At 39.7% G+C, this 72,089-nt stretch overlaps 3 long non-coding RNA genes across 5 annotated transcripts; 2 read left to right on the forward strand and 1 right to left on the reverse strand.

The window, feature by feature from the left end:
* Positions 1–25,974: 25,974 nt before the first annotated feature.
* LOC130463788 (uncharacterized) lies at positions 25,975–27,911 on the forward strand. Of its 3 annotated transcripts, XR_008923934.1 has the most exons (5): positions 25,975–26,085; positions 26,467–26,571; positions 27,215–27,337; positions 27,512–27,709; positions 27,789–27,911. It is a non-coding gene; the product is annotated as an uncharacterized lncRNA (long non-coding RNA). The 3 variants fall into 3 exon arrangements; XR_008923933.1 differs by having other exon boundaries at positions 26,467–27,337; XR_008923932.1 differs by lacking the exon at positions 25,975–26,085 and having other exon boundaries at positions 26,346–27,337.
* Positions 27,912–28,064: 153 nt separating this feature from the next.
* On the forward strand, positions 28,065–31,131 carry LOC130463977 (uncharacterized). The gene is made up of 2 exons (XR_008924264.1): positions 28,065–28,223; positions 30,876–31,131. It is a non-coding gene; the product is annotated as an uncharacterized lncRNA (long non-coding RNA).
* A 4,410-nt stretch (positions 31,132–35,541) lies between these two features.
* On the reverse strand, positions 35,542–36,431 carry LOC130464306 (uncharacterized). The gene is made up of 5 exons (XR_008924687.1): positions 36,217–36,431; positions 36,104–36,133; positions 35,945–36,026; positions 35,764–35,865; positions 35,542–35,658 (listed from the first exon to the last, which is right to left on the reverse strand). It is a non-coding gene; the product is annotated as an uncharacterized lncRNA (long non-coding RNA).
* Between the last annotated feature and the right edge of the window lie 35,658 nt (positions 36,432–72,089).

Below are 72,089 nucleotides of genomic sequence, written 5' to 3' on the forward strand. Positions count from 1 at the left end.
TCGAAAGCTCCGAAAAAGTGAACCCAAAGTGTGGGATGACGACTGCCAGGATGCATTTGACACTATCAAGGACTACCTTTCCAACCCGCCAGTACTAAGGCCAGCCATGCCAGGGATTCCCCTCAGGCTCTACCTCACAGCCACAAATTCAGCAGTACGGGCTATGCTCGCCCAGGAAGTTGAAGGCAAGGAGAATGCCGTATGCTACATAACACTACTACAAAAAAGGAAATAGAGAACTGTTAAATTAGGCTTTAGAAGACGCCTGAGGACCGTTCTCCTGCTAAGCGATCTCTATAGTTTAGAGGACGGTCGGGATAGGCGTTCTATATACATATGAGTAGAGTATGGTGGTCTCAGTTAACCGTTCTCTATTCCCTTCCTTAAATCATAAAATATAAAAGGAATAGAGAACGGTTGAGACACTAAACTGTTATGTATTTATTAAAATAGAGGAAATTTGGCTTAGATAGGCGTACTCTATTCTTCCTTTTCTACATAAAGATAGAGGATGGTTTTCTTAGACAACCGTCCCCTATTCCACCTATTTTTTAAAAAAAAAAAATTTTTTTTTTTCAAAACAAGCATTAATTAAATATATTAAAAAATAACGTACATTTTACAAGTTACTACTAGCATTTAAAAAATGGAAAGAAAAAAACAATAACATGACGCAACAATACCCTTCCCCTTCTTCCAAGCCCGTGGTGTTCTTAATGAGCTTGCACATCAGTATGTAGGAGAGCAGCAAAAGGACGGTGTTCGCGCGACTGGAGAAACTTCAGCTTGATTGCACTCCGGTGTTTGCGCGAATGAAGGTGTAACTGTTGAAATAGGCCAACTGATTTACATCTCCATTTTTAAACTGCTTGATTCCCGCTCCAATGATAAAAACTATAGCCTTAGCCCCAACCTCAGCTCGACGGGCAACTGTAGACACCAACGCTTAGAGGTTCACACATTGCTCCTTCTTCCAAACTCATGTAATCACTAATCAGGTAGTTTGAAGCACAAACTTGTTGGGTGCACAATCTGTAAATCATGTAACAAAATAAACAATTATAAACCTTATAGCATAATACTTCAACATATGAATATGTTCATGCATATATAAATATATAATAAAGTTTACGAAATAAAAAAAATAAAAACTTGATAGTCAGGACTAATGTCTGAGACCTTGGAGGTGATTCTAGATTTCTAGCCCTCAAAGTAATTCATAAAACAGTCATTGAAATTAAATAGAAAGACTAATACAAAATCAGAATGTGTACCTTAAATAGTAGACTGAAGCCACTCAAACTGATGTGCACAACTAGAAGATTATTTCTTTCCATCCTGCATTCTTGCTAGACGGCATTCAATACGTAGGATAGCCTGCACATCAGTACGTAGGAGAGCAGCAAAAGCCCTGCGTTCGCGCAACTAAAGAAACTTCATCTTGCACTCCGGAATTCCCTCTGTTTTTTTAGGTTGTGTTATGCTGCTGTTTTGTTCTGGTTGCAGATTTCAGGTCTGCTGTGTGCGGGTGTTTTAGTGCTGTATTTTGGGTTTTTTGCCACTGTGATCTGCAGCATAGTTGTGAGCTTTGTTCTATTGTTGCAGGTGCTGCTATTGTGCAGTTGTTTTCCAGATTGCTTCTGCACAATGGTGCTGGTGATTGTTGTTCTCTATTGGGTGCTTGCAGCGTTGCTGCATTGTGGTCATGGTGCTTTGCGTGCACTATTGATTGGCCTGCAACTGTTCATCTTGAAGCGCAAAAACACAACCTCCAGGCTTCTTATTTCTCTCTGCTTCGGATATTTAAGGATGAGAACCAAAAGAATGATCTACAATGGAATATTCGGGGGTGAGGGGTAATGTGATAATTGTAATACCTTAGTAATATTATAATTGAAATACTTGATTTGCATACAAGGACTTCCTTATAATTGAAAGTTCACACAAGTAGAAAATAATAGGTCCTCAGTCTACAATGTCCTTAACTCAAGCGTTTTCTATCCTAGTCTGAAGACTGGTGCAATAGCCCTCGGGTTTCCTCAATAACATATTCCTCATTAAACAAGTGCATTGTTAAAATCATCTAATGAAGACAAGTAGTTAGCTACTTAGCTCCACTAGACATCATCATGTAAAGTTGTAAACTATCACTATGTATGGATCGTAGCACAACTCTCTAGTCACCAATATTTCCAATAACAATTTCCCCTATTTATATCCAAGTGCTCACTTGAACAACTTATTGAAATGAAGAATCCTACAAAATCCAAATAAAGAAGTTTGTCCACAAACCTGCTTGATAAATGTCTTTGCTTCATAATAGAGGACATAAATTTGACAATTTAAATTTTCGTCTTTCAGACCACTGCAGCACAACACAGAATGCCAAGACAACGTCAATTCAAAAAAGCTACATGGCAACTTACAGTCCAAACTGAACATTCACAGTCGTATACCAGCAGGTGTTGCAGATGCAGAAGAAGCTCCAACTGCAATAAAGAGGTGAAATGGTAAGCCAGGACAATAAAGCAGCCAAATAAATATCTGCACAAGGCAAGAAGGCAATGCAAAAGCAGACATCGTATGCCAGTATCAACGTTCAGTAAGTGGAATTTCCGAGAAAAGACCATTGATCTAAAGATGCATTAGTAGTAAGCTAGAAGCAAAGTGTTGAGAAACAAGATTAAGACTAGAAGACAACCTTCTTTTCAAGATCCTTAAGCTGTTTTCTTCCTTGGAACGGACATAGTCCATGGGTGATGATACATTGACCACCTGAAACAATTAATTAGAAACCTTATGAATACTGCATCCAATGAAAATATCTCGTTTAGCTAACACAACCATTGAATTAATGTTCAAGAAACTAAAAACAAAAAAGAAATTTCAATCATAACAATCACATAAAAGAAAATATAACTGTAATAAAAAAAAATTGAAAGGAGAGGGAGTTCAGATCAACATGAACACTAATTTAGAAAATACAGAGTCATCAATACAAAAGAAATCCAAAGAGAGAATCAAGGCACTCGGAAGACTATAATAACTCAATAAGGATTTAAAACCACAAAGACAATTCAATTAACACCAATAGCAAAAGAACATAATTCTAAAAAGAGTTTTTCCACTTCTATTGGAGATAGACTAATCGGTCAATAAATCAAAAGACAACATGATAAAACTTTTCTACAATCAACATTTATACACCCCATGATACACAATACTTATATTTAGAGAATTGACAATCATTTCATCATTGCTGGAAAGTCAACCCCAAAACCGCAAACAAATTAGTTACGCCAAAAACACAAAAAACTGGAAACTGAATTATGATTTAAAGTAGGTTACCTGAAAATCTGAAATTAAAAAATGAAATTAAGGCACCTCAGGGGGCGATGGTATTGGGTCGTGACACGCGAGTATGGAGTCGTGACTTGCGTGGTCTCAGGTCTCTAGTCGTCCGCCGCCAACCATTTGCCGCCAGGAACTCAGGCTTGGTGCCCGGTGGTCCTGATTCGTGAAGCAGCGAAGACACGGAGCAGCGCGCTTTGCGAGTCACCCCAATTCAGCGAAGAGCGAAGGCACGAAGTAGTCATAGACACTAGCGAGGCAGCTAGTTTGATACTGGCCGAGCAGTAGTCGGTACAGGGAGAGAGGGAGACGAATGGAGTGAGGGAGGGTTTGGTTTGTTTGGGAATGAATTGGTTCATGTAATCTACTTATTTTAAAATAGTGGGTTTATTTGATTTTAAATTTAATTATTGTACCTTTTTCTTTTGAGGAGATTTAATTATTGTACTTCCCTTAAAAGAAATTATATTATTGTACAAAAAAAATACAAAATGGTCATGTACACAACTCAATATTTTATAAAGTATATGAAATTCAATTTTTTTCTTCTTTTTTGTCATGGTAAAGAATAGAAGAGATTTAGGTAAATTAATCGTTCTCTATTCTTTTCTTCACACAACTGTTATAAGAGATATGCGTTCTCTATACTCCTAGGCAAAGCTTAACAAACTTAACCGTTCTCTATTTAGCGTTTTCTATTCCCTATTTTGTACTAGTGTAAGCAAAAAACTGATCGAGTACGAGACCAAATACACTCAGCTCGAGAAACTCAGCATCGCCTTGGTTTGGGCCACAAAGAAACTACGGCACTACATGCTCTCCCATACAGTACATGTGGTCAGCAAAGCGGATCCTCTCAAATATCTATTCGAAAAACCAGCTCTCAACGGACGGTTGTCCAGGTGGTTCGTTATGCTAGCAGAATTCGACCTCAAATACATCACGCAGAAGTCTATCAAGGGTTCAGCAGTCTCAGACTTCCTAGCCGACTGTCCCGTCGAGGCAGAAGAGGAGGATTACGACTTACCCGACGAGCAAATCTTAATGACCAATGATGATAGTTGGTCAATGCATTTCGACGGTGCTTCGAATCAGAACGGGTGTGGTGTTGGAGTAATTCTAGTAGCCCCAGACGGCACTCACATTCCTATATCAGCAAAACTGCAATTTAACGTCACAAACAATGCGGCAGAATATGAAGCATGCATTATGGGCCTGGAAGCCGCCTTAGCATTGGGTGTCCAGAAACTTCGAGTGTACGGGGATTCTTCCCTAATCATCAATCAAATTTTCGGCAAATGAAAAGTAAGGAGCGAGAGCTTGGCTCCATACCAGTCCTACCTTGAGCAGCTGTCTGAGCAAATTGAAGAGCTTCGCTATACATACCTCCCGAGAGAGGAAAACCAATTCGTTGATGCACTGGCAAAGCTGGCCTCAATGATCAACATTCCAAATGGCATGGCCGAAATGCCACTTACAATTGAAACACGTCAAGAAGCAGCATATGTCCATGCTATTGACGACGTCGAGCAAGACAGAGGTGAACCTTGGTTTACAGACATTCAAAGGTATTTAAAAAATTCAGAGTATCCCCCGCACTTTTCAAGCAAGAATCAAAGGGCTCTACGACTACAATCAGACAACTTCGTCATAGAAGGCGGCATTCTATACAAAAGGTCCCTTGGCGGTCCTAACCTCCGATATGTTGACAAGCACGAAGCTCAAAGAGTCATGGACAACATACATGCTGGAGTCTGTGGCACCCACATGAACGAGAAGATGCTAGCCCTCAAGATCATTAGGGCTCGATACTACTGGACTACCCTCGAGCGGGATTGCCACTTCTTTGTCAAGAAATGTCATACCTGCCAAAAGTGTGCGAATCTGAAGCACATTCCCCCATCATTGCTATACTCTCAGTCATCACCGTGGCCATTCTCAGCCTGGGGTATCGACGTCATTGGCAAAGTAACTCCAACAGGCACCAGGGGTCATGAGTTCATACTGGTTGCTATCGACTACTTCACCAAATGGGTCGAGGCCAGATCATTCAAAGTGTTGGGTTCCAAGCAAGTGGCCCAGTTCATACAAGAAAACATCATATGCAGATACGGCGTTCCTCACGAGTTCATTAGTGACCAGGGAACCCATTTTCAAGGAGAGTGTGAAGATCTATTCACCGAGTACAAGATTCAACATCATCGCTCTTCGCCTTATCGCCCACAAACCAATGGGGCAGTCGAAGCAGCCAACAAGAATATCAAGACCATCATCATGAAAATGACTACCAATTACAAGGACTGGCCCCAAAAGCTGCATTTCGCATTGTGGGGATATCGAACTTCAATTCGAACTTCAACTGGTGCAACTCCGTTCTCATTGGTCTATGGAATAGAAGCAGTACAACCTATCGAGCTGGAGATACCTTCTCTAAGGATAGTCCTCGAAAGCAAAATCCCATAAGCTGCATGGGTAAAAGCAAGATATGACGAGCTAGTCATGCTCGATGAGCGTCGGCTTCAAGCCTCTCACCACGTACAAGTCTATCAGCGCCGAGTGGCCAGACATTTCAACAAAAGGGTCAGAACCCGAAACATCAAGGAAGGCGAGCTTGTCCTGAAAGCCCTTCGCAAAAGCACCATGGACCCAAGGGGAAAATTCAAACCCAACTGGGCAGGCCCATACATTGTCAAGAAGATCCTCTAAGGGGGAGCAGTCGAACTAACAGACATCAACGGAACAGAATTCAGATCTCTTACCATTCTCGATCAACTCAAGAAGTTCTATGTCTAAGTTCCATGTTCAAATTCAAGAATCCAATTCAAAGTCCTGTAAGGTGGTCAGAACTACGTCCGGCCTGATTCCCTAACTGGACACGTAGGCAACCTCATTTCGAGGCCCGGCCACTTTAATACAAAAAAATTCAAAATTTCCTCAATTAAGGGCATCCTAAAAATCAAATCAAATTTCAAAACTCAATTGTTGTTGTCTTTATTCCAAATGTGCAAATTCAAAGCAAAGCATGTTTTAGCGGAATTTAACACAATAACTCTTTATTTTGCTCTAAGGCCTTCAAAGCTAATTAAAATACAAAGTCAGGATCAAGTGAAGCAAAGTTCAAAGCCTTTTCACTTCCTAAACACATTTTCTAAACACATCTTCCAAACACATTCTAAACAAAATTCTTTCCAATACAATTTCAAACACACTTATAATTAGCCTACAAAGATCTAGGGTCGGGCGACTATGCTCTCGAGTCTTGGCACCTTGAGTACTATCCCCTGGCTCCTCCCGCAATCAATCATGAATCTTCCCCTTGCCCAAGCGACGGGAGAAGGAACTTGCTAGCCTTCCAAGACGGGAGGACGACGAACCTCCTTTGGACTCCGAACGGTCAAGCACCGGCTGGGCCACACTCCCGTCACCTTCCTCATAGTCAGTTGATGCAGGACGTCTAGCTCTAGAACCTCGGACACTAGCTGGTCCGGAGAGAGAAATGTCCCTCTGACTTAGGCCTCTCATCCATACAATGTACCCCGCAGACAGAGTAACTGACTCATGTGGGAACTGAATACTCAGGAATGGTTTGGCGACCCAATACCGCCTCCAAACTTTAACTCGATTGGCATTCAGCGCAACAGGTTTCGGGTTCTCTTCAACACAGTCCGGGATCTCCTGTTTCAAGCCATACTGTCTCATCACTCGAGCAGGCGAGTAGAAGACCAGCATTGTGAGGCTTGGCACCCTCAAAGCAGTAGAATCAGGGGCATTTCTCATGGCAGCAATTCCCCACCAAGGAACTACCCACATTATACAAGATTCAATCCCAGAAAGTGCGCTTCGCCACTCGTCCAATGAAATTCGGCCATACACCATGGGCCGCACGGTGAACCCTTTTCTATTATAGGTCTCCATGTTCTCCGGTGGTGCCACCAGCATGAGCCTCTCCATAAGCCAAACCTTGGGGAGTATACAAGAAATGCATTTCAAAATCTAAAATTCAAATACAAGTACAAATTCAACATACAAGAAAGCTCCAGATCCTTACTTGGAGTAATACCGGACCCGATGGCAAAGAAGAGGGGTCCGACTTCAGCAAGTCAAGGCCCATCAATGTTTCGCCGATCACGAGTGGCATTGGGTCCCGACCATTAGCAAACTGCTCTACAATTTCTATTAGGGAGGCATCACCATTGCCAAACCCCTGCTTCGAAAAGAGGAAGCGAGCAAAGATACAAAAACTCAAGGCCCTCAAGCGGAAAACTTTGGGAACATCAAGCCCAGCAAAGTAGGTGACAAGGAGGGATAAATCCACCCCTCTGCCATATACAACAGCACTCAAAAGTGGGGGCTTCAAGCACAAATATCTTTCAAAGCCCAAGAAAAAGTGTTCTTCAACACTGGGCATGCATGGCTCCGGCGTAATGGGCCACCCCAATATGGCGCTAAACTCTTCAAGGAGGAGACATACCTCATTATTCCCAAAGCGGAAGACATGATGATTCGGATCCCAAGCCTCCAAAGCAGCAAGAATGAAGTGCATATCCAGCTTTACAAACCGGAAGGAGGCGAGCACCCCAAGATGCATGCTATCAAGCTCCCTTTTCACCAATTTGCCTAGCGAACCAAGCCACGAGTTCAAGGCATTTTCATAGGACATAGCCATTTTCTCTCTTCTTTTTCGTGAGGAAGCAGTATACAAGGAATACCAGGGAAGGATTGATGCAAGAAATGATCCGAAATACTCCATATTTATACAAGAGTCGGCTTCCACGACAGCACACTGGCGCCAGGCGCCATGTCCTGCGCTAGGCGCAGGGGCTTGCACCAAAGGACGAGGCCACCGTCCTCTTTTATGAATCCGAGTACACACTCTTTAGTGTTTCGGACAACAAATCACAAACCTCCATTATTCAAGATTCCAAAGCCGCAAGTCGCGCAAATTCAAGCAGTCCGGATCAACGCTTAGGGCAGATTTCGGTGCAAATTATTCAAAATTCAAGCATTCTAGTCCTAGATCGGCGTCCTAAGTCGAGTCTGCATATGCATAAGCACAAGTTGAATATACTTTGACTTGCGCTTTTCCTTACCAAAAAACCTCAGTCAAAGTGGGTGCTTATACTGGGTATATACACCAGAAAAAAACGGGCAAAGTTTTTTTTCAAATTTTTTTAATTTTCCATGCATGCATATAGCTACAAATTTCAAGGCACACACAACGCATACAATTTCAAAAATTCAAACATACAAAAGCCAAAACTTCAAAAATTTCAAACCGATTCAAGTTCAAAACCATACAACCATACAAAATTCAAGTTCCAAACCATACAATCCATACAAATACAACCCAGCCTATACAAAATCAACCCAGGCAAGCTGGTACTCGCTACTATGCAGGGTCAGCCCGAGTCATCATCAGCTGTAACGTCCACCACAGGCTCCTTGTCCCTGTTTCGCCTCCTAAGGCGCTCCAGATCCCGATCCAGCTCTGTTCCAGGGGTACCAGGATCCTGCTCCGAGATACGAAGAGTGCCAGGAGAGAGATGAACTCCCTGCTGAGGAGAAAGATACTGATAAGGCGGCGGCATCGCCATGAACTGGTACAACGCAAACATCTGAGCCTGACGCATCCTATCCATCTCCGACCAGTAAGCCCATGAATCCTCACCCCAAGGCTGAGGACCACTCCCTCCGGAGTAGTAACCGGGAGGAGGAACAAAGGGCCTCGAACTGCTTGCACCTCCAAACGAATGCCTGGTAGGATCAGCATGTACAAAAGGGGCAGCATCCGAATGCCTCTGACAAGCACCAGCACCGGACCCCTGTCCAAAGTCCAAGCTCGGTCCCTCCTGCCTCGAGGAAGTCTCTCCCTGGGGCTCCCTATCAACGGAACCTCTGCGGCCTCGACGGCGCTCCTATACAAAATACAAATTTCAAGAATCAACATCCAAGTTCGAGTTTCCAGAATACAAATTTCAAAATCAAGAAGAGCACCTCTATGTCCTGGCCAGAAAGCTTCTGGGTCAGCTTAGCACAATACCTCTTCCAGGAATCAATCAAGAGCATCCAGCGACGCACTCTCACCCGAGGCCCCTGCATACAAAATCCAAGATCAATTCCCAAATACAAGATTACAATCAGTTTCAAGAAAATGCAACAGTACTTACAGCGACATAATGCTCAGGTACAGCATCATACGAACTCCGGTGCGGAGGAGAAGCTACAGGAATGGTCACCTCCACCTGTTCCCCGTCCGAGTTCTCATAGCTGAGGATCCTATCAGCATGGGGAATGTCCTCAGGATCAACCTCCTCCTCCTACATACAATCAAACAACCATACAATCATCCAATCATACATGAATACAAGAATACAATCATACAAGAATACAAAGTTTAAAAGCTCATCGGCAGTACCAAGCGTACTGGTGAAGCCAGCCTCCTCAGGAAGTTGTCATAGCTACCCTTCCTTTGTAGAAAGTCCTTCCAAGAGCGGCAAACAGCAACGCCCCTATCATTCACATAGAGCCGGGCAAGATCTTCATCCGGCGCCAGCATGGACTCCGGTGGGTCCTTGGGGACAAACCTATTCCCCGAACTGTGCTGAAGGGACACTCGCTCCCCCAGATACCACATGTGGCGTTACACCCCTGGGAGCAAAACCCGCCGTCCAGACAAGAAATGGGCGCGAGCAGCCGAGGCAGGTACAGGCGCGTTAGCAAAAGGACGCCACACCACCTGCAAAGCAGACAACTCAGGCAACTTTACAAATACAAATATAAAAGAGCAAACAGTACAAGAATATTACCTCATCAGCAGGTAGAACTCTCCAAGCTCTGCGAGAGGCCGCCAGAGGCACCCTCCTGCGCACCGCTCTTATCCAAGAGGCAGCATACGGGTAAGCCGCATCTCCAGTACGATCCGGCGCCAAAGTCGGAAAGTGCTCATTTATCCAAATCTTTCAAAAGCAAGAAAAACATCAGTCAAGTCCAAATACAAACATGCAAGTACAAGGCACAAAGTACAAGGAGTCTTCAATACCTCCAACACACTCCACAGAGCAGCCATGCTCGGCTCGCTCTCCGACGCAGTCCGGGAGGCCCACTTCATCTCGTACAAGAGGTGGCTATAGGCCAAACGACCCCAGTTGTAGCCCGAAACAACCCTCAAGTCCTGCAAAACTGACAGGAATCTAATGTGCACTCGACTGTTCCTGCTCGGGGCCACTACCCTACTCACCAAAGCTAAGAGGAATAGCCTAACCCTCTGCTATGCAGACACACCCGTACCACAGATAGCATCCACAATCACCGTCACGGAAGCATGGGTGTCGTCCTTAGACAAGTCAACAACAGGGCCGAGCAAGGCCATGGCAGCGGCCGAGCGCCACGTCAGCTCCGAATCAAAGGTCACATTCTACTTAGAAAAAGGAAGACCCGTAATCATGGCAAACTCAAAAGGGGTAATGGTGATCTCCCCCCATGCCATATGATAAGTGTTGGTGGTATCCCACCACCGCTCTAACAAAGCCCATAGCCGGGGTTTGATCCCCGTTCTCGTCAAATACCTCCCATGGCACGCCACAAGTCAACCAGGCCCGTCTGCAACCAGATCTCCATAGCCTCCTCGTCAGCACGGATGGCTGCAAAAGCCTTATGAAGCTCCGCCAAGGACCAGAAGGTGCGACGGCTCTCCGTCAGCCTACAGATGAACGAATCAGCTCAAAACCTATACAAGTACAAAATACAAATTCAAAGCACAGTACAAGACTCACCAAGCCAGCGCGAGGCCGCTGAGACAAGTGAAACTCCGGTCAAAATACTAGATCGGAAGGACTCCAACCAGTACCAACAAAAGTGGGTGCTCCCCGGGGAATCATACCCCCATCCGACGCATTTACCGCAGCCGCTTCATCGTCCGAAGCGTCCTCCTCAGCAGCTCGAACCACCGAAGATTCGGCAAGCTTCCTCTGAGTATGACGAGGCATACTAAATCAAGCAGAGTACAAAGTGTCAAACTTCTAAACTGGGGGCTATCCTATACTAGCCCGTGCAAAAATCAAAATTTAGAGGCTATCCTATACTAGCCGGTACAAAGTCAAAAATTCAAACAAAAAAAAAAATCCCTAGTGGCAGTACTAATTCAGCCAGGGACCTCTAGTTCAAAATTCAATTTCTACACCAACGCCTAGGCTATCCACGCCAAAGCAGGTATACAAATTCTACACCAACGCCTAGGCTATCCACGCCAAAGCAGGTATACAAATTCTTCACCAACGCCTAGGCTATTCACGCCGAAGCAGGTACACAAGTTCAACACCAACGCCTAGGCTACCCATGCCGAAGCCGGCATTCCAAAACTCTACAAACAACATCTAGGCAGCCTAGCCTTTGCTCTCTTGAGACCCCACAAGGTCACCAGTGAGACTACTATCTACAAATACCAGGTAAAAGATTCAAGAAAATTTTCAAAAATTCAAATCTACAAGTTCCAACAGTTCCAGTTCAAGTGGCTATCAAACAATTCTCAACAAAATTCAAGAAGCTTAAGCATACAAGCACCATTCCAAAGTACGAGAAAATTCAAATCTACATGCAATCCTAGAGTTTATGTCATAAGCAAAAAACATGAAATACTTACATGGACAAGGCAAGAACAAGATCAAGGGGAGAGGATAATCGACCTTTGAGAGAGAAAAGCAAAGAATTCAAGAGAGTGTGCCTCAAAATGGCACGGCAAGGGGAGATTTTATAGCTCAACCCAGCGCCAGACGCCGAGGCCCGCGCTGGGCGCTGCCTGCTGCATGCGCAGAATCTATCGCGCGCGGTCTCCCATGCTGATTGCACGTCCTTTACTGCTACGGTCTTCCGCACCAAGCATCAAATGTCGCATCAGGCCATCTTTCGAAAATGCGGGTATACACCCGTATCTCCAAGTACAAACAGAGGAATATTTCAAGAATACAAAGTCCAAAAAATACAATGACTCAGGCGTTCGACTCCCAACGGACCCAAGCTTGAGGAAAATCAGCCGAAATTTCAAAATCTTAAGGGCCAGTAAAAAGCTCTTATCCCCAGCAAAGCACATCCCCAACGGATCAACTCCGGGTATTCAAAATTCAAAAATTCAAGATTCAAAATTTTCGATGCCAAGCTCAGTCCCAATTCAAAGACGGAAGTGCAGTACAAATACGGACCGGAGTCGTCACAGCCGAACGGAGGTAGACTCTATCCTTTTTTCTAACGCCTGTTTTGTGCAGGTACCGGCGTACAAAGAGTGGTCTTGATTGCAGAACATCTTGATCATTCTCCGTCCCTTTCGAAATACTTTGACTTGCGCTTTCCTAACCGAACGCTCAGTCAAAGTGGGGGCTTCTGTAGACACCTAATTTGTGTCTCCCCTCTGGGATGATGACGATACCATTATCCTTATTAGGCGGTTGGAGAAACTCCTTGCGGAAATCCCATTGCTAGGATTATTTCCAAAATACAAGATCCAAAATCCAATCCCCGAGGTCGTTCCCCTCCCGGAACTCGGTACAAAATACAATCTTCAAAAACCAATTTCAAAATCCAAGTACAATCTCATCTAGTAGACCATTTCATCGGTTTTACTAAGCCTTTTCCACTCAAAATCATATAAGGCAAGTCAAATTCGGGCGCCGACCCACAAAACCGAGCAAGCCGGGACCCGTCCTGTACAACCGGAATTCAAAACCCAAAACGGCTTGTTTTTAGACGCAAAATCAAGTCTTAACCTCCAAGCAAACACTACGTGCCAAGCATCATACTATTCGTACGAAGGTACATCAATACAAGAAAAATCAAGGACGGAGCCCGCGTCCTTTTTTTGGCAGCACTCATGCCACGTCACCAGCGCTGGTTTGGCGTGCTGCGCTTGAAGGAAATATATCCTTCACCCAAGGTGCATTAAGTCTAATACCAAGGTTCATATTAATTGCGAACAATTAATTCAGTGAGATCAAGTGATCGGAACAACTAGCTGGAGCAATGCTTCCGATCAGTGAGTTCTAATGAATATTAAGCTCAGAACTTACTCTTGACTGAACCTACAAGGTCACACCAATGGCATGTAACAGATCACCGGATTAAATGAATCGGAAATTCATTTAATAGCTTTTCGGGAAATTAGTTCGGAAAACATAATTTTGCGATTAAACATTAGATCGTGAAATCGTATATCGTATTGCGTATATTCGTAAGCTAGGCGAGACGAATACTCGTATCGTACGACATTGGATCGTCAAGTACGAAACGATAAATAAATTATCGAAGGATAATTTAATCGTAATACGAAAGCAACCCACGAGCAGGAGCGCACAAGCGCAAGGCCCATGGGCGCAGCGTGCATGGCAATGCAGCGTTGGCCCATGGGCGTAGCTGCTGTGTGGCGCGCGCGGACAAGGCAAGAAGCGAGAAGCAACTCGCGGCCCGCATTGTTGTGCGCGCATAAACCCTTCGTGGGCTTGCTGGCCGGCCAATGGGCTTAGGCCTTGGTCGGTTGGCTTGCTTATTATCTAGGTTATTCTAATAACCTAAACTTATGTTTTTCCTAACACACAATTCAGATTGCACATCAAACCCTAAGGATGAGAGAGAAACCCTAATTCTCTCTTAGCCTCCATGGATGTGTTCTTCCCAAAAGCACAAACTCTTGAATGATTGTCTAAGCTACGATTATCAAGACGGATCTGAACATGTCGGTGAACCAAGTAGAGGAACGACAAGTGGAGTTCTTTGTTCGTGTTCGTTGACAGATTATTGTGGAAAACACGCTTCGAATGTAAGTTTGCTTAATCTTTGCTTTATACATGTTTCCTGGCTTTGGGGATTGTTCCGCACATGTTATTATGTTTAACTGTATTCCCCTACAGTGGTATCATGAGCCTTATGTATTCAAAGCATGAATTAGCATGATTATTATTGTTTTTGCATTGTCGAAATTTTTGGAATTTTTGTTGATTTTTCGGAATATTTTCGAATTATGGGATTAATTGCGAAATTGGCAGTTCCGAAATAAAAAATATTCGCTTTTTCGATTTTTAAAACCCTAATTTGATGGAAAACGATTTTCTAAGATCAATTCATGGGAATAGAATTGCAAAAACAGGCCTCGAAGTATCGTTTTTTGGGCTTTTTTGTTAATTTTTCATTAAAAATTAAAAGTGTCGGATAGTATTTCAATTAAAAGGTCGACCTACACTACTCGTAATTTCTTGAAATTTTGACACAATGTTTCTGGGTACATGCTTGATCTATGTTAAAAATTTCAGATTTTTCCGATAAGTATAAACCCTAATTTTGCCTTTCCCCAATTTGTAAAATTTGCAACCCTAATTGAATTTTAATTAATTTTGGTTTAATAATTCGGTTAATTGGGGAAGGGGGTATAATTTCATGGGTCAGTGGCTAATTTTAAAAATTATATATTGGATTAAAATTTTGATTGGTTTCGTTAATTTTAATCGCACTTAAACCAAATTATTAATAATCTGAAATTTAATTGTTAATGAACGATATAAAATTTCGGTTTTATTAATTAAAATTTCAAACTTTAAAGTTGATTCGATCGTTCTTGAAAGTTTGAATATTGTTAGCCCTTGATTTATTAATTTTACGAAATTGGATTGTCGTTAAAGTTTATTAAATCGTTAAAAATCGTTATTTTTCGAAAATTAAATCGTAACTTTTTTTTTGAAAAATTAAAATTAATGCAAGTTCGTGAATTTAATTTAATTTTAATTAAGTTGGTCCGTTTTACGAACCAAAAACACGAACATGAGCATGGTGGAAGTATGGCTCATCGAGCCATACGAGGCCATTGTGCTCGACCGAGCCATGCGACACGGGCAGCAGCAGCTATGCTGCGTGCCTCGTGCGCGCTAGGTGAGGAAGGGGCAGGCGAGGTAGCTGCGGGGCTGCGACGAAGCGAGGCGCAAGCTTTGCTCGTGTGCTCTTGGGCCTCACGCAAGGCGGGGCTGAGCCTAGCCCGATTTAGCAATTGGACTTTTTTTATTAAAAATCATTTAATTCGTTGGGCTTCGTATATTTGCATTAATTTGGGCTAACGGGATATTTAATTTAATATTTTATTTGCTTGGGCCGGGCCGCGAGTTTTAATTTAATATTTCATAATTAATTATCCGGAATAATTATTGGTTTGAGTGGGAGCCACTAAATGAAATTAAAATGAAATAATTATTTTTAATTATTTTCGTAGGTCGCATTATTTTAATTAAATTAAATTTTAATTAGAATAAAGTCTAAGGATTAATAATTTGGAAATTGATTAATCTTTTAGGACGCGTTTATGTGAACGTGAATTTTAATTAATTCACGTAAATACTTGCATATTAATATGGGCCATTCGTTTTAGCATACGAATGGGTGAATGCATAGAATATCTATTTTATGTAATGCAGGTACTCCAAGTGACTAGTATGGCCAATTTAGGATAGTTAAATACGGTATGCGTACCGTTCTATCTTTGAATGTAAAGTTTTAAATATGGTCTGCGTACCATGGAAATTTTGATGTAATTTTATTATTTTCAAGTATTTTTAAGTTTAGAACTTTAAGTTAGCATTTGAACGAAGATTCATGACGATGCCAAGCTAACAAGGAGGTGATGAAGATTGAATGCTTCAAGACAAGATGTTTTGGGCCATACTAGATCACCATTTATTTATGCACTTCTATATATATATATATTATATATATATATATATATATATATATATATATATATATATATATATATATATATATATATATATATATATATATATATATATATATATATATATATATATATATATATTATGCGTGAATGTATGAATGTATGTATGCTTTGCATGAACAGGTTGTTTCTTATGACTCGATTAGATTGAGTTAACTAAATAATCGAACCATCATAGAAACAACTAGGTCCAAAGTAATATTGAGTTTGAAAATTGCCTTCCAAATCAAGCACTTACAAAAATCTAGGGATCTAAGATAGTAGGTTTACGCTAAAGCAAGGTGCTATTTTAGTTGACTTAGGTGGTAAGGCGTCCTAAAGGAGCACGTTGATTGTGGTTACAACTCAAACAACAATGGCATTATGTTGTGGCAATGGGATAAATTATGGCATTAATTTATTAACCAAGAGTAATTTGGAGATTACTAGCAATAGGTTTTGCTTACCTAAAATCTTAAACTACTTAAGACATGCTAAAGCTGCTTAAGGATTTAGGACTTTTGGGGTCTTGGAATCATTTCATTCATTTTGGACCATGTTTTATTTTTGCATGAATGAAATGTTTAATAGCTATGATGATTGCGTGAATGCTTTTATTTCAAGTTATTAAAGTTTGATAAATGTTTTCTTTGCTAGTACATTTTGTAGAATAGTCAATCTTCAACCTTATTGCGTTCGGACAATAGAACTGCGATATTTCCTCGATCGATTGGTAACTATTTTTGAGAGCAATTCTCAAAGAAAAGGAGAGTGAGAGCGCATCTTGAATGCTATTTTCTTATAGTGATCTTCATGGTTGTTTTCAAACTAAAATTTGAATGGTAGACCAATTGGACCTCATATATTCAGAATACTGGGTAGTTTTGAAATAATGAAGTATTGAGTTAAAGACTCATGTTTAACCAATGGTTAACAACCAATTTTCTTTTGATTCGATAATGAACTAGACTCATTGGATGCGGTCATTCAAAGTAAATGAAAGAAAGGGACTTTGTACGCATAACAAAGTAAGAAGATCAAGCAAAGAGTAAAATCTTTAAGACTATAAGAAAACATGCTACAAAGGATAGGAAAGGGGAACAAAAGAAATGAATTCAATATTCAATTTCTACCTAAAAGTTTGTGTTAAAGAGAAACGACTTAGCAAATAAACTCCTATGGTATTAGATTACAGCTTGAGGTTCTAAACTCTTGTTAAGAACTCAAATTCCGGGAGCTAAGTCTGGTTATTGACCTACAAGTAGGAAATGAAGCAAAGTTGTGCTACATTAATTGTAAGGTCATCATGTTTGTTTTAAAGTCCTTCTAAAGGCTGGTACTTAATGGTATTATGTTCCATTTATCATCATAATCAATTTCTGTTTGGACAACGGAAAGACTCACATTCAAAGTAAACAAAAACATTCGTTGAGTGTTTATTTGAATGAAATGGTCATTTAAGGGTTGAGTCATATGATTGATTAATAAACAAACGAATCTCTTCACACTCAAACTTCAGAAGGTTCAAATCAAACATTTGATTTGTGTTCCACATATCTTTGGCAATGTCATACGACCATATCAACAAGTCAACATTCTATGATTTCATGGCATGGATTTCTGAAAGTTGGTTAATTAAAGACACGTGGGTCTTGCTTGTTGAACATGACATAGAAATGGACTATTGTTAGAAGTTTCTAGACAATGAAGTTCATGGGCCAAAGATGGATTTTATGACCTACCTATTTTACAAGAATTTGAGGAAATATGGGTATATTTACTCAAAGTGAAATATGTGAAATGCTTCAATGCAATTCACAAAAGGGTATAAAATCAACTTGGCAAGAATTTTGGAACATCTAGGTTGGGTCAATGTGATGTTTGCATGAGCCAAGAAAGATTATCTAGATTGTTTATATGGCATTATAACAATCGAAGATCCATAAGAATATGGTATGTCCAAATGGAGAAATCGGAATCTATTTCGATTAACGATAATCACGACTATTTTCCTATATAGTTTCTAAATGATACTCTCGAGTGGCTTTCACACTAAACAAAGTTGTCAAAGCTAAGGATAAGATGTCATAAGGATTGAACTTCGGTTCAGTACATCTTTTCAGTACAAATATATCTAGGGTTGTCAAACCCAGTGGGAGTTAGTGTTTACATCAAACAATCTCAAGGATAGATATATGTTTCTTTATGAGCGACTCATAGAAACAAAAGGTATTTATTCTACCACAAATCTGAGAACATATGGTTGTTGCTTAAGATAATGTCTTTTAGGAAACCATAATATTTCCAAAAAGGCAAGTGGGAGAAAAATGACCTCGAATGGACTTCGAGTCAAGCAACAAACAAATGTAGGATACTTAGGAGTCTTTGGAAAAGCTTCGTACTTAGAAGCCTTTGGAAGAGCTTCAGGAAGACTTTAGAAGTGCTTCAAGAGAATCCTAATACTCAAAGGACTTGAGTAATGTCTTTATAGACACTAACGTTTGATGTTCAATACCTAGATAAATCGTATAAGGAATAGAATTCAACCAAGATAGATACATAGATATCTTGAGGAATGAAAACTATGAAGACTTTGGAAAGTGCTTCAAGAACATACGACTTACAGGTTAGCTATGACGAATTAAAAATTCCCTAGTATGGTTTGAGGCCATCAGAAAAATAAGTATGGTTCGAGGCCATACAAAATGGTTTGAGGCCATTTTATCCGAAATATATTCATCTTAAAGAATCAAATCTATGATTTGGTTAATTTGCATTAAGGGTTCACTCCCATTAGTTGCAAACATGTTTTAGAAACCTACAACGTTGATTTGCATAAAGGGTTTACTCCCATTGGTTGCAAACATGTTTTCAAAACATACAAAGATGATATTATATACACATACAAAAGAAAAGCTAGATTGGTGGTTAAAGATTGTAAACAACTTCACGGCGATGATAATGTTGAAATCTTTTTCACCAAGTCGGAATGCTTGAACTATTTTGGATAAATCTAGCAATCATTGCATATGGCAATATGGAAATTGGAAAACAAAACACCTTACTCAATTAGACTTGTAGAAAGGAATTGTGTACATCACACAATGTAAAAGTTTTGGATGCTAGATAAAGGAGCAAGCTTAAGAAATCTATTCGTAGATTAAAGCATGCAAGTGGGAATTGGACCATATTTGTCTAAAAGGCTATTGAGAAATCATAGCTTTATGTAAATATGGATCATCTTATAGATGAAGAGTTTAGTGGGAGCCAAGTCAAGTTTATTGGTTCTATATATGAGATACATATCTCTGTATTGAAAATGACATTCAAATTCTAAAGGGTTAGATTTGAAAGTATTTGTCAATATTAGAACCATGGCGAAACTTAGAACATATTGGGTTAAAGATCTATTGGATAGGATCTAAAGCGTTGTTTGGATTCTGTAAAAGTAATTACTAAATCAAACACAATGGAGAGACTCAATAGAGACTCTCAACCCATATGAGTAAGTCTAAGTTGTGAATGCTTTAACTAAGTATAAAGCTAGGCTGTTATCACTAGAGTTAAGCATAAGGACCTTGAAGAGGTGCCTTCACCTTATATCACATGGCAATGCCAAGATTTTAGCAAGATTCAGTGTCTCTTGAAACAGAATAAAGCTAAAAGTCACATGGATGGATTTTAAAATGCGAATGGTTTTTGCATTACAATCAATCATGTATGATGTGATATATAGATCGCCAAGATAACTCGTGAACATTGGATCGTGACGAGTTTATACCAATCTCCATTGATCTGGATCAAAGATCATTGGAACAGTGTCAAGAACATCCAATACATTTGGAGATGTAGGATGAGCACTTGATAAGAGGAAGTGAAGATAACTAAAGTTTTGGTGCTACATGCATTTGCCTAAGCAAAAGTTAGATCTTGTTGTTAGGCAAACCACAAACATACACGGGCAATTAGGCGTCGTGATTAAAAGGTGGTTACATAGGTTCTAAACCATATGTGATGCATGGGAAACTGAATCAATGATTAGTTTCCAAGTTCTCAGTTGAAAGATGTATCTCCCACATCTCTGTGAACTTGTTGGAGTATTCCGAAAAGATGGCATCATTTGCAATTCTACATAATTGAAATGAATTCATTATTGCCTAAGAAGCAATAAAAGGGAATTGTTTTTAGTGGGAGTTCTTCAATGAACTCAGGTTGATCACAAGTCTGCTATCTGGATAATTTTCTATTTTGAATATGATTATCATCCTAAACAGCAAGGAAAGACTAGATTACTCTATAAACATATTCAAAGATCTTTTCATCTTACATCGAAAGGCTTTTGATAGAAAGGATGCTAAGAATAGCAAAGTATGATAAACTAAACCTCTGCATTGAATGAGACACAACATTCATATGCAGAAATGGAATCAAGTTTGAGTTCCATGAATGTTTTAAGTATTGGGTGAAAGGCCTACATCTGTAAAACATTAAATGCTTGATTTTGGGTTATAGGCCCACAAATTGGTAAGCACTTGGTTTAAACATTTATCATTTATGAAATCATATTTCATATTTCATAGATCATTTAATCTTGGTTTATTATTAAATGATAAGTCCATGTGATTCAAATCATTTAAATGGGATGTCAAGATGGATTCTTCGACAAAGAAACACCCATAAGTGAAGTTGAATATTGAAGTCACAAAGGATCCCTAATCCAGGTCATTGAAAGGTGGACGACCAATGACTAATGAAGATTAGATTGCAAGTAGATTACTTAGTTCTGTTTCTTGAACTAGAGTGACTGGAAGTCAGAATCTTTTGCATAGATACTTATTGGATCTTGTATCGGATTGACCATGAGAACACTTTAAGAGATTAAAGTCATGTCATAGGTAGTTCTCATTAATGGTGATTAGAAACCGTTCCTCAGAACATGAGCGATTATGTTTGCTCGTTTGAGAATTAGTTCGCTTTGATACTAGCTAAACGTTGCACCGTAAAAGGAGGCTATAAAAGCAGTTATTGGGCGTACTATGAATCAAAGTGAGTGTTCATAGATTGCAAGAATGGATTGTCCTCCTATCTTTGATAGGATATGGTGTTGTTGTGTAACAAGGCCTGTCGGAGAGTTAGATACTGTAAAATGCATGGCCGTGCTCAGAATGGTTAGGCTTAACCTTCTGCAAAAGTTTGACAGTTGAACTCTGTAATCCGAGAAACACTTCTGGACCTAATAAGGATGGCTTGGATCTTACCTTATGTTCAGTAAGTAACACTAAGTGACAAAGGAATGTGGATGCACACTTGTCTGAATGACAAGTGGGAGATTGAAGGAAATATGTCCTTCACCCAAGGTGGATTAAGTCTAATACCAAGGTTCAGATTAATTGCGAACAATTAATTCAGTGAGATCAAGTGATCGGAACAGCTAGCTTGAGCAATGCTTCCGATCAGTGAGTTCTAATGAATATTAAGCTCACAACTTACTCTTGACTGAACCTACAAGGTCACACCAATGGCATGTAACATATCACTGGATTAAATGAATCGGAAATTCATTTAATAGCTTTTTGGGAAATTAGTTCGGAAAACATAATTATACGATTAAACATTGGATCGTGAAATCGTATATCGTATTGCGTATATTCGTAAGCTAGGCGAGACGAATAATCGTATCGGACGACATTGGATCGTCAAGTACGAAACGATAAATAAATTATCGAAGAATAATTTAATCGTAATACGAAAGCAACCCACGAGCCGGAGCGCACAAGCGCAAGGCCCATGGGCGTAGCGTGTATGGCAATGCAGCGCTGGCCCATGGGCGTAGCTGCTGTGTGGCGCGCGCGGACAAGGAACGAAGCGAGCAGAAACTCGCGGCCCGCATTGTTGTGCGCGCATAAACCCTTCGTGGGCTTGTTGGCCGGCCAATGGCCTTAGGCCTTGGTCGGTTGGCTTGCTTATTATCTAGGTTATTCTAATAACCTAAACTTATGTTTTTCCTAACACACAATTCAGATTGCACATCAAACCCTAAGGATGAGAGAGAAACCCTAATTCTCTCTTAGCCTCCATGGATGTGTTCTTCCCAAAAGCACAAACTCTTGAATGATTGTCTAAGCTACGATTATCAAGACGGATCTGAACATGTCGGTGAACCAAGTAGAGGAACGACAAGTGGAGTTCTTTGTTCGTGTTCGTTGACAGATTATTGTGGAAAACACGCTTCGAATGTAAGTTTGCTTAATCTGTGCTTTATACATGTTTCCTGGCTTTGGGGATTGTTCCGCACATGTTATTATGTTTAACTGTATTCCCCTACAGCGCTGGCAATGGATGGCGTTTTGCAGCCATTTTTCCTATAAAAACCCCCTAATTTCCAGCATTTGGGGAGGCAAATTCAAGATACAACATCGTAATACAAAAATTACGCCTGAAATTCAAATCAAAAAATCCTTCAAAAACACATACAAACTTCAAGTTCTAAGCAATTGGGAGATCTAAAAAGAATTCTTGCCTAAACCTAAATAGGTAATTCCGAATCCCACCATATTCAATCATGTTTCTTTGATTTTCCCATTTCAAAAATGATTAGCAAGTTGGCATTTTTACTACTAAAAATGTCACTTGCAACAATCATACATCTTTTCAAAATCCAAACTTTTCAAAATACAAAAATGCAAACTTTCAAGATTCAAGGATGTTCAAAGTTGTTTGCAATCACTTCTTTGAACTAGAATCACTTTCAAGTATGGAGTAATCAAAGATGACACCTTTCTAGCTTTTAAAGGTTTAGTCTTTTGAGATTCAAGACTCCATTTTTCAATATACAAGTTCAAGTTTTCAAATTTCAAGATCCCACAATGTTTAGGGTTGCTCATGACTACTTTCTTAAACTAGGATCCTTTCCAAATAAGAGCACATCAAAGATCTAACCTTTTCAACATTAAAAGGCCCGATCTTTGAGATTCAAGTCTCTTAAGTTTCAATATTTCAAGTACAAGTTGAATATTTCAAGTTCAAGTTCAAATACTTCAAGTTATATTTCAAGATTCAAACTTTCAAGTTCAAGTTCTATATGCAAAATCTAGGATACTTTGGGATGAGCAACTTCTCCCAAGTTGAGATTTTTGGCTTTGAATTCATGTCGGGCGCACTTATTTTTAAGGAGCCGCTTGGCGTTCGAATCTCATGTGCCCAAGTACAAATTTCAATATCGCAATTTTAATTATGCAACTTTCAATTCCGCAATTTCAATTATGCACCTTTCGATTCCCCAATTTCAATATCGCACTTTCAATTTCGCAATTTCAATATCGCACTTTCAATTCCGCATCTTTACTTGCCTAGTCCTTCTAGGCAATGTGGACCTACTCCCTAGTCCATCTCTAGGGGGTCTTCTATTTACTAATTCCGCACTTATTTACTATTGTGATGTTGCTTTATTTGATTTATTGCTTTCATCACCATACATGCTAAATACAACAAAATACTAGGTTACATCACGCTTAACAAAGATAATTTCTTGGTCAAACCGATCTTAGGTTACCTTAAATTAACTTTAAAGCAAAGTGACCACCATACAAAGTAGATATTCTATTTGCTCTAAATTCAAACCCACATAGTCTAAACTAGGGTATTTTCGAAAATGCTATGTCACGTACTCGAATAATTTCTAAAGCTCGCGGAATAAGCATCTCGTTCCCGTGCCCGGATCTCACCCATCCGTTTCGAAGATTCAAGTCTTATCCTAATAGACTCATTTGCGGTCTTTCCAAACAAGACCCTAAACAATGTTTGGTGGCGACTCCTTCAAGGTACAAAAATACGATGGTTTCTAAAAACTGCCCCCCTTGTAGGGAATTGCAATACATACGCAAAAAACACCACCTACATGGTTCGAGTCGAAAGATTCGAGACTCATAGGCAAATTCTTGAGACTCATTGAGAATATGAGTAGACACCATCCTCCATTCTCTTCATAGCGGGTATGATCAGTTCAAGCCGAACTACAGTATGAATAGTCTGGACAAAACGCTCACTGAGCTTCACGGTATGCTGAAGACCGCCGAAAAGACGCTCAAAAGTGATAAGCAAGATGTGCTTATGGTGCGTGGGGGCAAGTTCAAGAAATCTAGTAAGAAGAGGAATGCTAAGAAAGGTGGCAAGAAGGCCAGCCCAACTAAGCAAGCTGGCGGCACCAAGTCCAAAAACAAGAAGGTTAGTCAACCCACTTCTGAACCTGAATGCTTCTACTGCAAGAAGAAGGGGCATTGGAAGAGAGATTGCTTGAAGCTTAAGGAAAATTATAAGAACAGAACGGTCGTTCCATCTTCAGGTATTTTCGTTATAGACTGTATACTTACTAATTCAACTTCTTGGGTATTAGATATAGGTTGTGGCTGACACTTATGTTCCAATTCGCAGGGACTAAGAAGAAGTAGAAGGTTAAGCAAGGGTGAAGTCGACCTACGAGTGGGAAATGGAGCACGGATTGCTGCATTAGCTATAGGAACTTCTTATTTGTCGTTGCCCTCTGGGCTAGTTTTGGAACTGGAAGAATGTTTCCATGTTCCAAGTCTTACTAAAAACATCATTTCTGTTTCTTACTTAGATGCTAAGGGATTTTCCTTTTTAATAAAAGACAATAGTTGCTCGCTTTATTTTAAAGAGATGTTTTATGGATCTGCTAGATTAGTCAATGGACTTTATTTATTAGATCACGGCAAACAAGTTTATAACATAAATACCAAAAAGGCCAAAAGAATGATTCAGATCTCACCTATCTGTGGCATTGTCGATTAGGCCATATTAACATAAGGCGCATAGAAAGACTTCAAAATGAAGGAATTCTTGAACCATTTGACTTAGAGGGTTATGGTAAGTGCGAATCATGTTTACTTGGAAAAATGACAAAGTAACCTTTCTCTAAAGTTGGAGAAAGAGCAACTGAACTATTGGGTTTAATCCATACATATGTATGTGGAACTATGAGTACAAATGCTAGAGGTGGTTTCAGCCGCTTTATCACTTTCACTGATGACTTCAATAGATATGGTTATGTCTACCTAATGAAGCATAAGTCTGAATCCTTTGACAAATTCAAGGAATTTCAGAGTGAAGTAGAGAATCAGTTAGACAAGAAGATTAAAGCACTACGGTCTGATAGAGGCGGTGAATATCTAAGCTATGAATTGGATGACCATCTGAAAGAATGTGGAATTCTATCAGAATTAACTCCTCCCGGAATACCTCAATGGAACGGTGTGTCAGAACGGAGGAACAGAACCTTGCTAGAAATGGTTAGATCAATAATGGGTCAGGCCGAACTTCCAATAGAATTTTGGGGTAAGGTTACAGGCAAGTCCACGGAGTGGATTACGATGAAACCTTTTCACCAGTTGCAATGCTAAAATCTATTCGGATAATGTTAGCAATTGCTGCATATTACGATTACGAAATACGGCAGATGGATGTCAAAACCGCTTTCTTAAACGGCGTTTTAACAGAAACTATGTTTATGACACTGCCCGAGGGTTTTGAGGATCCAAAGAATCACTAGTAGAAAAACCCCCTTTTGCAGCCCCCTTGTTGCAGCGTACAAAGATTAATACGCTTCAACAACCTGTAGGTCAACGCGGGTCAAACCCTTTAAAGGGTTATTGCAGCGTACAAATTAATTGCCCCCTGAAAAAGAGTTTGTTGCAGCGTACATAGTAAAAGCCCCCTGCAATAGACCTTTCATTTTGCAGCGTACATAGTAAAAGCCCCCTGCAATAGCCCGGGTAAAAAATTAGTTTGCTGCAATATTGGTTTTTCTTTTCTTTCCTCTCTATCCTCCTCTCTATCCTTTTCTTTCCTCCTACGAAATTCACTGACGAGTCCCTCCTCCTACGAACTTCCTCAGTCCCTCCTCCTCCTACGAACTTCGTTTCTTCATGATTTCCTCTCTCCTTCCTGCAGTTATGCTCTCAACCTCTCACCATATGTACTAGGTAAGTTCTTCAAATTTTACATCTTCTATTTCTCTGTAGAATTTAAATTTATACAAGTTGTTCCATTATTGGCTTAGTGACTAAAAATTTTCGATGAATTTAATTGTATATTAGGGTTTTCTTTTCTATAATTTGGGGCTGAATTTGATTTTTAGAATTTTCGATTTTGTTAGGGTTTTTGGTGTTTCAGATTCGCTTCTCTCAATTTCTGCATTGTCTAGGGTCTTGGTATTTTAAATTCGAAATTTAGGGGTTTTAGTTGTTTCAAATTCCTACCTTCTGTCAATTTACGAATTTTCTAAGTCTAGGTACTTTTAGGGGTTTTTGGTGTTCAGATTTTATCTTCTTTTGATATCTGAAAATTCTTTTCCTGCTCTTAAGATTCGCAGCAACCTGAAGATTCATGATATCTGGTCGAGGATTGGATTCTCTAGCAAGATGTAGATGGTAGGCTCAGTATGTTGTTGAAATGGCTGCGAATACTCAGTATGTTCAGTATGCTGTGGGGTTATTCTTGGGTTATTTTGCGTTTGTGATCATGGTAGAAAACTTACAAGTTAGAGTATCTAGTTTTGATGAATCAGTAGGGATTACTGGATTAGTATCAGCCATATTTGTTTTGGTTCTGAATTTCTTTGCTTTTCCACTCTCTCCCCTTCAGAGTTTTCTTGTATGGAAGCTAGAGCAGTTGTGTTACAAAGTATTTTAGCACTATCAACACCTCTGCCATGGTCATATATATTGTTCATTATATTGAGGGAAATTATATTCAAAATGCTGGAATATTCCCGTTTTTATTGGGTTCTCAGGCATTTCCCCCCTTTTTTGCATATGTTTCTGGGATTTTTCTTAGGTTGATTTGCTTTTGTTGAATTTTCTCTCTGGGATCTGAATTGGTTACCCAACAGTAATAAATAGTTTCTCTGGGATCTGCTGGTATTTTGGTTTGGTTTTCTCATTCAAGATGTATCATTGTAATTGTTTCATGTTTGGCTGTAGTAGATGTTCGAAATCCCATATGTTTGACATGATTGCACTAGCAAATTTTGGAACGAAATAGAATGTTCTCCAAATGTATATATATTAGGAATTCCATTTATTGATACAATAATTGTTTGTTCCTTTCAAGGTTGGTTTTCCTGGAAAAATATTCATTCAATTGAGAAACAAACACTGTGTTCTTCTTCAATGGGAAGGTGGAAAATCGGACTCCATATCTCTTCAAGGAGATACAGACTTGGATCATGAAGAGGTTTCATGCCAATCCAAGCACAAGCATTGAACTGAAATATCTGTCAGGGCTGTCTATTGGGGAATCAGAACTTTCATCCCTTTTCTTAGGAATCAGAACTTCAGTTAAGGTTATTTATCTATCAGGAAACCTTTCTTTCTGAAACTTTCATTAATTTAATCTTTGAACTTGCAGAGTGATCATCTAAACCTGGTCATCGTACACTTGAAGGATTTGAGCTCATTGTGTTCTGTACTTTAAGGAAACTGTTAGAGAACTTCATCCAAGTTTGTCGTAGTCTGAAGAATCACATAGCATAATTACTGATACACTTAAGCAGCTGGAGTCTGCTGTATTCAGATTGCGAGAGCTTAAGCTTCAGAGATGCAGAAGGTATGGAAAATGTTTTTTTTTGCAATTGTTTCTTGTTATTTTTATATCTTAGTTACTCATCCCTCTTTGCTCCACCCAGACCCAGGAGCAACAAAATCGCGCTAAAACCAGCATACTGGAACCTCTTTTCCACACAACTTCAACAATGTCAGCAGCAGTGGAGCAAACTCCGCAACCCTTCATTCTTCGCCTTCAATAATCCCTCGTCTCCTGCTCCAAGGTCCCCTCCCGCATTTCTTTCAAACTTCTAAAATTTATGATCAAATTTATGCAAATGACTGAATAAAACTCTTTTAACAATGTTTACTATGTACACTTTACTGAGTTTTTATTGCAGGCAGTTGAAGCTGGTGATTTTCGTCAATCGGAATAAGTAATATCTGGGATTGTTGAGTTTCTCAGCTCAATTTCTGATGCTGCTGTTTCAGATTTTGACGATAAAGAAACCCAGAACAATTCAATCGTTGTTCTCTCTCATATTCACTCTTTCCTTTGAAACCCTTCTCTTGATCAGGTATTTATCTCACTATATTCTCTCTAGTTTGGGGTTTTTAGGGTTGTTTGTGAATTTGTGTGAATAGGGTTTTGTGTAATTTTGAAGATTGAAGCACCCAATTTTGTTGTGGGTTTGTTTTTTGGATTTTGATGGGTTTGGTCAATGGTGCTAAAGAAAACAACCATTTTATAAATTACAACTAGCTTCATGTGTGAGAAGTGAAACATTGTTAGAAGTGTTGGGGTTATGCATCATCTATGGCAACTACATTAGGGGGTGGATTGAGTAGCCATGCCCTAGATGTTTCGGGTTAGGGCACCGTCTAGTGCAATACACCCACTGCTGCTGCTGTACCTGCTACGCAACTCACAGCAAAACACAACACAATGATAGAGGAAAGATTGTAACTTTGATAGATAGAGTGTAAGTTTACAATTACAGCTCTGAGAACATTCGAGAGGTTCTCCACTCTCCCACCAATCTACTTAATAAATCTCAAGATGTTTTTTTCCAGCCTCTCTTCCCTTCCCTTTTAATTACAAAAACTCTCACAATAAATTTAACTGTGTGGCTTCTGATGGTTTCTAACAGGCTATTGTCGATGCCCTTTCATTTGAGTTGCCCAAAGCTATTTCCAAGTTTGCAGGAGTGTCCGAGAGGTGTCGTGGGATCGTTAAAACTATTTTTGATCATTTCTTGACAAAATGTAGCATATTTTGGAATTAGTATGTGTTTAAAATTATCCAACCCCAGGCTAAAATGACATTTTCGCTCCCAACTTTGAACTTAAGAACCTAATAGCTCATTTTAAACTTATTATATGATAAATATGCTTAGTTTTAAGTTTCTAAGACTTATTCTAATCTATTTATGCACATTTAATACTTGTTTTATCGTTGTAGGTCATATTTAGGATAAAATAAGGCATTTTCGCTCCCAACTTTAAAATAAAGAACCTAAGGACTTATTTTAAACTTATTACATGTTTAATATGCTTAGTTTTAAGTTTCTAAGACTTATTCTAACTACTTATACACATTTAAGGCTTGTTTGGTCGTTATAGGACATATTTAGGCTAAAATGACATTTTCGCTCCCAACTATGAACCAAAGAACCTAAGGACTCATTTTAAACTTACTAAATGTTTATATGCTTATTTTTAACTTTCTAGTACTCATTCCAATCCATTTATGCACATTTAAGGCTCATTGTGTCGTTATAGGTCATATTTAGGCTAAAATGACATTTTCGCTCCCAACTTTGAACTTAAGAACATAATGACTCATTTTAAACTTATTATATGATAAATATGCTTAGTTTAAGTTTCTAAGACTTATTCTAATCTATTTATGCACATTTAATGTTTGTTTTATCGTTATAGGTCATATTTAGGCTAAAATGAGGCATTTGCGCTCCTAACTTTGAACTAAAGAACCTAAGGACTCATTTTAAACTTATTACATGATTAATATGCTTAGTTTTAAGTTTCTAAGACTTATTCTAACTACTTATACACATTTAAGGCTTGTTTGGTCGTTATAGGACATATTTAGGCTAAAATAACATTTTCGCTCCAAACTATGAACTAAAGAACCTAAGGACTCATTTTAAACTTACTAAATGTTTTATATGCTTAGTTTTGACTTTCTAGAACTCATTCCAATCCATTTATGCATATTTAAGGCTCATTGTGTCGTTATAGGTCATATTTAGGCTAAAGTGCCATTTTCGCTCCCAACTTTGAACTTAAGAACCTAATGACTCATTTTAAACTTATTATATGATTAATATGCTTAGTTTTAAGTTTCTAAGACTTATTCTAATCTGTCTATGCACATTTAATGCTTGTTTGATAGTTATAGGTCATATTTAGGCTAAAATGAGGCATTTTCGCTCCTAACTTTAAAATAAAGAACCTAAGCACTCATTTTAAACTTAATACATGTTTAATATGCATAATTTTAACTTTATAAGACTCGTTCCAATCTATTTATGCACCTTTAAGGCTCATTAGGTCGTTGTAGGTCATATTTAGGCTAAAATGACATTTTCGCTCCCAACTATGAACTAAAGAACCTAAGGACTCATTTTAAACCTACTAAATGTTTTATATTCTAGTTTTAACTTTCTAGGACTTATTCCAATCCATTTATGCCCATTTAAGGCTCATTGTGTCGTTTTAGGTCATATTTAGGCTAAAATGACATTTTCGCTCCCAACTTTGAACTTAAGAACCTAAGGACTCATTTTTAAATTATTATATGATTAATAAGCTTAGTTTTGAGTTTCTAGGACTTATTCTAATCTACTTATACCCATTTAATGCTTGTTTGATCGTTATAGGTCATATCTAGGCTAAAATAAGGCATTTTCGCTCCCAACTTTAAAATAAAGAACCTAAGGACTCATTTAAAACTTATTACATGTTTAATATGCATAATTTTAACGATCTAAGACTCGTTCCAATCTATTTATGCACCTATAGGGTCATTGGGTCGTTATAGGTCATATTTAGGCTAAAATGACATTTTCGCTCCCAACTTTGAACTAAAGAACCTAAGGACTCATTTTAGACTATTAGGACATTGTCATTAGTTTCTTGAATGTTAAAATGTGATATTTAATTTGTATTTAATCTAATGTTTAATTTAAATTTCTGTTTTTGTAAAGGTCTACACTCCGAGGATTGCGCCTTATGCGAGGAATTTGATGTGGTTCGTGAGCAATGGGCTAAGTTTTTTACCAGCAAGTATTTATTATTGGCTTTAGCGCGCTTGATCGAGTTGGTTTAGTTGTTATAGAATAAATTTTATATTAAAATGTATGTTTATGTTGAAATTGGAACATATATTTAAATGTAATATGTGCACTTTGGTTTTGGGATATATAGTATACAAAACTCCAGTTGTTGTTTTTATATTTGTTATACAGGTTGCGTTATTCTATTATTGTTTTGACAGGTTTCTATATTTGGTTCAAGGCACTCTAGGTATCCCTAAACAAAATTAGAATTTTCCCGCCAAAAGTGCTTTGTTGCAGCGTACATATATATTGTACGCTGCAACAAGGGAAAAAAATTTCGCAAAATTCCAGACTTGTTGCAGCGTACAAATAAATGTACGCTGCAAAAAGTTGAGTCTTTTGCAGCGTACATATATATGTACGCTGCAACAAGTCCAAATTTTTGCCAATTTTTTGGCACTTGTTGCAGCGTACATACATATGTACGCTGCAAAAAACCCCTTTTAGCAGCGAACATTGTACGCTGCAACAAGTTCAGACTTGTTGCAGGCCCCCCAGTTGCAGCATACGATGTACGCTGCAACAGGGGTCTAAAAGCCCGCTGCAATAAGGGTTTTTTCTACTAGTGAATGCTAATAAGGTATGCAAGCTTAAGAAATCCATTTGCAGATTAAAGCAAGCATCAAGGAGCTGGAATATACGTTTTGATGAAGCAGTCAGTGACTTTGGCTTCGTCAAGAACGCAGACGAATCTTGTGTGTACAAGAAGGTCAGTGGGAGCAAAATTGATTTTCTAGTATTATATGTCGACGACATATTACTTATCGGAGATGACATTCCTATGTTGAACTCTGTCAAGATTTGACTTGGGAAATGTTTTTCGATGAAGGATCTAGCTAGGAGAAGCACAGTACATACTGGGCGCGCATCAAGATTTACAGAGATAGACCTAAAAAGATGATTGGACTTATTTAAAACACTTATATCAATAAGGTGCTTGAAAGGTTCAATATGGCAGACTCCAAGCGAGGCTACCTACCCATGTCTCATGGAATGACTCTAAGTAAGACTTAGTGCCCAAAAACACTGGATGAGCATAAACGAATGAGTGGGATTCCATATGCATCATTGATTAGTTCAATAATGTATGCTATGATATGTACACGCCCGGATGTTGCGTACGCACTCAATGCTACGAGCAGATACCAGTTAGACCCAGGAGAGGCACATTGGACTGCTGCCAAGAATATTCTAAAATACCTGAAAAGGCACAAAGACGATTTCCTGGTCTATGGTGGAGATGATGAATTAATTGTTAAAGGCTATACGGACGCACGTTTCCAAATCGACAAGGATGATTTTAGATCACAGTCTGGGTTTGTCTTCTGCCTCAATAGAGGTGCAGTAAGCTGGAAAAGTGCTAAGCAAAGCACCATTGCGGATTCTACAACTGAAGCGGAGTACATTGCTGCACATGAAGCAGCAAAGGAAGCTATTTGGCTAAGGAAGTTCATAAGAGAACTTGGTGTAGTCCCCTCCATTAAAGGACCAATGGCTCTATATTGTGACAATAACGGAGCTACTGCACAGGAGAGATTCTAGACTCATAGGCAAATTCTTAAGACCAAGCTTAAGAAAGGCGAGCCCGTAAGTCTACATGTTCTCAAAATGATTAGACTCATTGAGAATATGAATCGGCTAGATCAACAGTTCTCTCAGGAAATGGTTGTAGACACCATCCTCCACTCTCTTCATAGCGGGTATGACCAGTTCAAGCTGAACTACAGTATGAATAGTCTGGAAAAAACGCTCACTGAGCTTCATGGTATGCTGAAGACCGCTGAAAAGACGCTCAAAAGTGATAATAAAGATGTGCTTATGGTGAGTGGGGGTAAGTTCAAGAAATCTGGTAAGAAGAGGAATGCTAAAAAAGGTGGCAAGAAGGCCAGCCCAACTAAGCTAGCTGGCGGCACCAAGTCTGAAAAGAAGAAGGTGAGTCAACCAACTTCTGAACCTGAATGCTTCTACTGCAAGAAGAAGGGGCATTGGAAGAGAGATTGCTTGAAGCTTAAGGAAGATCAGAAGAACGACACGGTCGTTCCATCTTCAGGTATTTTCGTTATAGACTGTATACTTGCTAATTCAACTTTTTGGGTATTAGATATAGGTTGTGGCTCACACTTATGTTCCAATTCAAAGGGACTAAGAAGAAGTAGAAGGTTAAGCAAGGGTGAAGTCGACCTACCACTAGTGGAAAAAATACCTGTTGAGGGGGGCATTTTGGGTTTATTGAGGCGAACAAGGCCCGCTGCGACAGACGTAGCTTCAACAGCTCAGTGATCTGTTGAGGCGGGCTTTGTTCGCCTCAACAGGTGATCTGTTGTGGGGGGCTTTCAAAAGCCCGCCTCAACAACCTCTACAGAAACGCGAAAAATAAGGACCTGTTGAGGGGGGCATTTAAGAAGCCCGCCTCAACAGCCTCCTCTGTTGAGGCTCACTTCTTAAATGCCCCCCTCAACAGGTCCTTATTTTTGCGCCAAAAATTCATATGTTGTTGAGGCGTACATTAAAAGCCCCCTTCAACAACATTAATTTTTTTTTTCCAAATTCTTTTAAAATATAAAATAGGCGGCAATAACCACAACTAGATATATACTCCATTGAGTATTGAAACCTGTACCCAATCAACACCAAAATAGCAAAGGTATGAATCTGCTTATCTTTGATAAATAAATCATTACATTAACTTCATTTATATTAACCCAACAGAGCAAAGCGTATATATAGTACGTATGTTTACAATTTTTAAACACCTAGCTAGTCTAACAAATTACAACTAATATTAACAACTAAAGACAAAAGGCTAGAGAGCTAATCTAACAAATGTCTCTAATCCAGCCACTTAGGTCCCTTTAGATCATGCATTACAAACCTTAAGTAAGGTCGTGTTGACTTTCTTCCAATCGACTCGATCCCTAGCCTGCAAGTTGCATGGAAGGAAAATATATATGAGTACCAAAGTTTACACTCACGATATTGTCTTTACATTCCATTGAAGCATAAAATTAAAAGATATAGTTGCAGACTATAGAGATAATTAAGTATGTTGTTGACCTATAACGACCCAATGAGCCTTAAATGTGCATACGTAGATTAGAATGAGTTTTAGAAAGTTAAATCTATGTATATTAGTCATGTAATAAGAATCAAATGAGTCCTTAGGTTCTTTAGTTCAAAGTTGGGAGCGGATATGTCATTTTAGCTCTAAATATGACCTATAACGACCCAATGAGCCTTAAATGTGCATACGTAGATTGGAATGAGTTTTAGAAAGTTAAAACTATGCATATTAATCATGCAATAAGAATCAAATGAGTCCTTAGGTTCTTTAGTTCAAAGTTGGGAGCGGAAATGTTATTTTAGCTCTAAATATGACCTATAACGACCCAATGAGCCTTAATTGTGCATACGTAGATTGGAATGAGTTTTAGAAAGTGAAAAGTAGAGGTAAAATTTGACTCAAGTAAAAGTAGTGTTTCTCGGATGATGGAGAAGATCTTGTTAATAAATTTGGAGGGGGGGCTTGAACCTTAAAAGATGATCAGTTTTTCATTAAAGAAAGGTTTTAACTGCTGCTAGGTCTTTTTCAGAGAGAGGAATGGAGAAGAATTGTGTGTAATAACCAGGCTTCTATTGAGAACTTATTCGTCACTTGATCCCTGATGCATCAGAGATTGCTAACAGCTTACAAGCTAATTAGTTGGAATGTGGATTGCGATCCTTTTGGTTCTTTGTATGGATCTAGGGATGAAAGTTTACACATTCATAATTCTTTGCCCTTTTGGCTCTAGAATGTGGTTTTCTATACTGCAGATGACTGAATTTCCTGGACCTATACGGACCAGTGACTACTGAAATTGGGGGAGGAGGTCAAGATTTCTAGAAAAAGAAATACAAATAAAAACACCACTTATTATAAACTTTATGGTATGCTATTTTCTAAATTCATTTATGGGATCTGTCTGAGCATGCATGAATGGCAGTTTTCTGCTCAGTGGAAGAATTGGCATGCTATTCATACACATTGTAGTCAGATTTCAGAACAGCTTCTAGGTGCTCAGTAGAACAGATGCAGGCTCTGAGTAACCTATGCATATTTTGTAGTTTGTGGACTATTTGTTGTCATTTTAGTTCAGCTTGTATTCCTCTTGTATATGAAGAGTCTCTTACACAAGCCCTCTTAGCAGTGTAATTGACAAACTGAAGCCAGGTTGTTGTACGCCTGGAGTATGCAGGGGATTTGATTCCACTGTTAACTTCAGTTCCCAAAAAAACATAGCATATAGTAAAAGGTGTGACAATGTCATGTATAAAAAATCAAATACGACTACACCTAGCATTTTCCTTTCATGCAAGACCAGCATATTAGTATTCAGTAGCAAGACCAGCAGATCAGTATTCACAGCAGTATTCACAGCAGCAGCAAGACCAGCATATTAGTATTCAAAGCAATAAATTAGCAAATCCAGCAGACTTGTAATTATGGAAAAAATTAAAGAACTTTACCAAATCCATGAAGATATAAATGCTTCCATCTTTGTGTCTAAACAACCTAAGTAAATAAATACTCGGTTGTAAAAAACTTAGCCCATAGCTCACGAACCACATCTATTTCCTCATCGGTATAAGGCGCATTTCTTGGAGTGTAAGCCTGAAATAAGTAACATGATAAGTAATGCTACTTGTAAATTAAGAATTCTACTACGTACAAGTACTAGTATTAGTAGTTCAACTAACATATGGTAAAAGAACGAACATTATCTAACCGCTCATCAGAGTTATGGTGTAACGTGACTATTTCATGCATGAACTTCATAATGTAATAGCCACACTCGCGGGCACCGACTTGTTGAGCACACTGATTTGGAAACAAATCATAAATTATATATCCAAGTAGTTACCCAAAAAAAAGTAAAGCTAATTAGTAAGCATGATACCTTTACAGGGAAGCCTTTCAACCCCTGCGTAGTCGCTCTATTCGGACAAATCCCATCATTAAATTTGTACAGTTGGTATGCCCTGAAAGTTGAGTAAAACTTCATGAATCTGATTCGGCACGAAAAGAAATAACTTAAAAAGAAATGAAAGTAACTTACAAACACAAGATTCCATATTTTGACAGTATGCTGCACAAAAGTAATCATTGTTACACATGTTGAAAACTAATTGTTCAATTAAAAAAAACTAAGATTTGGTTTTAAGTCCAAACCTTGGTCTGATGGCTGATTCTTCTATTGCAAAATGAGGAATAGATGGATATAAGGAAGACAGGGTTGAATAGCTTGGTCTGAAGTTCTCGAAGAAGCATAAAACAGAACAGCTACATAGTCCTGATTGAGGCTGTACACCAAATGCAGCGCTTTTTGCAATGATGCTTCATCTACCTTGAAAATTAGAAGTAAGCAAACGCTATTAGATTTAGTTGAAAAGTAACAGAAAGGAAAAAGCTCCACATAAAATAACATAGCTATAGAAGCTCCTAATTTGGTTATCAAAGTCCTTTCTTACGTTAAGTATCAAACCACAGTTTGTTTCCATGCAACAGGATGGATAACTGAATGAGCCCCTATGCATGCAACTATGCAAGGGTTAAGCTACAAGCACCTTGCACTACTCATACTCAGCCATATTCAAAAGCCTTGTAAGTAGAACTAGTTAATATGAGACTGGTCCTCGGCAAAGCAAGAGGCACGGAGGTTGGCTGCGGACTGTGCGTACATTTTCAAATTTTGACAGGTGCTCGACGACCTGGCTTGATTAAATTTTTAACCAGGAAACAAAAAAAGACTAAAAAAATCTCTAGGGGGGCAGACTAGTTTTTTTTCACACCGTTAACATAATACTTGCAATAAAGAAGTGTTTACAATCTGCGTTATTATCAGATACTGTAGCAGGCTATATCAGGTACACCAGTTGGTTGCATCAGGTACACCAGCTGGTTGAGCTGCTGCGAGCCCAAACCACAGACCGATAAATCCAACCTTGACCAAAAATGCCATAACAACTAGTACAGGCAATGCAACCAAGTAGAAGGTGACAAAGTTTATTGTTGCACCTATTTTAGTCCTTGTTGAACCTGTCAAAGCCCCACAGGCAGCTGTCTATGGACAGTTTCCGATCTCACAAAACCCCAGAATAGGAACTCAACAACAGCAAGAGCAATATTGTAGCAGAATAAAAATGGAACTAAAAGAACTTGAAAATCAAAGTAGCAGCAACAACAGTCTCCACTGTCATACATCAGAATATTGTAGATATATCACAAGCGTGTACAAAAAACATCACAATATACTATAGTGAATACATCAAGCTATGGTAAGTTTAGAGCCTATAAAGCTACAATCCAATACCAACGATTAGTTTACATCATTAATAAACTATCAATATTACAATGAACACATGAGTATATTTTATGCATACATATTTTCAACAGGTTCATATCGATTCGCTCCACTTAAAAGTTCAAACACTTCAATTCATATGCATACTTTGGATCGAGCTACTCACATAGCTTACATAAACCATCACCAAAAAAGAGGCCTTCATCATTTAGACACAAAACCCATATCACTAACTTCTATTTTGTAACTGAACTAGAAAAATTTAACCTAACTTCTATTTTGTAACTGAACTAGAAAAACCACAAATATCAAACCCTAATTTGTAAATTCATCCAATATTGAAACATTAGTCTAAATTCTCTGCATAATCAACTCATTATGCTCAACTAATTGAAGAGAAACTGAATTTTAAGACCAAGCAAAACAAGAATCAATTATAAACTAACCTTGATATATTGCGTCACTGTGTGAAACAGAGTCAACCGAGATAGGGAAGACGACGGTCGGCGGCGACTGTTATGGAAGAGGAGGGAAGGAAGGTGGTGGTGATGGTGGTGGAGCCGCACGGTGAGGAGCGGTGAGGAGCGGCGACTGTTCTTGCTTTGTTCGAATAGAGATTTGGGGATTAATTGCCCAGTTCATGTTATCTGTTTGGCGGTGAGAGAGGGGTGTTTTAATTGATTTAAATTTTGTGAATATCTATTGAAGCGAACAACACGAAGCCCGCCCCTTTAGAATACCACCTATTGAGGCGGGCTAACTAAAGCCCCCTTCAACAGGATCTGTAGAAGCGAACCTAACAAAGGCCCGCCCCAACCACATGCTTAAACTTTTGACCCGCGTTGACTAAGGGGTTATTGAGGCTCACTTATATATGCCCCCCTCAACAAGGGGGCTACAACAGGGGTTTTTTCCACTAGTGTACGAGTGGAAAATGGAGCACAGATTGCTGCATTAGCTGTAGGAACTTATTATTTGCCGTTGCCCTCTGAGATAGTTTTGGAACTGGAAGAATGTTTTCATGTTCCAAGTCTTACTAAAAACATCATTTCTGTTTCTTGCTTAGATGCTAAGGGATTTTCCTATTTAATAAAAGACAATAGTTGCTCACTTTATTTTAAAGAGAAGTTTTATGGATCTGTTAGATTAGTCAATGGCCTTTATTTATTAGATCACGACAAACAAGTTTATAACATAAATCTCAAAAAGGCCAAAAAGAATGATTCAGATGTCACCTATCTGTTGCATTGTCGTTTAGGCCATATTAACATAAAGCGCATAGAAAGACTTCAAAAGGAAGGAATTCTAGAACCATTTGACTTAGAGGATTATGGTAAGTGCGAATCATGTTTACTTGGCAAAATGACAAAGCAACCTTTCTCAAAAGTTGGAGAGAGCAACTGAACTATTGGGTTTAATCCATACAGGCAAGTCCACGATGTGGATTATGATGAAACCTTTTCACCTATTGCAATGCTAAAGTCTATTCCGATAATGTTAGCAATCGCTGCATATTACGATTACGAAATATGGAAGATGGATGTAAAAACCGCTTTCTTAAACGGCGTTTTAACATAAACTGTGTTTATGACACAACCTGAGGGTTTTGAGGATCCAAGGAATGCTAATAAGGTATGCAAGCTTAAGAAATCCATTTAGGGATTAAAGCAAGCATCAAGGAGCTGGAATATACGTTTTGATGAAGCAGTCAGTGACTTTGGCTTCATCAAGAACACAAACGAATCTTGTGTATACAAGAAGGTCAGTGGGAGAAAAATTGTTTTTCTAGTATTATATGTCGACGACATATTACTTATCGGAAACGACATTCCTATGTTGAACTCTGTCAAGATTTGGCTTGGGAAATGTTTTTCGATGAAGGATCTAGCTAGGAGAAGCACATTACATACTAGGCATCAAGATTTACAAAGATAGACCTAAAAAGATAATTGGACTTAGTCAAAACACTTATATCAATAAGGTGCTTGAAAGGTTCAATATGGCAGACTCCAAGTGAGGCTACCTACCCATGTCTCATAGAATGACTCTAAGCAAGACTCAGTGCCCAAAAACACTAGATGAGCGTAGACGAATGAGTGGGATTCCATATGCATCATTGATTGGTTCAATAATGTATGTTATGATATGTACATGCCCGGATGTTGCGTATGCACTCAGTGGTACGAGCATATACCAGTCAGACCCAGGAAAGGCACATTGGACTGCTGCCAAGAATATTCTGAAGTACCTGAAAAGGCACAAAGATAATTTCCTGGTCTATGGTGGAGATGATGAATTAATTGTTAAAGGCTATACGGACGCAAGTTTCCAAACCGACAAGGATGATTTCAGATCACAGTCTCGGTTTATCTTCTGCCTCAAAGGAGGTGCAGTAAGCTGGAAAAGTGTTATGCAAAGCACCATTGCGGATTCTACAACTGAAGCGAGTACATTGCTGCACATGAAGTAGCAAAGGAAGCTATTTGGCTAAGGAAGTTCATAGGAGAACTTGGTGTAGTCCCCTCCATTAAAGGACCAATAGCTCTATATTGTGACAATATGGAGCTATTGCACAGGTAAAGGAGCCTAGACACCACCAGAGAGTCAAGCATGTACTTCGTAGATTTCACCTTCTACGAGAGTTCGTTGAAAGAAAAGAAGTCGAGATAAGCAAGATTGGAACTGACGACAACATCTCAGATCCATTAACTAAACCTCTGCCGCAAGCGAAGCACAACTTGTACACTGCATCTATGGGAATCAAGCATGTTGGAGAATGGCTTTGATGTCCTTATTTAATGTTTTAAAGTTATAGAGCTTAATACTTTGTAAAACGTTATTGGTTAACCATTCATATAAATGAATAGAATTCATTTTCCATTTAATTTGTGGTTTATTAAATGATGAGTCCCTTCAATTTGACGATATATTCAAGATAGACTGTCAGGACCAATCCCGTGACTAAGAAATGTCTATCAAGTGAACTTGAATGTCAAAAGTTGAAAATGGACCCTGGTCGGAAGTTTTCTATAAAGGTGGATGCATAGAAAACGCTAGACGACTAGAATGCAAGATGACTAGTAGTTCTGTTTCTTGAACTATGTGGACATGGCAATGTCGCAATCATTTGCTTAGATACTTACTTTGAGAAGACTAGTATCGGACAGACCTATGAAAATTTACTGTAAGAGATTAAAATCTTTCATAAGTAAATTTCATTACATTATTAGACACTAATCCTCAATACCTGAGTGATTTGAGATTACTTGTTTGAGAACTAGTTACTTTGACGTTGTCAACCGTCGCACTGTAAAAAGAGGCTATAACGGCAACGTTCAGGTAATCACCTATCAAACGAAGTCTAACCTTAAGATCACAAGATTGGGATTGTCCTCCCATAAATCGGGATGAGATGCTGAAAGTTGTACAAGGCCACTCGGAGAGCTAGAAACTGTAAAATGTATGGTCGTGCACAGATGAATCATAGGCTATGATTATCTGTTTATTTGATCAGTTGAACTCTGAAACCGAGAAATACCTCTGGACATAATACGGATGACTACTCTTACCTTATGTTCATGAGCAAGCATCAAGCGACAAAGGAATTAGGCAATGCACACTTGTCCCTAAGGACAAGTAGAAGTATGCATTCAATGCTAAGTCTAATAAATGCGGTTCAGTATTAATTAATTATGCAAGTTAATAATTCAGTGAGATCAAGTGAGCTGAATGCCTAGCTAGAGGCCGCTTAAGTTCAAGTGGATTTAATAATATTAATCCACAACTTACTCTTGACTGAACCCGTAGGGTCACACAAATAGCACATGAATGGATCAAGTTTTTAAGTGAATTAAATACTCTATTTATGGAAATTCGGAATCGACGGATCTCGGTTCCAGTGGGAGCTGAAATCGTCAAAAGGAAAAATATGAATACTCCGGAAATGATGATATTGCCGGAAACAGAAATATGGATCATAACGAAAAATATAAATATTATCCAAGTCGTAGATGTTGCCGGAAACGGAAACATGGTATGTATAGGAAAATATTATCGGAAATAGAAATATTGTCGGAATCGGAAATATTACCGGAAACGGAAATATTACCGGAATCGGAAATATTGTCTGAATCAGAAATAAATTCCGGAATCGGTAATATTAAATATTTGTTCGAATCGGAAATAAATTCCGGAATCGGAAATATTAAATATTGTTTGAATCGGAAATGAATTCCGGAATCGAAAAACGAATCAGAAGCGCGACGTACGAAACTATCGTCGTACGAGCTTGCTAGACGCAAGGCCCAACACTGTAGGGGGGTTTTTGTATTTTTCCCCGTTTCCTACAAGGGGGGTTTTAGGAGACCGGTCGGATCGTTTAGAGAACCGTTTGAATTTTTGCACCTCGAAGGAGTCGCCACCAAACTTTATTTAAGGTCTTGTTCGGAAAGACCGCAAATGACTCTATTTTTGGATAAGGCCTTGAATCCTTGAAACGGATGGTTGAGATCCAGGCTCGGAAACGAAAATGCTTATTCGGCGAGCTTTAGAAATATTCAAGTACGTTGGCACAACATTAGTTCGAAAATTAACCCTAGATTAGACTATGTGGGTTTGAATTTTAGAGCAAAATAGAATTTCTAATTGTACGGTGGTCACTTTGCTTTAAAGATTGATTTAAGGAACCTAAGGCCGGTTTGTCCAAAAATATCTTCGTTAATCGTGATGTAACCTTTGTATTTTGTTGTATTTAGCATGTTGGTGATGAAAGCGATAAAGCACATAAAGCAACATCACAATACTAAATAAAGTGAGGAATTAGTAAATACAAGACCCCCTAGAAAAGCACTAGGGAGTAGGTCCACATTGCCTAGAAATGGACTAGGCAAGTAAAGATGCGGAATTGAAATTGCGGTATTGAAATTGCGGTATTGAAAGTGCGATATTGAAAGTGCGATATTGAAAGGTGCGATATTGAAATTGCAATATTGAAAGGTGCATAATTGAAGTTTGTACTTGGGCACATGAGTTTCGAACGCCAAGCGGCTCCTTAAAAATAAGTGCGCCCGACACGAATTCAAAGCCAAAAATCTCAACTTGGGAGAGGTTGCTCAACCCAAATATCCTAGATTTTGCATATTAAACTTGAAATTAAAAGCTTGAATATTGAAATGTTTGAACTTGAAATGATTGAAAGTTGAACTTGAAATGATCTTAGTTTAGGGAAATAACTATGAATAACCCTAAACATGGCAAGATCTTTGAAAATTGAAGACTTGAACTTGTATATTGAAAATGGAGTTTTGAATCTCAAAGACTAAACCTTTAAATGTTAAAAGGTGTTTATCTTTGATTACCCCATGTTTGATGGTGATTCTAGCCCAAGAGATGATTGTAAACAACTTGGACATCCTTGAATCTTTAAAAATTGTATTTTGGAAAACATGTGTGATTGTTGCAAGTGGTGTTTTTTATTGATTAAAAACACCAACTTGCTAATCATTTGGAAATCAAAGAAATATAGTAGATTAGAATGGGATTCGGATTTTCCTAGTTAGATTTAGGCAAGAGCTCCCAATTGCTTTGGATTTTAGGAATTTTGTATGTGTTTTTGAGGAGTTTTGAGTTGTATTTTGAGGCGTAATGTCGAAATTAGGACGTTGTATTGTTGTGCTCCTTCCTCATTGTGCTGAAAATGAGGGGTATTTATAGGGGGAATAGGTGGAAGGCGCCAGCACACGCCAGCGCTGGTGACGTGGCTTGAATGCCGCCAAAGCAAGGACGCGGCTCCGTCCTTGTTTCGTCTTGTAGTGTTGTACCTGTTGTACGAATAGTACTAGGTTTGGCGTTTTGTATTTGCTTGGAGGTTAAGGCATCATTTAGCGTCTAAAAACAAGCCTTTTTCGGGTTTTGAATTCCGGTTTTACGGGACGGGGCCCGGCATGCTCGGTTTTGTGGGTCGGCGCCCGAATTTGATTTGCCTTATATGATTTTGAGTGGAAAAGGCCTAGTAAAACCAATGGGATGGTCTACTAGTTGAGATTGTACTTGTATTTTGAAATTGGAAAGTTGTATTTTGTACCGAGAATCGAAAGGGGAACGGTCTCGGGGGTTGGATCTTGGATCTTAAAATTTGGAAATATTCTTAGCAATTGGGATTTTTGCCTGGAGTTACTCCAATCACCTAACAAGGATAATGGTATCGTCATCATCCCAAAGGGGAGACACAAATTAGGTGTCTACAGAAGCCCCCACTTTGACTGAGCGTTCGGTTAGGAAAGCGCAAGTCAAAGTATTTCAAAAGGGACGGAGAATGGTCAAGATGTTCTGCAATGGAGACCACTCTTTGTACACCGGTACCTGCATAAAACAGGCGTTAGAAAAGGGATAGAGTCTACCTCGGTGCGGTTGGTGATGACTCCGGTTTGTACTTGTATTTTTCTGCCTTCAGTTCAGGACGGAGCTTGACATCGAAAATTTGAATTTTTGAATCTTGAATTTTTTAATTTGAATACCCGGAGTTAATCCGTTGGGGATGTGCTTTGCTGGGGATAAGAGCTTATTGCTGGCCCTTGGATTTTGAAATTTCGACTGACTTTCCCGTAGCTTGGGTCAGTTGGGAGTTGGGCGCCTGAGTCGTTGTATTTTTTGGACTTTGTATTCTTGAAATAATAATCTGTTTGCACTTGGAGATACAGGTGTATACCCGTATTTTCGATGGATGGTTCGATGCGACGTTTGATGCTTGGTACGGAAGACCGTAGCAGCAAAGGACGTGCAATCAGCACGGGAGACCGCGCGCGCTGCAGATTCGCGCATGCAGCAGGGCAGCGCAGTGCGCTGGGGCAGTGCCTGGCGCGGGGCTGAGCTATGAAAGCTCCCCTTGTCGTGCCATTTTGAGGCACATTCTCTTGAATTCTTTGCTCTTTTCTCTCTCAAAGGTCGATTAGGCTCTTCCCTTGGTCTTGTTCTTGCCACGTCCATGTAAGTTTTTCACGTTTTTGCTTATGAAATAACTCTAGGATTGCATGTAGTTTTGATTTTCTCGTACTTTGAAATGATGCTCGTATGCTTAAGCTTCTTGAATCTTGTAGAAAACTGTTTGATAGCCACTTGAACTTGAACTGTTGGAACTTGTGCTTTTGAATTTTTTTTGAACTTGTATCTGCTTCGGCATGGATATCCTAGGCGTTGATGTAGAACTTGTATACCTGCTGCGGCGTGGGTAGCCTAGGCGTTGGTGTAGGAATTTGAATACCTGCTTCGGCGTGGATAGCCTAGGCGTTGGTGTAGGAATTTGTATCTTGAACTAGAGATCCACTGGGGATTTGTGTTTCGAATATTTTTACTTCGCATAGGCCATTATAGGATAGCCCCCAGTTTAGAATTTTGACACTTTTATGCTACTTGATTTAGTATGCCTCGTCACACTCGGAGGAAACTCGCTGAATCATCTGTGGTTCGAGCTGCCGAGGAAGATGCTTCGGATGATGAAGCGGCTGCAATAAATGCGCCAGGTGGGGGTATGGTTCCCCGAGATTCGCCCGCTTTCCCTAGTGTTTCGGCCGGATTGGCACTTGTCTCAGCGGCCTCGCGCTGGCATGGTGAGTCTTGTACTGTGTTTTGGGTTTGTACTTTGTAATTGTATAGGTCTTGAGCTAACTCGTTCACCTGTAGGCCGATGGGAAGCTGTTCCGTACTTACTGGTCCTTGGTGGAGGTTCAGAGGGCCTTTAAAGCTGTTCGTGCTGATGCGGAGGCTATGGAGATTTGGTCGCAGATGGGCCTGGCCGATTTCTGGCGCACCATGGGAGGTTCTCCGAGGAGAACGGGGATTAAAAACCGTTTGTGGGCTTTGTTAGAGCGGTGGTGGGATACCACCAACACTTTCCACATGGCATGGGGGGAGATTACTATCACCCCTCTTGAATTTGCTATGATTACAGGTCTTCCTTTTGCTGAGAGGAACGTGACCTTTGATTCTGAGCTGGCGTGGCGCTCGGCCGCTGCCAGGGACTTGCTCGGCCCTGTTGTTGACTTGTCTGATGATGATGCTCACGCTTCCGTGAAGGTTATTGTGGAGACTATCTGTGGTGGGGGTGTGTCTGTGGAGCAGAAGGTTAGGCTCTTCCTGCTAGCCTTGGTGAGCAGAGTGATGGCCCCGAGTAGGAATAGTCGGGTGCACATCAAATTCTTGTCCGCTTTGCGGGACTTGGGTTTTCTTGCTATAACTGGGGTGGCTTGGCATACATCCACCTTTTGTACGAGATGAAGCGGGCCTCCCGGACTGCACTGGGGAATGACCTGAGCATGGCTGCTATGTGGAGCGTGCTGGAGGTATTTGAGACTCCTTGTACTTTGTACTTTGTACTTGTATGCTTGTATTTTGAACTTGACTGTTGTTTTGCTTGTTCCTTGAAAGATTTGGATCTATGAGCACTTTCCGACTTTGGCGCCGGAGCGTACTAGAGATGCGGCTTACCCGTATGCTGCCTCTTGGATAGGAGTGGTGCGCGTTGGTGTGTCTATGGCGGCTTCTCGCAGGGCTTGGAGAGTTCTATCCGCTGAAGATGTAATCTTTTGTACTGTTTTGCTTTCTTGTATTTGTTATTTGTACTGTTGCCTGAATTGTTTGCTTTGCAGGTGGTATGGCGTCCTTTTGCCAACGCGGTTGTACCTGTCTCGGCTGCTCGTACCCATTTCCCTTCTGGGCGGCGGGTTTTTCTTCCAGGGGTGTACCGCCATATGTGGTATCTAGGGGAGCGAGTGTCCCTTCAACACCATTCAGGGGATAGGCTTGTCCCCAAGGATCCACCGGAGTCCATGCTGGCTCTGGATGAAGATCTTGCCCGACTCTATGCGGAGGCTAGGGGCGAATGTTTTCCGCTCTTGGAGGGAGTTTGTACACATGAAGGGTAGCTATGATGACTTCCTGAGGAGGTTGGCCCCACCAGTACGCTTCGTACTGCCGGTGAGCTTTTGAATCTTGTATCTTGTATTCTTGTATTCTTGTATATATTCTTGTATTCTTATATGATTGTATGATTGTATGATTGTATGTAGGAGGAGGAGGTTGATCTTGAGGACATTCCTCATGCTGATAGGATCCTACGCTATGAGAACTCGGACGGGGAAGAGGTGGTGGAGACCATTCCTTGGGCTTCTCCTCCGCACCGGAAATCATATGATGCTGTACCTGAGCATTACGCCCCTGTAAGTACTGTTGCATTTTTGAAATTGTTTGTAACTTTGTATGGGAAAATTGATCTTGAATTTTGTATGCAGGCGCCTCGGGTGAGAGTGCGTCGTTGGATGCTCTTGCTTGATTCTTGGAAGAGGTAGTGCGCCAAGCTGACCCAGAAGCTTTCTGGCCGGAACAGAGAGGTACCTCACTTGATCTTGAAACTTGTATACTGGAAATTCCAACTGGGAAATTGATTCTTGAAATTGTATTTTGTATAGGAGCGCCGTCGAAACCGTAGAGACTCTGTTGACAGGGAGCCTCATGCGGAGACGTTCTAGGGACAGGAGGGACCGAGCTTGGAGCTGGGACAGGGGTCCGGTGCTGGTGCTCATCAGAGGCATTCTGATGCTGAGCGGGGAACTTGGATTTTTGTATGGTTTGTATGGTTTTGAACTTGAATTGGTTTGTAAAATTTTAAGATTGGTTTTTGTATGTTCGAATGCTTTAAATTGTATGCGTAGTGTGTGCCTTGAAATTTTGTAGCTATACGCATGCATGATAATTTTGCAAAAAATTTGAACAAAAATTTGCCTATTTTTTCGGGTGTATATACCCACTATAAGCCCCCACTTTGACTGAGGTTTTTTGGTTAGGAAAAGCGCAAGTCAAAGTATATTCAACTTTTGCTAATGCACATGCAGACTCGACTTAGGACGCCGATCTAGGACTAGAATGCTTGAATTTTGAAAAAAATTGATCCGAAATCTGCCCGAAGCGTTGATCCGGACTGCTTGAAATTGCGCGGCTTGCGGCTTTGGAATCTTGAATAATGGAGGTTGTACTTTGCTGTCCGAAACACTTAAGAGTGTGTACTCGGAGTCATAAGAGAGGACGGTGGCCTCGTCCTTTGGTGCAGGCTCCCGGCGTCTGGCGCGGGCTTGGTGCCTGGCGCTTGTGGGCTGACGTACAAGCCGACTCTTGTATAAATAGGGAGCTTGTTGGATCATTTCTTGCATCAATCCTTCCCTGCTATCATTGCATACTGCTTCCTCTCGAAAAGAAAAGAAAGTATGGTCGTGTCCTTTGAAAGTGCCTTGAACTCGTGGCTTGGTTTGCTAGGCAAATTGGAGAAAAGGGAGCTTGATGGCATGCATCTTGGGGTGCTCGTCTCTTTCCGGTTTGTAAAATTGGATTTGCACTTCATTCTTGCTGCTCTTGGAGGCTTGGGACCCGAATCATCATGTCTTCCGTTTTGGAAATAATGAGGTATGTCCCCTCCCTGAGGAATTTAGTGCCATATTGGGTTGGCCCTTGATGCTGGAGCCATGCATGCCTAGTGTTGAAGAACACTTTTTATTGAGTTTTGAAAGGTATTTGGGCTTGAAGCCCCCACTTTTGAGTGCTGTTCTATATGGTAGAGGGGTGGATTTGTCCCTCTTTGTCACCTACTTTGCTGGGCTTGATGTTCCCAAATTTTTTAGCCTGAGAGCCTTGAGTTTTTGTATATTCGCTCGCTTCCTCTTTTCGAAGAAGGGGTTTGGCGATGGTGATGCATCCCTAATAGAGATTGTAGAGCAGTTTGCTAATGGTCGGGACCCAATGCTGCTTGTGATTGGCGAGACACTGATGGGCCTTGATATGCTGAAGTCGGACCCCTCTTCTTTGCCATCGGGAAGTCCGGTGTTACTCCAAGTAAGGATCTGGAGCTCTCTTGTATGTTGAATTTTGTACTTGTATTTGAATTTTGAATGTTGAATTTTGAAATGTGCTTCTTGTATACTCCCCAAGGTTTGGCTTATGGAGAGGCTCATGTTGGTGGCACCACCGGAGAACAAGGCGAGCTATAATAGAAAGGGATTCACTGTGCGACCCATGCTTCATGGCCGGCTTTCATTGGATGAGTGGCGGTGTACACTCTCTGGGGTTGAATCTTGTATAAGGTGGGTAGTTCCTTGGTGGGGGATTGCAGCTATGAAACATGCCCCTGGTTCTATTGCTTTGAGGGTGCCAAGCCTCGCAATGCTGGTCTTCTACTCGCCTGCCCGAGTGATGAGATAGTATGGCTTGAAACAGGAGATCCCGGACTGTATTGAAGAGAACCCGAAACCTGTTGCGCTGAATGCAAATCGACTTGAAGTTTGGAGGCGGTATTGGGTCGCCAAACCATTCTTGAGTATCCAGTTCCCACCTGAGTCAGTTACTCTGTCTGCGGGGTACATTGTATGGATGAGAGGCCTAAGCTAGAGGGACATTTCTTTCTCCGGACCAGCTAGAGTCCGAGGTTCTAGAGCTAGACGTCCTGCATCAACTGACTATGAGGAAGGTGACGGGAGTGTGGCCCATCCGGTGCTTGAACGTTCGGAATCCAAAGGAGGTTCGTCGTCCTCCCGTCTTAGAAAGCTTGCAAGTTCCTTCTCCTGCCGCTTGGGCAAGGGGAAGATTGATGATTGATTGCGGGAGGAGCCAGGGGATAGTACTCAAGGTGCCAAGACTCGAGAGCATAGTCGCCTGACCCTAGATCTTTGTAGGCTAAATGTGTTTGAATTGCATTGCGATGAATTGTGTTTAGAATGTGTTTGGAAGATGTGTTTAGAAAGTGTGTTTAGGAAGTGAAAAGGCTTTTGCACTTTGCTTCATTGATCCTGACTTTGTATTTAAATTAGCTTTGAAGGCCTTAGGGCCAAATAAGTTATTGTGTTAAATTCCGTTTGAACATGCTTTGCTTTGAATTGGCACATTTGGAATAACAACAACAACAATTTTGAATTTTGAAATTTGATTTGATTTTTAGGATGCCCTTAATTGAGGAAATTTTGAATTTTTTGTATTAAAGTGGTCGGGACTCGAAATAAGGTTGCCTACGTGTCCCGTTAGGGAATCAGGCCGGACGTAGTTCTGACTACCTTACAAGACCTGAATTTGGATTCTTGAATTTGAACATGGAACTTAGACATAGAACTTCTTGAGTTGATCGAGGTTGGTAAGAGATCTGAATTCTGTTCCGTCGATGTCTGTTAGTTCGACTGCTCCCCCTGAGAGGATCTTCTTGACAATGTATGGGCCTGCCCAGTTGGGTTTGAATTTTCCCCTTGGGTCCATGGTGCTTTTGCGAAGGGCTTTCAGTACAAGCTCGCCTTCCTTGATGTTTTGGGTTCTGACCCTTTTGTTGAAATGTCTGGCCACTCGGCGCTGATAGACTTGTACGTGGTGAGCGGCTTGAAACCGACGCTCATCGAGCATGACTAGCTCGTCATATCTTGCTTGTACCCATGCAGCTTCTGGGATTTTGCTTTCGAGGACTATCCTTAGAGAAGGTATCTCCAGCTCGATAGGTTGTACTGCTTCTATTCCATAGACCAATGACAACGCAGTTGCACCAGTTGAAGTTCGAATTGAAGTTCGATATCCCCACAATGCGAAATGCAGCTTTTGGGGCCAGTCCTTGTAATTGGTAGTCATTTTCATGATGATGGTCTTGACATTCTTGTTGGCTGCTTCGACTGCCCCATTGGTTTGTGGGCGATAAGGTGAAGAGCGATGATGTTGAATCTTGTACTCGGTGAATAGATCTTCACACTCTCCTTGAAAATGTGTTCCATGGTCACTGATGAACTCGTGAGGAACGCCATATCTGCATATGATGTTTTCTTGTATGAACTGGGCCACTTGCTTGGAACCCAATACTTTGAATGATCTGGCCTCGACCCATTTGGTGATATAGTCGATGGCGACCAGTATGAACTCATGACCCCCGGTGCCTGTTGGAGTGACTTTGTCGCTGACGTCGATACCCCAGGCTGAGAATGGCCACGGTGATGATTGAGAGTATAGTAATGATGGAGGAATGTGATTCAGATTCGCACACTTCTGACACGTAGGAAACTTCTTGACAAAGAAGTAGGAGTCCCGTTCGAGGGTAGTCCAATAGTATCGTGCCCTAATGATCTTGATGGCTAGCATCTTCCCATTCATGTGGGTGCCACAGACTCCTGCATGTATGTTGTACATGACTCTTGAGCTTCGTGCTTGTCAACACATTGGAGATTAGGACCTCTAAGGGACCTTTTGTATAGAATGCCACCTTCTATGACGAAATTGGCTGATTGTAGTCGCAGAGCCCTTCGATTCTTGCTTGAAAAGTGTGGGGAAACTCTGAATTTTGTAGATACCTTTGAATGTCTGTAAACCAAGGCTCATCTTCGTCTTGCTCGACGTTGTCAATAGCATGGACATATGCTGCTTCTTGACGGGTTTCAATTGTAAGTGGCATTTCAGCCATGCTGCTTGGAATGTTGATCATTGAGGCCAGTTTTGCCAGTGCATCGGCGAATTGGTTCTCCTTTCTTGGGAGGTATGTGTGGCGAAGCTCTTTTATTTGCTCAGACAGCTGTTCGAGATAGGACTGGTATGGAGCTAAACTCTCGCTTCTTACTTTCCATTTGCCCGAAATTTGATTGATGATTAGGGAGGAATCCCCGTACACTCGAAGTTTATGGACGCCTAGTGCTAAGGCGGCTTCCAGGCCCATGATACATGCTTCATATTCTGCCGCATTGTTTTTGACGTTGAATTGCAGTTTTGCTGATATAGGAATGTGTGTGCCGTCTGGGGCTACTAGAATTACTCCAACACCACATCCGTTCTGATTTGAAGCACCGTCAAAATGCATCGACTAACTGTCATCATTGGTCATTAAGATTTACTCGTCGGGTAAGTCATAATCCTCCTCTTCTGCCTCGACAGGGCAGTCTGTTAGGAAGTCTGAGACTGCTTAACCCTTGATAGAATTTTGTGGAATGTATTTAAGGTCGAATTCTGCTAGCATGACCAACCATCTGGACAACCGTCCGTTGAGTGCTGGTTTCTCGAATATATACTTGAGAGGATCCCCTTTGCTGATCACATGGACTGTATGGGAGAGCATGTAGTGCCGTAGTTTCTTTGTGGCCCAAACTAAGGCAATGTTGAGTTTCTTGAGCTGAGTGTATTTGGTTTCGTACTCGATCAGCTTTTTTCTTATGTAGTATACGGCGTTCTCCTTGCCTTCAATTTCCTGGGCGAGCATAGCCCACACTGCTCAATCTGTTGTTGTGAGGTAGAGCCTGAGGGGAATCCCTGGCATTGCTGGTTTTAGTACTGGTGGGTTGGAAAGGTAGCTTTTGATTGTTTCGAATGCATGCTGACAAACATCATCCCACACTTTGGGCTCGCTTTTTCGGAGCTTTCGAAATACTGGTTCACAGATCATTGTGAGTCTTGAAATGAACCTGCTGATATATTGTAGTCTGCCGAGAAAACCCCGAATTTCTTTTTCATTCGTTGGTGGTTGCATCTCGAGAATTGCTTTGATTTTCGAAGGATCAGCCTCTATGCCTCGAGAGCTGATAACATATCCGAGTAACTTGCCTGACGTTACCCCGAATGCACACTTTTGAGGATTGAGCCTCATGTTGTATTGTCTGAGCCTGTTGAAAAACTTTCGAAGTACTGAGGTATGCTCGTGCCGTTCTTTGGATTTGACAATCATGTCGTCGACATATACCTCAATTTCCCTGTAAATCATATCGCTCATGATAGCTGTGGCTGTTCTTTATTAAGTTGCTCCTGCGTTCTTTAGTCCGAACGGCATAACTGTATAGCAATATGTGCCCCACTGAGTGATGAAGGTTGTTTTCTCAATGTCTTCCTCTGCCATGGGAATCTGATTGTAGCCTGCGTACCCATCCATAAAAGAGAGTAAGGCATGATTTGCGGTGTTGTCGACCAAGATGTCGATGTGAGGCAATGGAAAACCGTCTTTAGGGCTGGCCCTGTTAAGATCTCTGTAGTCCACACACATTCGTATTTTGTCGTCTTTCTTTGGAACTGGGACGACATTTGCGATTCATTCTGGATATTTTTGTTCTCGAATAAACCCGGCCTCTAACTGCTTGGAGACCTCTTCTTGAATTTTGAGGGAAACATCCGGTTTCATGCGACGGAGTTTCTGCTTGATGGGTTTTGAACCTGGAATAAGGGGAATTGTATGCTGACCGATGCTTGGATCAACCCCGGCATATCATGATAGGACCATGTGAAGACGTCTACATACTCTGAAAGCAGCTTGATAAGATCGTCCCGCTCTGCTTGAGAAAGAGTTAAACCAATCTGAACTAGTTTTGAATCACTGTTGTTAGAAAGGTTGATTTTTTCTGTTTCCTCAATTATGGGCGTCTTGTTTTCATGATTTTCGATAGCTTTTAGAATTTCAAAGTCAGTTTCTTGTGAAGCAAAGTTGTGTGGATTAGGATTTGATTTTGGATTAGAACTCGAAGAGTAAGTAGAAATTGAAGTGTTATTGAAATCAGCAATCATTACATCGCTGTTTTGACTTGAAGCTCGGCCTTTAGAGGCTCTTGATTGATGCAAGACTCTAGTTCTAGAGGCTTAGACTCAGATCCAGACTCATCCTCTGACTCAGACTCGCTCATCATAGATCCTTCGCCCACAGTAATCTTGAACATTTTGCCATTTGGAGCAGTTATCTTGAGAGACTTTCTCCAGCCATTGACCATCTTCTCGCTTGGAGTAATTAGCTTGGATGGGTCAAAATCTTCGATTTGAGTGATCATTTGAACCATGGCGTCTTCGGAAATGATTGGGGTTATTTCCTGGCCAAATAGCAGACTAAAAGCTGATGAGTCAAGGCATTCAGGGGAGGCCTTGTCTTGTATTGGAGGAGCATCCTCTAAAAAGTGACAGTCTTAAAAGATCTCGAATCCGGGGTAAAGGACCCCCTTTGAAGAGTCATAGAAAGGTTCTGGGAAATCAAAGTATAAGTCATCCTCTCCTTCTTTCACGAATTTCCCATTGAGTGTGAGTTGATGAGGAGGTATCTTAAATTGATCATTGCCAGCTCGACGGGCCCTTAGCTTAGCCTTTTGCTTCTTGTCATCGAACTTAGTCGGCTTGTATCCCAGTCCGCAACAGTTAGTCTGTCCTTGGATCTTGAAAGGAGATTCGGTGGGCGGTGGCAGAGTAGTGCCCAAGAAGCGCCCACGCTTGATCATCATGCGCCTTGCCATGGGATTTATTTTGGATTCGATAGCTCCAACTTTGGCACTGAACCCCCAAAGGTCTTCGTCATTGTCATCATGTTCGATCAATATTAGAGCCTTGTCGGCTATCTTGGTCCTTGGATGGGACACATGCAGGGTAATGACGTTTCCTTGGACCTCCATTCGAACTCTCTGGTGGAGTGAGGATGGCACTACTTTGAGGTCATGGATCCAAGGTCTTCCCAACAGGAGATTGAAACTTGCTTTGATGTTGAGCAATTATAAGCTCACTTTTCGCTCGATTGGCCATGTGCGGAGTAGTAGAGTGAGAGTTCCCATTGCTTCCCAACGAGTGTTGTCATAGGCACGAACACCTTGGGAGGAACTAGAAAAGTCACTAGGGGTGAAACCCAGATTTTCAGCAGTGCGGAGAGGACACACATTGATGGCCGGTCCATTGTCCATTAGAGTCATGGGGATGATCTTGTCTTTGTACTCGACAGTCAAATAGAGGGCCTTGTAATGGCCTTCCCCCTCAGGTGGGAGGTCTTCATTAGTAAAGGTGATTCCTTCTTCCAGATTTGTAAGCAACCCGATCAATTCGTCAGGAGTGACTTCTGGGGGGACATTCAGTTTGACTAGAGCATTGATAAGAGCAGTGCGGTGCTCCACAAAGGAAGCCATGAGTTGCCAAATATTAACCTCTGCCTTAGTTCGCTTCAATTGCTTGATTAGAGGGTTCTCCTCGGTGGGTAGAGGAACATTAGTTGTCGGTGCCGTTATGTTGGTTGGCTCTTGAATTCGACCAGACCTAGTCATGACCTGAACACTGTTTTCTGCCTTGGGGTCCAAGTACCAGTCGGCGCTCACGATTTCTCGGCATTCCTCATCAGAGATGTTTTCAATAGGAGGGTCCTGATATGTGTCTTCATCATCGCTGGCCCAGATCCCGCAAATGTCTCCTTGAGGTAACCCAGATTCCGAGTTTTCACTTGGCTGCACCAGGGGTGGCACAGACCCTTGATTATGAAATATTTCCTCTACCTCGAATGGGCCCACAGCATGGAAAAGAGTTTCTTGATTGTCCTCGAGAGCCCTTATGCGAGCCTCCGCTTCCTCAACACGTTCATAGAGCTCTGCTACAGCTGCTGCTAGTGAAGTCATCTTGAATAGGATTTTGAGAGGAGGAGTCTGAGCACCTAGTTATGACATGATTTTGAACTTTAGAACTTGAACTTCCTGACACATGATATGATATGCATGCAATGAATGAGACCTAGACTTGACTCTAAGTGTCACTCTGAAGATTCGGGTTTTTGGATTTTGTACTTTTATTCGGGATTTGCAACCCGTTGGAAATGTTTGAGAGGAGCGTTCATTCTTTTGTGAAAGTTGGCTCTTGTACTAGAACTTGGAAAAGGAATATTCCGACCTATTGGAAATTGGACTTATTTGAAGGGGATTTCAACCCGCTCGAGAATTTGGAAATTGGACTTGTACTAGGGAATTGAATTTTGTATTATTTCAAGGGAATTTCCACCCGCCAATATTTCAGGGGGATTTCAACCCATTGGACTTGGAGTATTTGAACGGAGTTTCAACCCGATTGAAAAAGGAATTGACTTTGTATTGTTTCAAGGGAATTTCAACCCGTCAATATTTTAGGGGAGTTTCAACCCGTTGGATTTGAAATATTTGAAGGGAATTTCAACCCGCTTGAAAATTGGAATTTGTATTATTTCAGGGGATTTTCAACCCGTTGGAATTTGAACTTGTATTATTTCAGGGGAGTTTCAACCCGTCGAATTTGAACTTGTATTATTTCAGGGGATTTTCAACCTGTTGGAAATATTTGGAATGGGGTTTGTATTATTTTAGGGGATTTTCAACCCGTCAATATTTTAGGGGAATCTTAACCCATTGGAATTGGAGTATTTGAAGGGAATTTCAACCCATGGGAATTTGTATTATTTCAGGGGATTTTCAACCCGTAGATGGAATCTTGAACTTGTATTATTTCTGGGGAGTTTCAACCCGTTGGAATTTGAATTTGACTCGAAGTTTCAATTTTGAAATGGAAAAGGACGCATTTTGTATGTAGAACATGAAGCTTCGTATTTGGAAAATCCGGCATTATGTCGCCGTGGATTTGAGACATTGAATTTGGGAACTTGAGAGTCCGGCATTATGCCGCCGTGGACTTGGAGTGTAGGATTTGAGATTTGAAGGTTTGGAATTTTTGAACTTTGAGCTTGAGTTTTGAAATACGGAATGGAAAATCGGCATTACGACGGCATGGATTTGGAACTTGAAGTTTTGAGCATAGGACTTGAAATTCGAAAGATTGACATGGAATTTGAGGTTTGAAAGTTGGAGTTGAAAAGTTGGCATTATGCCGGTCATGAACTTTGGCATTTAAACTTTGAGGTTTTGAGAGTTGAAATTGGCGACTTGACTCCGATGCTTGAAGACTTGAATGTTTGAAATAGGAAATCCGGCATGACGCCGTTGGATTTGTGGTTTTTTTACTTTGAAGCTTGAAATTTGGACTAGAAAATCCGGCATTAAGGCGCCGTTGGGTTGCATTTGAAAATTGAAGTTTTGGACTAGAAAGTTTTAATTTGAACTTGAAGCTTGAAGACTAGGAAATCCGGCATTATGACGCCGTTGGGTCGAATTTGACTCGAAAATCGAAACTTGAGTTTGGAAAATCCCGCATTTTGGCGCCGTTGGATTTGGACTTGAAAATTGAGGTTTCGAATTAGAAGATTTGAACTTGAACTCGAAACTCGAAATTTGGACTGGAAAATCCGGCATTATGACGCCGTTGGATTTGAACTTTGACTTGGAAGAAGTAGGTTTTGAAGTAAGAAATCCGGCATTATGGTGCCGTTGGATTGCAATTTGAACTTGAAAATTGGAATTTTGGACTCGAAAATCCGGCATTACGACGCCGTTGAATTGAATTTTGAATTTGGCATTTGGAATTTGGACTTGAAAATCCGGCGTTATGGCGCCGTTGGATTGAATTTTGAATTTGGCATTTGTGCGTGAGGCGTGATTAAGGGTGTTGAATCAAATGGAGTGACACTCCTAAAGACCCTAAAATCGGCGATTTAGATGCATGAGGTTTGAATGATGCTCCTAGGGGTTTGGTTTCCTAGTTGGAGGCTAATTGGTTTTGGCAAGCTAGAACTCGAGGTTAGCCATTCACGCGTGCAAAGACGCCCACACAAAGCACAAGTAGCACGTTGTCACACTAATCATGAATATGAATGCGACATGCAAAGTTCTCAACCTAAGGTCGGTCTGATGCAAGTGGTCGGCTTTGGGTGTCAAAAGGTACTTGGCTAAGAGACGGATCCGGCGACAAGCTTTCACATTCCGCCAAAGGGAAGTGTGCGTCGGCAGACGGCCTCCATACTTGACATTGGGAATGTCAAGCAAATGCCAAGTTTCGGTAGGCGCGGAAATGGTCACACACTTTTGTCGGGAACCGTATAGAGAGTCACCATTTCGTCACCCCCGGGGCTAGCCCGAATGTAGAACACATCCGTTTGGGCAAAGGTAGAAATTCATTTTGCACAATATGGTCTTCGAAAAATGCATGAAATGCCTAGAAATTGAAATTGAAATCGTACTTGAATTTGTATTTGTAAAGCTCGTTTTTCGGCACTCGTTCACGAGGCTTGGGAGCGTCCTTCCAGATGCAAATAGACTAACTCCCAACACGAAAAGTTGAGCAAAAGTGGGCGACAAGCCACTGTGAGCCACTGCCCTGGATGCAGGCAGTGGCGTTGGGCGCAGGGGCTGCGCCTGGCGCCAATGCTGGCATCCAGTACTTCGGCAGATCAGTGGCCGGTTGCTCGAAATTTGCTCGCATTTTCGAATTGAAACTAGAAAAGTCCCCAGTGGAGTCGCCAGAATTGTAGGGGGGTTTTTTGTATTTTTCCCCGTTTCCTACAAGGGGGGTTTTAGGAGGCCGACCGGCTCGTTTAGAGAACCGTTTGAATTTTTTCACCTCGAAGGAGTCGCCACCAAACTTTATTTAAGGTCTTGTTTGGAAAGACCGCAAATGACTCTATTTTTGGATAAGGCCTTGAATCCTTGAAACGGATGGGTGAAATCCGGGCTCGGGAACGAAAATGCTTATTCAGCGAGCTTTAGAAATATTTAAGTACGTTGGCACAACATTAGTTCGAAACTAAACCCTAGATTAGACTATGTGGGTTTGAATTTTAGAGCAAAATAGAATTTCTAATTGTACGGTGGTCAGTTTGCTTTAAAGATTGATTTAAGGAACCTAAGGCCGGTTTGTCCAAAAATATCTTCGTTAAGCGTGATGTAACCTTTGTATTTTGTTTTATTTAGCATGTTGGTGATGAAAGAGATAAAGCACATAAAGCGACATCACAATACTAAATAAAGTGCGGAATTAGTAAATACAAGACCCCCTAGAAAAGGACTAGGGAGTAGGTCAACATTGCCTAGAAATGGACTAGGCAAGTAAAGATGCGGAATTGAAAGTGCGGAATTGAAATTGCGGTATTGAAATTGCGGTATTGAAAGTGCGATATTGAAAGTCCGATATTGAAAGGTGCGATATTGAAATTGCAATATTGAAAGGTGCATAATTGAAATTTGTACTTGGGCACATGAGATTCGAACGCCAAGCGGCTCCTTAAAAATAAGTGCGCCCGACACAAATTCAAAGCCAAAAATCTCAACGTGGGAGAGGTTGCTCAACCCAAATATCCTAGATTTTGCATATTAAACTTGAAATTGAAAGCTTCAATATTGAAATGTTTGAACTTGAAATGATTGAAATTTGAACTTGAAATGATCCTAGTTTAGGGAAATAACTATGAATAACCCTAAACAAGGCAAGATCTTTGAAAATTGAAGACTTGAACTTGTATATTGAAAATGGAGTTTTGAATCTCAAAGACTAAACCTTTAAATATTAAAAGGTGTTTATCTTTGATTACCCCATGTTTGATGGTGATTCTAGCCCAAGAGATGATTGTAAACAACTTGGACATCCTTGAATCTTTGAAAATTGTATTTTGTATTTTGAAAAAGTTTGTATTTTTGGAAAACATGTGTGATTGTTGCAAGTGGTGTTTTTATTGATTAAAAACACCAACTTGCTAATCATTTAGAAATCAAAGCAACATAGTATATTAGAATGGGATTCGGATTTACCTAGTTAGATTTAGGCAAGAGCTCCCAATTGCTTTGGATTTTAGGAATTTTGTATGTGTTTTTGTGGAGTTTTGAGTTGTATTTTGAGGCGTAATGTCGAAATTACGACGTTGTATTGTTGTGCTCCCCTCATTATGCTGAAAATGAGGGGTATTTATAGAAGGAATGGGTGCAAGGCGCCAGCAAACGTCAGCGCAGGGCGCTGGACCAGTGCTGGGCGTTGGTGACGTGGCTTGAATGCCGCCAAAGCAAGGACGAGGAATCGTCCTTGTTTCGTCTTGTAGCGTTGTACCTGTTGTACGAATAGTACTAGGTTTGGCGTTTTGTATTTTCTTGGAGGTTAAGGCATCGTTTAGCGTCTAAAAACAAGCCTTTCTCGGGTTTTTGAATTCCGGTTTTACGGGACGGGGCCCGGCATGCTCGGTTTTGTGGGTCGGCGCCCGAATTTGGCTTGCCTTATATGATTTTGAGTGGAAAAGGCCTAGTAAAATCAATGGGATGGTCTACTAGTTGGGATTGTACTTGGATTTGGAAAGTTGTATTTTGTACCGGGAACCGAAAGGGGAACAGTCTCGGGGGTTGGATTTTGGATCTTGAATTTGGAAATATTCTTAGCAATTGGGATTTCCGCCTGGAGTTACTCTAATCACCTAACAAGGATAATGGTATCGTCATCATCCCAAAGGGGAGACACAAATTAGGTGTCTACACCATTCTAATTGGTTGGTAATATCTATTCAATGTAACCTGAAATCTGACTCCCTTTTCAAGAAACCATACATCATGTGGTTGTATAGTCGCGCTCCATAATTGCACTTTTCCTTTAGAATCCGTAAAAAAAATAATAAAGAAAAAACAAGCATATAACATTACAACTCATACGAAGAATTGTAAGTGTCAATGGTAAAGACAGAGGACAAACAATTTAAAGAGTTACATAAAATGCAAGCCAAAGACCACAAATAGTGTACCTTAAGGTGGCATTGGTTATGATAAGTATCATCGCACTGTAAGATAACGCAGGGAATGTCACTTGCTTCTGAAGAGAGCTAGGGCCATACAGGGTTATGCACCCTACTAAAAACCGTAATGGCTAATGTTTGAAGACCTGGTGTTTGGAACCCAAAATTCTCCCACCATGTAATTAGATCCATGTTATTTCTACATTCATTAGCATCCTCTCCTCCAAACCACACCTCAGCTCTCCAATAAACCCCTAATTCAAAAGAATTAATCCAATGAACTTAATTCAACAAAACCTAATAAAATAAATAAACCTAATACCAACAACTAATTCGAAAACCTACCAATTGCAGGATATCAAATAAAATCTAATAAATGAACCTAATACCAAATACTAATTTGAAAAACTAATTCGTAAATATTAGTCGAAAATTTATGCAATTTTCATTCAAAATTTACCCAATTTTCATTCAAAATTACTCATCAATTCAATTTTACTATTTATTTATAATTGGTTCAACAACAGGGGGTTAAACCCCAACAAAATTAAACATAAGAAAATCAAAATTTATGCAATTTTTATTCAAAATTTGCGCAATTTTCATTCAAAATTTATGCAATTTTCATTCAAAATTACTAACCAATTCAATTTCACTATAAATTTGTAATTGGTTCAATAATTTCGAAAGCCTAATTTGAAAATTTAAAAGTAATTATTTACAACAAAAAATAACAAATACCTTCATGATGGGGAATCATTGACATCTATTCAGAAATTACGTCTAGCGAGAACCAGAATCAGGAGGAACAATTGATTAATTACAGTTGAGAGGTTTAATTTCCGCCATGGAAGAATATTACGCAGGCAGAAGGGAGAGAGAATCGGGTTTTAATTTTCACTAATTGCTTGGGTTCTGTTTTTGCGTTGTGTTTCTTTGATTTTCACGTGCATAATCTAGGCCGTTTGATTTAATTCGTTGGACGGTTTATATCCCTTCTAATTCTTCTCATTTTATTGATCTTTTCATATATATGAAAAAACTATGATTCTTCTCACTTTTCATTACTATATACTTCTCCATAATTTCACAAGATCCCAAAATAGTATTATGAAGTAACTATGATTATACTCTTCTACTCATCCAAAACTATATAACTAATAGCCATTAATTACTTACAGTACGATCAAACCTCAATAATAATTACACTGATCCTTGATATGGATAATAATATTCAACTAATACCTTTAAACCTTATACTTGACTTCCAGTAGCAACAATGACAATTATTATAAACTAAATATACCACTATTACGTACCAATATCCATGATACAAGAGAAAGAAAGCACTTCACACATATATTTATAGAAAACTTCCGTATATAATGGTCTTAGAAACAGAACAATTAACTCATTGTAAATACAATATACCGAATATACTAACTCAAATTATAAAGTTATTACATACACGATTCATACATAAGACTGAATTTAATATAAGATTAAGATAAATCGGTATTGCTACATTAACACGAAGTACATACTTCTGTAAAGAATAAGAGTGATTAACACCCCGAAAAAAATACCAAATAGTAAAATTCAAGCGAACTAGTAAAACAACCAAGTACAGTGCGACTGTGGCTGCAAAATGTTGATACGATGTGCATGATTTCTCTAATTAGGTTGGAAAAATAAATTCATGGCCATGAGTAATCATGGGCCACGTATTCATGTGCCAAAAAGGAATTTGGTGAGTAATGAGGAAGATGATCAAAGGATATATGAATAGTTTTTTTTCCTTGTCAAAACTCATGCTCAGCAAAATAATTAACAAGAAACGGCTGAAGCTAAAATAATAGCGTTAAGTAATATTTATAATGCTTGTAAAAAGAGTCCTACTAAAAACTAAACTAGGTTTTTAATTTTTCCGAAAATATTAAAAGAGAGTAACTAAAAAAGGGCCGATTAAATTGAACCGTGCCAATGCATTTTTGTCTTGTATGTTTGATTGTGGTCTCATTAACATGGGTTTTTCAGGTCAAAAATTCACCTAGACTAACGAACGGAAAATTGGGCCCATTATGGAAAGGCTAGATAGAGCCTGGTCTTCAGTTGAATGGATGGAAATGTCCCCCTCTGCATATCTAAGTGTCCTGCCCCGTTTAACCTCTAATCATTGCCCTCTCTTGCTTAACTTTTGTAATCAGAATAATGCTCAGAAAAAGAAACCTTTTCGCTTTGAACCAATGTGGTGTCTTGACTTCTCCTTTGAAAATTTGTTGGTTAGTGAATGGTTTAGTACTGGAAAGAAATTCATTGATAAATTAAGGGAGCTGTCCCCGGATTTGGAAAATTGGAATAAAATTATTTTTGGAAATGGTTTTTTAAAAAAAAGGCAAGAATCCTCTCAAGGAACGAGGGTATCCAAAAAACTCAGGGTGTGAATGGTTTTTCATCTTTTTTATTTGACCTTGAGCTTTCTCTCCAACAGGAGCTCCTCTCTATTTTTCACCAGGAAGAGCTCTTGTGGATGATGAAAGCTAGGGACAACTGGCTGTTAGAGGGGGATAGAAACTCTACTTTTTTTCATAAGCCTGTGGTGGTTAGAAGGAAAAAAAAACAAAATCTTATCCTTGACCTCAGAAGTTGGTGAAGAGATTACTGGCCCTAAGTTGTTGGCTGACCACATTAAGTGTTATTTCCAGAATCTTTTTACTACTTCCTTTCCCTCCTCCTCCTTAGCTTGGGCAAATGCTCCCTTCAAAATGCTGCCTGTAGAGCAACCCCTATCTATTTGTGCTACTCCCTAGGATTGTGAAATTTGGAATGCGCTTGCTAAGATGGGCTCTTTCAAAGCCCCTGGCCCAGATGGGTATCACCCTGTCTTTTACAAGAAATTTTGGGATACCATCAAGGTCGACTTAGTCCATTTCATTCAACCGGTCTTCCAAAAGAACAAGATTCCTCATAGGATCAATGAGTCAGTTATTGCCCTTATCCCAAAAAAAGAAGATCCTTCGGCCATTTCTCAATTCCGTCCTATTAGTCTTTGTAATACGGTTTACAAGATTATAACAAAGATCATTGGAAATAGAATGAGAGGATCCCTTCCCAAAAGAATCTTCCCGAACCAAAATAGCTTCCTTCCTGGTCGGGGCACTGAGACCAATGTTATCATTGTCAATGAAATTCTTCACTCCATGAGATCTAGAAAAGGAAAAAAGGGGTGGTTTGTGCTTAAGTTGGACCTAGAGAAAGCCTATAATAAGCTTGAATGGAGTTTCATTAGGAGTTGTTTGTTGAGATATGGCTTAGAGAACTCTTCTGTTAACTTGATCATGAGTTGTATCTCTTCTGTCTCCTCGTCGGTCTTGGTGAATGGTATCCCAACAGATTCCTTTTCCCCTTCTGGGGCATCCGTCAAGGGGACCCTCTTTCTCCTTATATTTTCATTATTTGCATGGAGGTGCTATCTTTAATGATTCATGAAGCAGTGGAAAAAAGCTTATGGACTCCATTTAGCATGGGGTAGAAAGCATATTCCCATATCCCACCTCTTGTTTGCGGAAGATATTTTGTTGTTTGGGGAGACTTCTAGTGGGAACATCTCGATCCTGAAACTCATCTTGGACTCTTTTTGTGACATCTCAGGTCAAACCATTAGTATTGCTAAAAGTAGAGTCCTTTTCTCAAAAAATACCATCCCTAGGGAGAGATCCATGTTTTGTGAGGCCATAGGAATTAAGGAGGCAAGTGATATTAACCCTTACTTGGGTTTTCCAATCTCTAGCAAGAGACCAACAAAGGCAACTGTCCAGTTTATTATGCATAAAATAACGGGAAAGCTTGAGTCTTGGAAATCAAAGTTCCTCTCGAGGGCGGGTAGATTGTGTCTCATTTCTTCTACTCTTAACACGATCCCTAATTATTATATGCAGTGTCTCCTTCTACCAGAGTCTATTCTCAAGGCCATTAATATTTGGAAGGGGTTATGGGGGCTAGATTTTTATGGGGTCGAGATCATGATAAAAGGGGGGTGCATATACTCGTTGGGAGAAGATAGCCATTCCAAAAGAGAAGGGGGGCCTAGGAATTAGATGTGTCAATGCCCTTAATAGAGCTTATATTCTGAAATTATGGTAGAGAATGCTCCACCAAGAGGAGAATCTCGCGGTCCGGGTCTTAAAAGATAAGTATTTAAAGTCTAATAATATGTATAGGGCCTTTCCCTATGGGTCTCATCTTTGGAAAGCCATGGGGAAAATGTGGGATATTTTTAAGGTAAATGTGGCATGGAGTGTTGGAAATGGGGAGAGTGTAAACTTGTGGGAGGATAAGTGGATTGGGGGGTCTTCCCTCCGCAACCTGATTCATGGGCCTTTGTTGGAAGGGGAGAGTGAGTTGTTGGTTAGTCACTGTGTCAGAAATAGGGTTTGGGATTTCTCTTCACTCTCCTTTGATTTCCCTCCTTCTGTTAACCATATTTGTAAGTTTGTCCCTCTCCATGGTCAGTTGGGTCCGCAAGAAGATTTTGTGTTTTCGGAGCTTTCTTTAAATGGAAAATTCAGTTTTCAAAAAGCTATGGACGTGGTGCAAAATTTTTAATATTTCTGTTGATTGATTGCTCTTGGAAATGGATTTGGAATTCGGATACCCTCCCTAAAATAAAAAATTTCTTATGGCTTGCTTTCCACGATAGAATACCTCACAAAAGTGCTCTATTTGTGAGGCATTTATGCCCGTCTAACATTTGTGCTTGTTGTAATGAAGCCCCTGAGGACTCGATCCATGTCCTTAGGGATTGTTATCAAGCTAGAGAAGTATGGCATCACCTTGGAGTTGATGATTCTTTTTTTAATCCACAACCAAAGCTGTGGCTATAGTCAAATATCACTTACAGGCCCCCCTCCTCCTCCCCTCACATATTCCTCCCCTGGAAAACTCTTTTTCCAGCGGTCCTTTGGTCAATTTGGAAACGGAGGAATTCTTTTGTTTTCAACCAAACTCAAACCTCCACGGATAGGTGCATCTTGGAAGCGCAAGCTCTCGCTTGGGAAATTCACACTTCCAGGGCTTGCATCCTACCCTCTACTGTCCAACCCACAATCAGCTCCCCCCTTTGGAAACCACCCCCCCCCCCCCCCCCCACCGGGTTAAAGTAAATTGTGACACCTTTGTAGCTATGGATACAGAAGCGGGTATTGCAGGTATTGTAAGGGACCACAATGGAAATTGGGTGTTGGGTTTTCAACAGAAATGCTACACCCAATCTACCCTAATGGGCGAGCTTCAAGCAATTTTTACAGCTCTACATGTCATAGAGGAAAGGCGATTGACTCGAGTCATTGTGAACTCAGATTTCTAGCAAGCTATCAACAGGATTGTTCAAGTGGAGAATATCAAAGATGCTAATTTTATGCTTGTAAACAAATGCAGGGATCTACGTATGAGAATGATTGAGGTCAGGCTGGAGTACGAGGCTAGGAATACCAACAGAGCTGCGGATAGATTAGCTAAGCTGTGTAGAACGGATTTTATGTCTAGTTATAATCTTTGTATTATTGAACAGGCGCCTGATTCTGTTTCTGACGTCCTAATGGAGTATAGACCTCCATGAACGCTTTGTATTATGGTTTCTGAACTTATAATTTAACGTTCCTAGTTTGCATCAAAAAAATGGGGGAAAATCATTTAATAATACTTATAACTTTATTTTCTTTGCAATAAAATATATTTTACGAAACCATAAAATATTGGGTATTACAATACTGGTTGTCCCGGTGTTGAATGAGGTTCGAATGAAATACCTTTCATTGATGTGGAAGATCTTGCTTGAATGACTATTAGAGCTGGCAAAAATTGACCCAACCCACCAACCCAACCCGAACCCAACCCAATAATAAAGGGTTGGGTCAAGATTTTCAACCCGTTTAATTAAATGGGTCAACCCAACCCAACCCGTTTAATTAAATGGGTTGGGTCAGGTTGAAATTTTCAACCCGAAAACAATCCGTCTAACCCGTTTAAGTGCAAGCAAGTATGTAATATATATATGTATAATGTGATTTGAAAGATTTTATTTCTCATTTTCCCTTCAACATTGAATAATTATTTGACGTTTTGATTCATGTCAAATACATATTGAAAAATTACTTTTTGCAATGAGATATGCCATAACAAAATCACCTCGCAATTCTATAGTCAAATCAATTTACAATTAAAAGTGGGAAAAAAAAAATTAAACGGGTCAACTTCAGGTCAACCCGTTTATAGTTGGGTTGGGTTGGGTTGAAAATCTCAACCCGTTTAATTAAACAGGTCGGGTTGGGTTGGGAAAATCTCAACCCGTTTATAAATGGGTCGACCTGATTTCGACCCAACCCAACCCATTGCCAGCTCTAATGACTATGTAGAGTCCAAATATACCTGCACAATGACAAAGTTACTAGCCTCGTGGGTGTTTCTGAAGAAATCCCCTCCGATGCCTAAGTAAGCACTTGTTCAGATTCTAGAGAGAGTTCTTTAGAGAATTGTAAATGTTCAGTCAATAAATTGGACTACCTTGATACATGCACCTTGACGACATATATATAGTGTTTGTTGATGGGTTGTGGGCCGCTTGGATAAGGCGTGGAGCCAATGTTGGGTTTGAGCTATATGTTGTATTTGAAGGAAATAATGCCCTTGGTCCAAGTATGCATTCAATGCTAAAGTCTAATAAATGCGGTTCAGTATTAATTAACTAAAACAAGTTAATAATTCAGTGAGATCAAGTGAGCTGTATGCCTAGCTAGAGGCCGCTTCAGTTCGAGTGCAATTAATAATATTAATCCACAGCTTAGTCTTGACTGAACCCACAGGGTCACACAAATAGTACGTGAACGGATCAAATATTTAAGTGAATTAAATACTCTATTTACGAACATTCGGAAACGACGGATCTCGGTTCCAGTGGGAGCTGAAATCGTCAAAAGGCAAAATAAGGAATACTCCGGAAATGATGATATTGCCGGAAACGGAAATATGGATCGTGACAGAAATATAAATATTATCCAAGTCGTAGATGTTGCCGGAAACGGAAACATGGTACGTATCGGAAAATATTATCGGAAATAGAAATATTGCTGGAATCGGAAATATTGCCGGAAACGGAAATATTACCGGAATCGGAAATATTGTCGGAATCGGAAATAAATTCCGCAATCGAAAATATTAAATATTTGTTCGAATCGGAAATAAATTCCGGAATTAGAAATATTAAATATTGTTTGAATCGGAAATGAATTCCTGAATCGGAAAACGAATAGGAAGAGCGACGTACGAAACGATCAACGGACGAGCTTGCGAGACGCAAGGCCCAGCGCCCAGCAAGCCCGCGCGCGCGAGCAGCGAGCAAGGAATGCCGAGCAAAGCAGCGCCCAACATCATGGGCTGCGTGCTTGCTGCCAGCGCCCATCTCTTGGGCCGAGCCAAGCATCAGCGCCCCTCGTGGGCTGCGTGGTTGTGAGGCTTCGTACGACCAAAGCCTTGGTCGGTTAGAATTGCTTGATTAAATCTCGTTTTCCTAATTCTACTCAAATTGAATGTTTTTGTTAAATCTGAAACACTTAGGTGTTTGATTAAACATTAAATTCTAATGATATAATTTAACTAGAATCCTAATGGATTTAGTTATTGGAATCCTAGTAGAATTCTAATTCCGTTATTTCCACCCTATAAATATGTGGTTCGTAATCACAATTTATAATGCAATTCAATAAGTATTCACATACATTAATTTCAAGAGAGAATTTAATAATTTGCCTAAATTAATAATTAATAATTAAGCTTTCCGAATAAACATAAAACCTTAGCTAATATTCTAGTTAATTGAATCTAAGGCGGATCCGAACGTGATGTGGACTATCTACGGAGGGACGACATTTGGACCCCTAAACTTTTTCTTGTTCAGTTCGGGAGCAGCTAGGGAAGGCACGCATCACATTGTATGTATCCTAATTATGTTAATTGACTATGTGGCAATTAGCATGGATTCCTGGCTTTATGGTTTTTCCGCAGGATTTTTCGGCAGTTTTGTCAATAATGGTCGGAATCTTATAATTTTATAGCGAATATCGTATGTAAACAACTTTTTAAAATTTTGACAGAAATCAATGATTTGTCGTGGAACCCAGAATTCCCAAATTTGAAGCCTAACTATGACTTTACGGAGGTTTTAGTTTTTCGAACGCAAAATTTGTAATTTTTATGATGTTAAATTAAATATTTGCGAATCTTGTATGTAAATCTTGAAACTATGATTGACCTACTGTACATGTTTAACAATTTTAAAGCCTATTCTTGTTAATTATACAACCTAATTTGTAATTGTAATTAATTTGTTGAAATTCGAATAATTTAGAATTTGTTTTTATTTTCAAAATTAATTAGCAATTTAATTAGGATCCTATGATTAAAAACCACCATAAAATTTGTTAAAATTGAAAAGTTTTAAAATTTTATGACCTAAATTTGAATCCATGAAAATAAATATAAACGGAAATTATTTTGAATAATTACTTTTCGATTTTTGCCCAAATTTAATGAAATTAATATGATTTATTAATTTGTCATTTAAATTAAAGTATAAAAATTATTAATCTTTATAAATACGATCACCAATCTTGCACGCACGAAGCAATGGAAGCTAAGTGTTACCCTTAAGGGGTGTTGCATTGTGCGGGCATGCGACGACGAGTAAGGGAACTCGTCGCCCATGCGGTACGAGACAATAAGCGAGCAAGGCATGTGCGGCAGGCAGTGACCTGTGCCGTGTGTGCCGTGTGGATGGTCGAGCAAAAAAGGGGCAACGATGCATCGTAGCGCTAGGCACGAGGCAAGGGAGCTCGCGTGTCGCTGCGCAAGCCACGGCCCAGCGCGCATGCAGCCATCGAGCAGCGAGCAGCAAGCACAGCACGATGTTGTGCGCAGCGATGGAGCATCACTCGGCCACACAACGCGGGCTTGGGCGCTGCTTCGTGCACGCGGCCCATGGCCCTGCGGTTGTTTGGTGCTTAGGCGAGGCTTGGGCTTCGGCCTAAGGCCTTGCCTTAGTACGTAAGGGTCGTTTTATTTATGTTTCGGTTGAAAACGATTTTAATTAAATTTAAATTCGTAATTTAATTTTTTCTCAGAATTTGATTTTGATTAATTTAATTATTACAAATTTGTTTATACTAATTATTTTACTAAAATTAAAACCTTGATAAAATTTAAATTAATTACATTTAATCAACTGAAAATAAAATTAAAGGATTTAAATATTATTTTCTATGAGTTTTAAATTTTACTTAAATTTGTACGTTTCCGGTTGGACTAGGAAATACAATTTTATGTATAAAATTTGTAAAACATGTAAATTTCTTTGTTTTAGTGGGAGCTTTAGTCATTAAACTCTTGATTAAGTCTACATTCCTTTAAGGTTAAAACAACTCGATTAGAACTAATAAGGATTGAATAATTTGTAGATTATTGGAACCCTTGATTAGTTGTTGCAAATGTTTATGTGATGCATAATATGTTCTACTAACTTGGTATGTGGGTCATTCATTGATAAATGAATGGGTGAATGGTATATTGTAAAATGTACTATTTTGCAGGTTATGGAAAGTGACTAGTATGGCCCAAATAGGATAGAAAATATGGTCTGCGTACTATTAATTTGAATGTAAAATTGGTCTAATGCACCAAAGTTTTTATTTTAAATATGGTATGCGTACCATCACATAGTTGTAATTAGTTTCAATTATAGCTTATCTATTTGAAGAAAATGGCGCCTCCCATGGTGAAATTCAAGACGGAGTTTCCAATCCATTTTCAAGACGGAGTTTGAAGTTGAAGCTTCAAGATGAAGTCGGGCCATACTAGATCACATTTATATCTTATGCATGCTTTAAGTTATTTATTTCTCTAAATATGTCTAAATTATGCATGAGATTATGGCTTGATTATGTTGCATGATTAAGGATTTTAGTTCACTTAAAATCTAACCAACATAGTAAGAGCCTGAAGTTTCAAACTTTAAAAATTAATTGAGTTAAAAGGTGCCATGCCAAAATAACACTTACTTGGATAACCTTTACATCTATCTTAGTAATAGTTTTCCGCCATAGCGAGGTGTTACTTATTGATCCTAAAGGGGTAAGGTACACAAATAATTGTGAGTACATGTTAGTTTTGGTGAAACTCAACGATATAAGCAAGGAGTCCCTTTTATGTCATGGCAAATGAGATAGGTTTACCTAATAAGTTCTTAGACGTACCTATCAACCAAGAGTAGTTTCTAGACTATTAGCAAAGGATTTTCTTACCTAAAATATTATAGAATTGAGTCTAAATACATAATGTGCTTAATTCTTTAATGATTTAAGGATCATGGATTCATTTTATTCACACCTGGCGGAACACTAAATTCGAATAAAATGCTAATGACTTGTTTAAATTGCATGATTGCTTTAATTTTTAAGTTATTACTCATGATAAATGTTTAGACTTTGCATGCTTCAATGTATGTTTTAATTATTGTTTATAATTACATATCTTGCACTGCAGTAAATCCTTTTAGAAGGGTAACAGTAAATTTCCTCGATTGGTAGTGAATCCAAGAACGATTCACTAAATCTCATGCATAATATCAAGAGATATTTAAAGCAATAAATATCTTATAACATGCATAAGATTTAAATGTTATCTAGTATGGCTCGACTTCATCTTGAAGCTTTAACTTCAAACTCCGTCTTGAAAATGGATTGGAAACTCCTTTCTTGAATTTCACCATTGGAGGCGTCATTTTCATCAAATAGAACTTGCAACAATTAAACTAATTACAACAAATTGATGGTACACAGTCCATTTAAAATAAAAACTATGGTGCATTAGACCATATTTTATATTCAAAATTAATGGTGCGCATACAATATTTTCTATCATATGTGCGCTGGACAAGGAAGCTTGGCACTTCGAGCACGCAAGCTCCCTTGCTTAGCATGCCGCATGCCCATGCCTCTCGCCCTAGGCGTCTGCTCATCGCCAATGCTTTACTCGCACAAGGCTGCACACACATCACCAATGTGCCGCACGCGCCACTACACTCTTTCGTGCCACACCACACAGCGCACAGCACGAGCATCAATCGCTAGTATGATGCGCGCCCACGCTAGGCAGCAGTGCGCATGAAGGGCATCCGTACGTTCTTGGCCCTTGCGCCCTTGTACGCATGTGCAAGATCGTGAACGATTTATAAAAATAAAAATAAAATTATATTTTAAGTATTATGACAGATTAATAAACTATATTAATTTCTTAAAATTTGGCAAAAAATCAAAAATTTATTATTTAAAACAATTTTCTATTGTGTGATTTCTAGGGATTAAAATCTAGGTCATAAAATATTAAAGATCCATACTTTAAAAAAATTATGGTGCTTTTTAATCATAGGATCCCAATAAAATTATCAATTAATTATGAAGATCAAAACAAATTCCAAATTATTTGATATTCAACAAATTAATTATAATTACAAATTAGGTTGCATAATTAACGAACTTAGTCCTTAAAATTGTTAAACATTTGCAGTAGGTCATTTATTAATTCAAGATTTACATATAAGATTCACAAATATTTAATTTATCATCATAAAAATTACAAATTTTGCGTTCGAAAAATTAAAACCCCAGAAAAGTCATAGTTAGGCTTTGAATTCGGGAATTCTGGTATTGGCTCGAAAATTTTTTTTGTCAAAATTATAAAACGCCGTATACATGCGGAATACACTATAAAAACATAAGATTCTGATCATTATTGACAAAACTTTCGAAAATCCAGCGAACATATAATTAAATAATTGCATGAATTTGCAATTATTACATACACGACATTAATTCACCCCTTTAATTCTTTGCAAATTTATAAAATCTAATCCATGTTAATTTAATTGATCATGAATTTAATTAGAGGATGGTTATAACACTGTAAGGTTATGAACAATATAATTCATGCGGAAAAACCATAAAGCCAGGAATCTAAATTAAATGCCACATAATCAATATATTAGTATAATTTAGTATACATACTATCTGATGCATGCCTTCCCTAGCTGCTCCCGAACCGAACAAGAACAAGTATGGGGCTCCAATTTTTGCCCCTCCGTAGATAGTTCACAACACGTTCGGATCCGCCTTAGGTTCAACCAACTAGGATATTATCTACGGTTTTACGTGCACTCGGAAACTCACAATAAGTGATAGGCAAATTATTAAATTCGGTTTCACACAAATGTGTTGTATGTTCTATATTTTATGATCATGGATCACATAT

The sequence above is a fragment of the Spinacia oleracea genome, chromosome 6 (genome assembly GCF_020520425.1).
Source record: "Spinacia oleracea cultivar Varoflay chromosome 6, BTI_SOV_V1, whole genome shotgun sequence".
NCBI classification, from domain to species: Eukaryota; Viridiplantae; Streptophyta; class Magnoliopsida; order Caryophyllales; family Amaranthaceae; genus Spinacia; species Spinacia oleracea.